Consider the following 71735-nt stretch of genomic DNA (forward strand, 5'->3'; position numbering starts at 1 on the left):
AGTAAAGAAACAAAATTTTAAAAAAAACCTGCCATTTTCAGTACTCAAACAAACACAGAGAAGAAACAAAGAAAAACAAATGGTAGGGAAAGAAATTGATAACTTACTGTTAAAGCAATCCAAAGGAACAAAGATGGCTGTCTGTGACCTCCAAATAAATCCCAAGCATACTGGAAAATTTGCAGTATAATATTTTGCGTGTATTTGAAAACTAAAATTTAAAAGTTTATGAAGAAAGCAAAGAATTTTACAAGTAAGTGAAGAAGTTGGTGGTGCTGGGAGAGTCCACCGAAAGTCTCAGACACAAGAGGCGTAAGATATGGAGAGGGAAAAGGGAGAGGCTGTCAAAGAATGAAGCAGAATGAAAGAAAAAGAAACAATTGAATTTACAAGAAAGCTATTTCTAAAAGTGGGGCCCATCTAACAGTACTTCACTAGCTGTAAAAACTATATTTGATTCTTTCCTCAAGTCTTTATTACAAGGGATACTGCGTAGCATACCTAGAATGTATTTATTTATTCCTTTAAGATTTTGCAGTCATAACCCTATAAATTGCAAATATTTGTAGATTTTAATGTGTACTATTGTATTATTCACTTGAGTGTCTTATACTGTTTTTGTTTTGCTTTCTGATCCTTGTGGTCATTCAATTTGCATTTATTCATTTTTTTAAAGCACTCTTATTATGGTAGATCTAGGATTTTTCATTATTATAAAAAAAGAAAAAAAAAAGCAGGTAGATCTATGATAGGTAACATCTCACTTATAAACCACATGTAAAAATTCTGTCTTTGTTTATAGGCTACATTCATGCACTAACTGTACTTTAAGAGGTGTAATAAAATGATGTGATCTGTATTTATTGGAATAAAATTAATACAAAGTGATCACAACATTGAATAATTATCATTAATAGCAATTTAAGACAGTAAATCTTGCCACTTTAATCATTCTAGTGAATAAATTACATGCCTCCTTAATTAGAAAAACATCTTTTTGTTGTTAGGTGGTATTATTATGTGACTAAACAGTCCAGTTAAAAGATAGCAAGTGTTTCAGAAATAAAAACACAAGATAAAATTTGAGTACATGTTATCTTTTAACTGGATTGTCATGTCACTTAATACTAGCACATGAAAAGAAACCAAAATAAGTAGTGCATAACTGAATTTCCTAATAAAACCTAGAACTTTTATTTGTAAGTATAGCTTGAATAGATGAAAAATATTGCAAAGGACTTGTAACTCAAGTGGTTAAAAGTATTTACCCACTTGAGATCCTAGTTTGATTCCCATTTTCCCTAATATCCTTTAATTACAGACTTGTTTGGTTCACATAATGAGATTTTAGGAAATGAAACTCTCACACCTGTTCGTGGGAGATAGAAATGAATGATTTTTTATTTAAGTGTTTGTGCTGGAAATGATAACCAAGAAAGGCCTTCCATATACATTTTCATCTACCAAGAAAGGCCTTCCATATACATTTTCATGTTTTGTTTGTATAGTAATAGGAACAAAGTTGTATTAGTTTCTCAATAATACCCTTGTTAAATAAACAAGTGCCAAGGACTTTAAAGATAGAAATAGTAATTTCTAAATAAATAAAAAAAGAAGAGATTCACTATTATACCTAATATAGGGGTCAGATTATAAACAAATAAATAAAAAAACTCTATATTAAATGGATTTTAGAAACACACCAAAGCTCATTTACAACATAACAAAGAAGCTTTTAACTTCTTATAAATTACAAAACTGCCATCGATTTCTTGAAACAAGCCCAATCCCAAAACCTCAAAAAAAAAAAAAAAAAAAAAAAAAGATATTTAGTCATATACTCATTCTTAACACTAATAATATAAATAAACCTTACACCATTTAATTTCTATAAACAAACCCAAAAAATGACAGCTGACTCTATTGAATTTAATTTTGATTATTAAATTACTTTGATGCCCTATTGAGTGTTTTGGGCTTTTTTATGAGGTTTTGGGATTGAGTTTGTTTTAAGAAATCAATGACAGTTCTATAATTTAAAAGAAGTTAAAAGCCTTTTTGTTATGTTGTAAATGGGCTTTGGATGTGTTTTTAAAGTTCATCTCATATAAGTTTTTTTTTATAATTTGGGCTCATATTTTGGGTATAATAGTGAATCTCCTTAAAAAAAACCCTAAACACCCAATAGGACATCAAAATAATTTAATAATCAAAATAAAATTCAATAGGGGCAATTGTCATTTTTTGAGTTTTTTTTGGGTTTGTTTATAGAAATTAAATGGTGTAGGGTTTATCTCTATCATTAGTGCTAAGAATAAATATATGACTAAATATCTCTAAAAAAAATTGATGGAGTTAGTTTCACCATAAAACAATGCAATGAATGTTTTCTGATGAAAACATGGGAAATCCATACCAGAAAGGTGCTATGGGTTTCATTTCCCCCTACCATGCTTTTATTGAAATATGAAAATTAGAATTATTATGATTTTGAACTTTTCATGCGTTTATTAAAATATGGGTATTTAAAATATTCGTATTCTTGGTTTCCTCTACATTTAGTAACACATAAAAATCTAAAAGTATGCGTGTTCTACATTACAATTTGTAATTCAATATTTTAAAAATCATGCATTAGATTTATTATTAGGAGGAGTAGTCAATCCTATTCTCATTCATTCTCTCTCCTATTGGTGATGTTGTCCATTTTAAATCAGTTACAAGAAATATTGCATTCTCAAAAATACACTTATAAAATACGAGAATGAAATTTTACACTCCAATAACCAAACCTGCCCTATGGTAGTATAAAAACAATTATTTAAAAAAACACTACTTTTTGGAAATAAAGAACGGGTGCTCAAAGGCTTTTCTAAGCTGCACACAAGTCGTGGTCAAATTAGGTCACCAATCTTGAAGCTTGACTGACTAAAGATGAAACTTACATAAATCAAAGCATCAAATGCTAAAGTCAAGGCTGAGTTGTGGATTCCACGCACCATTTATCATTTCAATACACAAATTTTGTTTTTCCTGCTCACGGAACTGGTCGGTATACACACTTCCTTTCTATGATATTTGCTTAGGTGTGAACTCTTTTCGGATCTTTTATGTCGATCCACTTGACTTTTATTCATTACATGCCAAAGTTAGGAACGATAAGGAGGTTTTCTCATTCACACACAGTACTAAGGTGTCATAAAGGTTCAAACTTAAGATCACTAGTCTACAATTCAAGCCCTCACCACTAGGCTAGACTCATTAACAATAATTAAGAGTTGACACGTCACATTTATAAATAAAAAAAGTAATTATCTCATACTTACAACAACAACAACAACAACAACAAAATTTTTTGCCTAAAGGTCCTAGGTTTGGAGCAAATGACTCATTAGTGTAGTGGTTTTCGAGTCATAGCATATGCTTAGTGTGTGTGAGTTTAGTATTCTACCGCCTCTCTCAATAAGAATGGTCTTTTAAAAAAAAATGATACCTAAAAGTCTTTCAATGTTTATGCATCATTTTCATTGTTTCTTTTTCTTTCAATGTTTATGCGTCTTCCAAAATGTCTAGAGAGATACATTTCTTTTCTCACCTAACAATCTCTTTTCCCACATCGAAATCAGTTCTTGCCAATTCCCCAAAGTCCAGCCCTCAAACTACGGTACCACTTCAAAAGGATTTGCAAATCGTATATCAGAACCAATGCTTGCCAATTCCTTTTGAAAACCAATTCATGCCAATCCGTGCAAATCCAATCCCCCAAAGTGCTGTTCCGCAACCAATTACGCATATCAATTATGGGCAAAACATATAAACCATATTACTGCCCAATATTGATCAAATTGGTGGTGACACCACCAATTATATATTTTGTAATGATTAAAAAAAATTTGTAATTTTCAATTGGAAAGGAAAGAGTGATAATTGCAAAGATATTAAAAAGAGGACAGAAAGAGAGAAGGGACGGTGTATAAGTTTCACGTTGGTTGCTTTTTTTAAATGTGAGGTGTCAATTCTTAAACCTTATGATGAAATTTAAGGATCCAAATCCACTGCTATTATTTTCTCTATTATAATCTACTTGACTTTCATTCTCCACATGTCACCTTATTAAAAATTAAATCTAAGGAATTTAAACTTGACACATCATCCTAAAAATAAAAAATCAATTTACTCCTAATTTAAAATGGATTAAAAAGCCCTAACTTGACTAACTCTAACTTAACGTCTTTACTTTTTCCTTTCTTTTTCTTTTTCTTCCTTCTCTGCATGTCTACCCCTAAAAATCTGAGTGCTTATCCATCTTTTCTTTCCCTAATTTCCTCTATCAAAAGAAAATATGTCCGTTGCAGATGATGAGTATGGTTCCAAATTTCTCCCAAGCTATAGTTTTTCTGGGTTATTATTGTTTGTGCAAATAATCTCGCGGGAGAATATTCGCTCCTAGATCCTTCAACCTTCGATCTTCCTTCTCTCTCTTCCTCGATTCCTGTAAAAAAAGTAAAAAGACTGGAGTAAATAGACCACACCCAGGGTATTGGCTAAAGGCCCTCCGATGCCTAAGTTAGTTCAAGTGTTTGTAGGAAAACAATAGTTAAGCAAAGGGTATGGAGTTTATGTATGGTGTGAACCGGGCGGCCGGAGCCGTGTGTGATGGCCGAGCCATGTGTGGTGGCCGGATGTGGAGAAAATATGGAGAGTGAAGAGGGAGAGAGAGCTTCGGGTATTTTTTTCGGGTCTTAGAAGTAGGTTTAAATGTACCTTGAATAATGAATGAGGTCGTCTATTTATAGGAGCCTCATGGCTAGAGTTTCGTAGAGAATATGCTGAGTTTATTCTCTACCCAAATTCGAAGGGATTGAGTCGGACTTTAGATAATATCTAATTTAATGATATTATCTTCTCTTTATTGAAGATAATATCTTAATTAAATGATATTATCTTTTTTTTATGAAGATAATATCTAAACTAATGATATTATCTTCTCTTTATTAGGATAATATCTAAATTAATAGTATTATCTTATTAAATAAAGATAATATCCCATTAATTAAGATATTTATCCGAATTAATTAATTGGTCAGATAAACTGGTTCAATTAATTAATTTCAGAGATAATCTTCTTTTTCACGTGGCGTGCCCTGATTGGAGATGAAAATATATGCTCCCACAATTATGTTATTTGATGCTTGCAATGACTTTTGTTTTTGTTCCCCTGAGAGCCTATTTGGTCTCTTCGTATCATGTACACTTTGCCTTTAATTTGGGCTTCTATGGTATTATCAGTTCATTACAACCGAAAAAAGGAAGGAAAAAGGTATTGTACTACCTTGCATGATCGAGAGCACTGCTCTTGACAACCGATAACAAAAGTTATTGAAGGACCAGCTTCCATAAGGTTTATTTCTTAAATTTAGGATTATAATTACGATAATTACATGAGATGATAGGACATACGGGAAGATGAGATTTTTTTTTTGTCTTCTTTTGATAGAGGAAATTGGGGAAAGAAAATACTGATGACGAGGGTGGTTTCAAAGTAGTGATTCCTTTAACGGAAGTTTATTTTTCAACATTTTGAAAGTTTGAATGTTCTTCATGTTTTTTGACAAATTTTATTTTTTTCCACTATATTTTTCTTGATTCAAATAGTGCTTGTGTTTTATTTTCTTCAGTTTAATTACCTTGAGAACTTTTAATGTAAAATTTCTATGACTACATAGTCAAAGATGAATATCATTTTCTCTGCATGCTTCTTGCATTCTCAATTGGTGAGCCATTTCAGTTAGGTTTTAGGGGGGAGACGTGCATTGAAGGAATACTAAGAAGAAGAAAATGTAGAGACGTTAAGTTAGAGTCAGTCATTAGGGCTTTTTAATCCATTTTAAATTAGGAGTAAATTGAGTTTTTATTTGAAGGATGATGTGTCAAGTTTAAATCTCTTAGATTAAATTTTGATGAGATAGCATGTAGAGAACGAAAGTCAAGAAAATAATGACAGAAAAAATCATAGCAGAGGATCCGGATCCGAAATGTAAATGAGGTGACACGTAAGCATATGCATATCCTAGCAGAGGAAATCCAAGCAAAGAATCGAGATCCATTTATCACTTCACTAGTCTCGCCAACACATATTTTTATTTACAAACAACTTTGTTGAATATGAAATCTTATTTCATTTAGTTTTTTAATTTATGTGCATTCCAATATTTAATTTATGCGAATTTGTCCTCTTGAAGTAGTTATATTTTGATTTTTTTTATAAATGAGGTCAATTTTAGTTTATTTGAAAATGCAACCATAAGGTCATTTATATTTATATATATAGATATCAGTCAAATTAATCCAAAAAAATAAAAAATACAATATGGCAATTTTCACGTGGATAGAACAACAGCATCACACCAAATATCCACATGTTGTCTCATGGATGCAAATCAATATAAAACTTCTAATTCGAGCTCCATATATTTGAATACATTTTTATTATATGTTCACTAGATTCTTGTTAATTACACAAATATATGTGATTAGAGTAGAAGTTATGGCATGAGTGAGGATTTTTGTTTCTTGAATTGCCTCTAGTTTTGAAAAATCTGTTATGCGAAGTAATATTATTTATGAGTTGTTTTACTCTTTAGATAAATGTTACCTGAACTTATACCTTAGTTTCAATTTGTTACATTAAAGAAAAATTTAAGAGAAATGTCATCTTAATTTTTCAAAATTCATGATTTGTCATCTGACTTTAACATTATCCAATTTTTCATACATTTTTAATGGTATTTTAGTCTTTCCATTTTCAAGGGTATTTTAAAAATGGAAAAATCATAATTAAAAAAATTGTATATCTTTTAAACAATTAAGATTGAAAAAAAAAAATCTCACATTCCCTCCTTCCCATACGCCACCTGCATCTCCAACCAACCCCATCTACCTTGAAATCCATTCCCACTTCCCTCTTCACACAGCCCCTTCCTACATTCCTCCTTTCCCTCTTCCCCTTCCTCCTCTCTCTTCCATGGAACACCTACCCTCCTACACAAATTCCCTCAGCCCACCCAAACAAGGGCGAAATCAGGAATTTTTATAGGTCTGGGCAAATTATTTTTTTTTCTCTGGCTTCTTCTATATTACAATAAAATCTTCAATTAGTCTAGAGAAATTAGAAACCAAACAAGTTGATTATTGGCTTTGTGGAATAAAATACAATCAGTGTTTGTAGCTTTATTTGTGGGAGTATATGGGTTACGTAGCTAAAATTTGCGAGGGCACAAAAAATAATAATTTATATTTGCTTATATATATATATATATGTGTAATGATCAGAAAAAATATATATATGTATGCCAACAGAGAGAGAAGACTAAAAAATCAAGAGAGAGAGCAGAGGCATCCGTATGCCAACAGATCTTTTTTCTTTTCAGATTCTCTATGAAAACTGACTTGGTAGTCTACATTAATTGTTTTCCAATAAGCAGACGGAGCAAACTCTTGAAATTGAAAGAACTTTTTTTGCGTGTGTGTTTCTCTCTCTCTCTTCGAAACCAAAAATGAGTTGGAAAACAAAGCCATTTTGAGAAGTTGAAACTCACTGATTCTTCCCTCACAGAATCAACAGCACCCATCGACATACAGCAACATCTAAAATGTAGGTTTTATTGTTCTTTGTCTTCGAACATTTTTCCCAATTGATGAACACTGCAGACATTTTTCCTCACATTATTATCTTCGAACATTACAAAATGGGAAGATTCATGACGGAAAATGGCTAGTTTACTCAAAGGAGTTGGTGCATATGGGGAGACACTGTCTTAAATCATCTTTTGTTATTTTGTAGGTGCATATGATCTGGTTTGCTATAATTAATTGTGGAAGATATTAGGGGTGAAGCATGTGGACAGGCACTTGAAAGTTAATTTATTGAAAGTTTTCAATATTAATAGTTGAATTGAATTTTCAAAAAAAGGGTCCTAATAAGACCCAACGTGTTCTTCATTGCCTTTTGTAAACTCTTATAATTTGAATAAAATGGCACACATGTTTACGTATCAGTAATGGGAATGAGAGGAAAGTGAATGATTTCCATTCCTCACTTCTCCTGCATTTATTTGCAATCAGGAATGAAAAAATAAGTAGGCCCCCTCAAAATCCGTAATCACATTCCCTCAAAACTATGAATCAAATCAACTAGGGGGGAGTAGTTGATATGATTCTCATTCCTATTTTCTCTTAATAACTTCCAAAAATACCCTTATCACTTTACCATAATTCTAAAATTAATTTGGATTCTGATTCATGCAAATTAGTAAACAATAACAATGGGAATCAATCTCATTCCATTGCTAATTCCATGTGTTTAGTAAACAGCTTAATGAGAATGATTCTTCCCATACTAATTCAGTAGTTCTGCGATTCCTAAATTCTTTGATTCCTTAGTTTCTCAATTACTGATACGTAAACATGCGTTTTGCCTTGGGCCTTCAATCACCTGTACATTCAACCCCTCCCCTTACATAAAAATAATTCAAAATATCACCCTTATCACAAAAGATAACTTTTTTTTTTTATAAAATTAAACATGAGTGTTAATTTGGAGATATGATATAAATTTATAATAGAAGAGAAAATGACATCGAAAATTGAGTGTGCTTCTTTACTCCCTGTATTTTTCACAGTTTCATTTCCTTTTTCTTTTTTTTTTTCTTTTTTTTTTCACTCTTTGCTCCATATGGCAGAGAAAAATGACATTGGAATATGCTCCTTGCTTGGCCTAGCTATTGCTTTGGTTGAATTTTAGGTCTTAGGTGCACTCTATTTACTTTATCTTATTTTTGTACCAAAGCTATTCTAATTCTTACTTAACTTCCTCAATCGAGCTCTTCTTCATATAAGATCTAAGGTTTTTTAGTGTAAGATCCAATTATTTATTGGGAGATTCACTATTATGCCCAATATAGGGGCCCCAATCATTTTTAAAAAATATATATCCATGAAATAGACTTTAGAAACACACTCAAAATCCATTTACAAACATAAAAAAAGAGGCTTCGAACTTCCTATAAATTACAAAATTGTCATCGATTTTTGAAAACAAGCCCAACCCCAAAACCTCATAAAAATTCCAAAACACTAAACAGGGCATCAAAGTAATTTAATAATCAAAATTAAATTCAATATAGCAAGCTGTAATTTTTTGGGTTTGTTTATCGAAATTAAATGGTGTAGGATTTATTTATATCACTAGTGCTAAGAATGAGCATATAACTAAATATCTCGTATTTATTTATTTATAAGAATGTCCAAGTATAATGTAAAGTTATTTATTTATTTACTTTTTGCTTGGACATCAGATTCTAAATAAGATTCTTCTTGTTAAATTTGCAAGGCAGTCAAATGAGCATAGGAATTGTAATAAGATTCTTCTTGCTCCTTCTGCTTTGTTTATATTCTGAGGATACAATGTGGGTTAAAAATAGGGAGTTTCACTAAAACACCCAAAATGGGGTCTGAAATTATAAAAAAAACCCAAGCACTATTTAAACATATAAACACACCCAAAACCCATCATTACACACACTCAAAACCCATTTATAAACACACCCAAAAAGTTGACTTTGGGGTTGATTTTGGGTGTGTTTCTATGTTTAAATAGTGTTTGGGTTTTTTTATAAATACATGTCTAGGATTGGGTTTATTTATAAATTTGTATTAAAAATACCACTTAGGGGTTTGTTTTTAATAACCACATTATAAATGTATTATTACATAAAGATGAAAAAATAGAAAGGCCAAAAATACAAATATGAAAGAATACAAGGGCATAAAATTCAAATCCCAAAAGGTGTGCATACGATACAATACAACTTCTGGAAAGCTCTGTGGCTTTGCCCAATGTCTCCTTCAATCGTAAAAGACGGCTTTGTCTTTATTTGTTTATTTTATAATTTATGTATTATTTTATTTTGGGTTGCTTGAAAAGACGGCTTTGTCTTAAATAGAACGAGCATATTAACATTTGTAATATTATATTAATAATAAATAAATAAAAGTGCTATTTATTTTAATTTATATTATTTTTGCGGTGTTTATGCTTTTCTCGACAGCTATTTTGCGTTTTTAACTTTTTAAATTTTCTAAATGCTTATAATTCCTTTTGACTTCCTTTCCCGAATCTGCCATATTCAAATTTCAATCCCAGCAGGCGCCCAGCGGGGCCCACCTTTCTTGAGGGCAGCATTCAACTACAAACCGACCATTGTACGCTTCACGTAAATCAACGTGGCAGAGTGTGATTAGGCGCAGAGCTGTATTCTTGGGGAGGTGCTTTTGTTGTAGCAGTCAATGATTGGGGAGCCGGGACAGTATGGCGTGGTAGTTGGCCACGTGGAGGTAGATATGTTCTTTTGGTCATTTCAGCTACAGTACAATTACTAATTTACCCATTTGCGTGACAAATGGAAATTGTTGTATGACGTGGCATTTGGTGACAAGGTCAGGAAATCAAATTATTGACCCTTCATTTTCGATTTTTCTTTTTAGTAATAATTGATCCTTCAACTCCTCATAATTGGCTCAATAATAAGGATCACAATTTTTCTTGCGGATTTGAGTTTTTGCGGGACTTCATCCCTAATGAGTCGGGTATGGAGGAAAAAAATTGAGTATGGGAATGGATTTGGGGAAATTTTTGGTTATAGTGTCCAGGGATGAGATGATGTTTAATCCCAACCCTAAACCTCCCTTGTTTAGTGTGTATATATATATATGATCAAATTTACTTTTTATATAATATATTATATATTATTAGACTTACTCTCATAAAAAATTTATACTCCACATATTATGGTACTATTAGAGCTGGCAGTGAGTCGTGTTATGTTGGGATAATAAACGTGTCAAGTGTGAGAGCAAATATTTAGGCAACCAATCATGAGACGCCACGTGGACAATGAGAATATTTCTTAGGTCAACAATTGTGCTCCATTTAATTGGCCAATTGTTTAGACCTAAAATATGAATAATACCATAAATTAGGGATTTGATTTTCATTAAATCTCTAATTGATCCAATCTCTCCATTAAAGGGGGAGAATGGAAAATTCTCTGAAAAACCCTAGAAGGCACTCTCTCGCCTACAAAATTCCATATTTCTCACGCCACTCTCTCCCCTATCCCCTCTCCCTCACTACTCTAACCATCCTCACACGACTCCAACCACTTGGTTCTCTTGTACCATAGAGAAAACTCCGACCTTCTCTATTATTTTCGTATCTTTCTCAAGATCATTTAACTTTGGCATCGGAGGGCCTTTGGCCAACACCCCCAGACTGTGGTTTATTTACTCCAACCTTTTTAGCAGGAATCATGTAGGAAGAGAAAGAAGGAAGCTCGAAGGGTGAAGAATCTCTTGCGAATACTCTTTCTTGAGAATTTTGCACGAACATTTTGGTGCTTACATTAAGAGCATTGAGTTATATTCAACACGTTGCTCTCGAATCTAAGGAATCCATTTCTTTCAATTCATCACTCAACTGAAACCTTCGAAACAACCATGGTTGAAAGCAAGTGCACGAGAAGCAAGACCGCCGCGACGGCTCCGAGCTTCCACGGTTGCGACATTAAGGCAATACTACGACGCGCAACTCGAGGCAACCACCACTTTCCGCTGCTGAGACTGCGGCTCAACCTCCTAGTATGGACAACTTTCTCTTCAAGTTAGAAACTTTGGTCTCATGACGCTTTCGCTTGGTCGAGAGCAGGTCTGACAAAGCAACATTCTTCTTTTCCAGCTTTTCAAGTTATGTTGGAGAAGGAACAACGGTAGATGAGCTCTAGATAGCCTCAACAACGAAAATCACTCATCTTTGAAGCTTAGCAAGAGCTTCATTCTTCTTCTCTTTTGGAGAAAGGCTTGGAAAGGAGCCAAGATCGCCAACCTACCACATGTGATCTACTAGCCCAACACAAGCATAAGAGCTTCCCAAAAAGTTACTCTTGAGCAAATCAGGTGAACACATGTCCCCATCATGACTAGGCTTGGCCTTCCTCGGCAGATCATCACGACTCTTAGCTCAAGTAGATGACTTTTTCACTGCCTGCATCATCGTCATCCTCGCTTCAAAGGGAGTCAATAATGTTGGACCTGCTCCACCCTTGGACTCTCATATTTCAGCAGATGGCACGTATTTGCTAAGCAAAGAAGCAGCCTTCTCAGTTCGATCTTCCTCCTTAGATTGGTGTAGACAACCCGAGTTTTTATGAGAAAGGTCAATAGCTCTTTGTTTCTCACAGAAGAACCAGACCTGGCACCAACATCTTTGCAGGGCAGATCGCCGATGTTGGACTTCTCAGCTGAAGACTTGAGCATTGCATCCCTGAAATTTCGCATGCCATGCACCTTCTTACTATCAACGTCCATGACCTGCTTAACTCTAGCAGACGACGAAGTAGTATTCTTGCTTGGGTCCTCTTAGCAGAGGACCTCCTTTGAAGAAGGCTTCACCACTACGGAAGGAAGACGAGGCTTCTTCTTCAAGGAGACGTCTCCCTTGCTCGTGAGTTCACGACCTCATCCCTCGGAAGCTCAAGAATTGCCTTCCTCTTCCCAGAAAAGTTGGTCGAAGAGTCCGCCTATTTGACGGGCTGATCATCTTAGTCCGAGTCATACTGCTTCCATCTTTCCACGTCCCTAATCGAGGGTACCACTGACTTTCTTTCAGTGTTCGCTCAACAGCTAGTGTCATTTGCGAAATTAAGCATGGATGTTCAAGGCTCGAAGAACATTGGCCATATCCAGAGATTACCAAACAATTTAATTTTTGTGTACTAATTTACCCGAGTTTTTGTTCGCTTTAGGATATTCACACTGAGGAGATTATTGGTCGTGGTACTAAGCCATGTGGGCTTTATTATGTGGATGACTTCAGTCTCGGCATGGCTAACAATGTGTGGCATCCCTCTAATAGCAAACCAAAGCAAATCTGATTGTGGCACCGTTGATTAGGATATCCATCTTTTAGTTACATGAAGCATCTTCTGCTGGATTTATTCTTTGATTTCAAGTTCTTCGACTTCAAATGTGACACATGTATTTTGGCCAAGAGTCATCATGTGACATATCCGTTGAGTACGAGCAAGTGTACTACTCTATTTACGTTAATTCACTCTTATATCTGGGGACCCTCACATTTACATTAATTCACTCTGATGCCAAAAAAGCCTGTCACTCGAAAGGGCTTGGACTCACACCTCTTAGGGGTAGGGCAATTTTACAAGTCTAATGTAGGCTTGCTCATTTCCCTATCGTTGGCACTCCCACTAACCGTTAGAGAGAGTGCCAACCAAAAGAGATGTTTTATATTCTATTAATAGGGATAATTAATTATAATTAAGACAATTAATGACATAATTGAAAATAAATATGAAGATAAATGACATGTATTGTAATTTAGTTAATAATACTAGGACAAATCTATCTTACATGTGAAGGGAATATTGGGGGAATGATATTGTGTAGAGATTTCTAAAAACTCTACAACCAAACATTGAGAGTATAAATCAAGCAAGCCATATCTAAATGAAATCAAAGTAGGAGCGGAAGCATTAAATAAACTATGGATTCATGCAAGTCTCATTTGGTTCCAATCTTTATAAGTCTATGAAAGTGTGCGCCAAAGACTCTCTAAATCCTATTTGAGAGAAAAATTAGATGTTCATACCCTTGGAGCGAATCTTGAAACCAAGAATGATGTTCAAGTAGAGGGAGTGGTACCTTTGTTGTTGTCTCTCCATTTGATGTTGATTCTCCACCTTGTAGCTCTCCAAATAGGTACAAAGATATGCACATCCCTGAAGCTCTTTACTAAGGATTGAATGGAATGAGAGAATGAGTAGACAACAAATGAAGAGTGGTGCTAGCACCCTCACTTGATGTGACAGATTGAAAGGGTTAGGGAGAGAGAGCTTGATGTTTTCTCTCTTCCAATTTCACCAACTTGAAAACCCTTGGATGATAGGATTCCATAGCTACACACTTATAGGACAAAAAATGTCACAAGAGTGACAAAATGCCCCCAAACCCTAGTGTAGCCACACACCCCTTTGTGTGTCATCTTTTGCTATCTTGGTCTAACACATTAATCCTATAATGTGTCACATATGTGCCTAAGTCCATATGATCAAATCCCTTTTGAATTTCCAAGTCATATGAGACCTTTAATTAAAGTTTCATAACTTTAATTGAACAATCAAATTAATCTAATCAATTGAATTACTCTAGTGACTTGACTAATTCAATCACTCACTTGTCCACTTGTCTAACGAGTGTTGGTCCCAGTCATTCTTAGTTAACTGTGTCAAGTGTCGAGTCAACCATTTGACCTTTGACCTTTGACTTTTGACTTTGACCTTTGACTTTCACATTGACTTTGACCAAGTCGCAAAATCATTCATTTTCTTCATAATTTCCCAATCGATTCCTTTTCAGTGTGTGATCTTATAGGTTCTAATTAGCGAGGCAGTGAGTATGAATGATTCATTCTGAATCAAGTGTGAATTGTATCCCTGCATACAATTCTCCATATTGGTGAAGACTAATTATAATTAGTCCTTACAGGGCTTCCACAAGCCATGAGTGACACCTAGCAGTATGTCATGGCTACCCAAGCTAAAAAGAATTCATTTAGAGAACCTAATCAGTTTGTGATTACAATGCAATTCGATCCTTCTCTAATTCAATACTCTATGTCATATTCTCGGGATATGGTAAACTCGTGTCAAAATCTCTAATATGACACTCTAAATTATATGATTAAATTTGATGAAATTGCAAACGTTCTTGTTTCAATTTCCATCCAATACTTTGGCCAAAGATTCACAAATCATATATTTAGAGTATTCTCTCTTCTTACTAAGAGCATATATTCCTTGTTGTACATTCACCTGTCTTTGCGTACGCGCTGAGAATCATGAGGAACACCTTTAAGTTATATAATTTTGATACGACTGTATAGTGCTCTCAAAGAGAAATAACATATACACATGACAATTGTGATGTTTTAGGTCCAAGGATTAATTTGCATTATGACAACTTAGAATTCTTTGTTTGACATTTGTGAGTAAGACTTCCATACAAGAATTCTAGAGTTAATCACGTTCAGTGGACTCCATCTTCTATCGAGCACCTACACATATGTCTTAGTGTCTCTACACGAATGATTTGAGACTAGTTATCATCCCAATTGAGCAGACATAATGTGTATCAGTCTTTGTGGGTCACCATTGTCTAATTGGTGATCCTATGACCAAGAACATTTTAGGATACAATATTTATACGTATGGAAAGGTCTCGTGCATCTAACTTCTTTAGACCACTTTCCATTTATATCTTAATCCATGGACTTGTTACTTTATGTACGTTATGTATCTAAAGCAACGTTCCTGCCCCTTTGATTATTATATATTATTTCCTTAGAATTATCCATTTTATAATGGCTTCTAGGGCATATATCTAACAACATGACCACCTATTTTAAATTTGGGTTTTAAGTAAATATTTAAAAGTAGGTGGGCATCTTTCTAGGATATATTAGTTGTAAGGGCCTATATTGGAAGAACCTTAAAAAAAAAAAAACTCTAGTTTCTTCCAAGTCTTCTGTTCTTTTTACTTCCAACATTAGAAGTTGCATCCCTTAATCAAATTGACTGTCAAATTTGAATTTGAAGCATGCCTCGTGTAGCTTTGATTTTGCGTGAGTTGGGGGCGTGGAAGGACACATGAAACTCTCTCACTATGATTTACTTTGGAATTGGATGGTGCTTAAACAAAAACTCTAATGAACAGAGCTGTTTGTTGATATAAAATATGGATGGCTACAATGATGGTGCTCAAAAAACTTTGACCAAGCCTAAAAGTTTCTTGATGATATAGCTACGTGAAAACCTAAGAAAACAATGACAATTTAACTAAGTCTAGTTTAAGAGGAAATTTAAATAGCATTTTGCTTTGATTTTTGGCTGAGATGTTGAGTGTCCTAAAAAACGAAGTCTGATCTTCTATTTATAGGCGAACATTGTTGCCTTCAAAAGTTGTCGAGCCCTGTGGCCATAACCCAACTTGTTGCGTAAGCCGCCTTCTCGCCATCACGTCATGCCTCGATCACTAGTTTCGAGGTTCATATTTCTATATAAGTTTTCTTTGTGAATTTTGAGGCTTCCAAACTAAGTTGCACAAGTTCCAAAAACTAATTAAACGCCGCATCATCCTTTTTGCCTTCTGCATGGTGCATTGCTCAAGATTCCTCATGTGATTCTGTTTTCCAAAAGTCAGTTCTCACAATTTTTACTCAGTGAGGTTCAAATTGCTGAGCCTTGATTTTGATCGAGCTTCATCGTAAAATCTGGATGGGTCCAAAGTTTGGGCAGTTTGTTTTTCACTATTAGGCTGAGACCTCGGCCCACAAGCTTTTGGATCATAAAGACAAATTTGGTTTGGCAGTTTGGACTTCCTTTGCATATTGGGCCAACACCGGCTACTTGGGCCGAATCCATTGCATTACAGACGTGGATTTTTGGGCTATATCCCTTAGTTTCTCTTCTAGGTCCAACACTATATTAATAGGCTTTTTCCACGTCATTTCTACTATGTGGACCCAAGGGGAAAAATTTCTGGTATAAAAACTAGGGGCATATTCGATAATGTTTTAAGACCCCGTTTTCCTTTTTCATTTCCTGTTTTTTAGCATACACGTTCGGTGGATCGTTTTCGTTTTCCCTCACAAAATGTTTTATGAAAACAAATATATTTGGATTGAATTTGGATTGTAATTTATATGTTATTGAAGTTAGATTGAATTTGAATTGTAATTTATATTTTGTTGAAGTTGGATTCATTTTGATGTGTTGAAAGCTTGTTAGAAGCTCAAATTTGGGGTATGTCAATAATATAAATACATTTTGGGTAGGTATGTAAAAAAATTATAAAATAAAATTTTGGGTCATGCCCAAATTGGAACCTCAAGAATCGAACCGGATCGGATAGGTCCGGGTTGGTTCGGATTTATGTATGGATTTGTAGCAGAATGGGTCCAAACCGAACTGGTTTGCATTTTCGGTTCAGGTTCCATTTTTTTAAAAGAAAATCGGTCCAAACCGAACTGTGCCCACCCCTAGTGGAAACCATCTCCTCCAACTCAGACCCATTGTCTTCAACAGCCACTGCTGACCTTAAGTTCAGGCTGGTCTACCCATTCTAATATGCCGTGCTAATGCCGCCGATTGATGCTGGAGAACCACCAAACAGTGAAACCAGGAAGAGAGAAGAGACAAATGAATTTTTTTATATAGAGAGTAGGGGCAGATACAGTACATCAAGGTAGGACCTAGGAAGGAAGAAGAAAAGAGAAAGAAGAGAAGAGGAAGAAAAAGAAACAGGGCTAGGGGAAGGAAGAAGAGAGGAGAGGAAGAAAGAAAAAAAAAACGTGGTCTGGGAAGGAAGAAGAAAGAGAAAGGAGAAAAAGGAGAAAAAAAAAGTAGATAAGATAATTTTACCCTTTAAAAAACATTAGAATTTTACTTGTTAAATTATATATTTTTTATTGTTTATAATAATTTCAGCCTTTAAAAAATATCAAATTTTTTTGGGTTAAATTATTCATTATTCATTGTTTATGTTACTAGACACGTTTTCACTATTTTTGTTTTATGAGACTACATTCTAATTAAGCTATTAGACGTGTTCTCAAATCCTGAAAATGCAAATTCATTTTCTCGTTTTCCTTCTTTGAAAATGTTCTCCAAAAACGTTACCAGAAGGGCCCCAATATTTCATTCATTTTATATTGTCTAGTTTTTCTTCCATGTACATATCATAGATGTTTGGTTTTCACTTGAGCATGTTATAAATCATTTTGGACTATTGATCACGTTGATACTTGCACAATGAAACCAATCGGTCAAAGGCGTTGAGAGATGTTACGTATATTGATAAAACACAATCTATGACATCAAAAGACTTAACACATTGATCAATATTTTTTGCATCTCCTTTTGACAGACCAACATGATAGATGCCATGAATGAGGAACATTTGAAGGAATACTCAATGAACATACCAGATGAGTTGAAGACAATGAAGATCCACAAAAGTAACAACTCTAAGCAAATCACCTATGCTTTTTCTACATCCACAATTGTACGCTTTTAATTTTAACAAGTGTCGTGTAATTGCATATCCAAAGGGAAACAACTAAATGCTCAACCTCTAATAGCATTATGGCTTCAGTTTGGCAGTTCCACAAGGAAGAGGAACAATAGGTACAAAAGCAGTTGTTAGAATTTTAGGACATAGATAAATGAAATGTGTAATTGTTTGTTTAAATCATACTTGTCGTTGGCTTGTTTATATGGTACATAGAATTGTGCATTTCATGAAAAGAATTTAATTGAAAACTACAAAACAAAGTCGGTATAGCGTTCGTATTGTGAATGTAACGACTAGCTAATGCACTTGCTTATGAATCTCTTATATTTAATGGGAGTGTTAGTTGGATTGGCCTTGACTTTCGTGTGCTTCCAAGTGGTTATGAGTTCGAGTATACAACTATGTGTGAGTTTCCCCCTTCTTCCTTCCTAACTATGGCCAAAAGAAAAAAAAAACTCGTATAATCATCCTCAATAAATAAAGTATCAAGTTCTATCCATTAAAAAAAAAAAAGCAAAAACAAAAACAAAATTGAAAGAGTTCATGTTTCACAAAAAAATAGCTTCCTTTCAAAATTTGGAAAGGGTTAACAATTGATTTACCCTTGAATTTGTACGCTACTTTCAATTTCACCCCTGTCGTCTAAATCTTCAAAATTTCATCCAATTTTATGTTAAATCATTAAAAAAAAAAATCGAAAAATTTGAAGAAAAAGAAAACAAACCAAAAATAAAAATCTTGGGGACCTACAGACCTAGAACCTAGCGCCACCGCCTTTCCCCCCGTTTTCTTCTCCCCCATTCCCTATGACCACCACTTGCAAGCCACCCTCCACCCACAGACCCCACCTCCTCCCCATTTTGTTTTTACACCCATGGCCTTGTTTTCTTCTCCCCATGACCAACACCCACAACAGACCCTCTCCTTTTTATTTTTTTAACCCCAGACCCATCCCCTTCTCCCGCCTCTCTCTCTCTCTCTCTCTCTCTCTCTCTCTCTCCCCATTCGCGCGCCCCATCCATTCTGTTTTTTAAATTATAACAAAGGAGTCTATGTATTACAACAAAGGGACTGAGAGACGATCTCCATATTCATAGCAATGGAGATGAAGCCCAAATCCCAGCAGATTTTCGTGGCACCGAGGACAACTTGGTTGGGGAGGGCATAGGAGTGAGATGAGGATGAGAGAGAGGCAAAGCATAGAAGGGGAAAGATACTAGAGGAAGAAAGGGTAGTGTGATATCCCGTTCCTAAATTAATAGTTAATTATTAAATTATTCAAATAAAAGAAAATTTTACCCTGAGAATATTTTAATGGGTTTAAAAATTGACGTTTTGTTCAAGAAAGAATTTGAGGATTTGAGTAGCACCGTTATGTAGAGCGCGCCGATACGAGTTCGTGACACGTAATGGGCTCGAATAAGAGTTTAACGAAGAAGTTATGATCAACGGAAGTGGAGTGGCCTAACCGTAAATATTTCGAAGTCAGATTTAAAAAACCCCAGATCATATTTCTTCTCTCTCTCTTGCCTGAAACACAATTGGCCACTCTTTGACCAGCAGCTCCTTCGTTCGGCCATCGTTGGCCACGAAACCACTTCCGTTAGAACCGGCTAGACTTCCTCTCTCCGACCTACCCCTTCTCCGCCACAATTGCCACCCCGTGCTGCCGGAAATAGCTCAAAACAGCCAGGTTTCTTCAAAAATTTCCGTCGTCGTTTCCGAAGATTCCAGCCACCAAATTTGTTGATCCAAGTATGCTTTCTCATCCTTTGAACGTGACTTAGTTGATGGTTGGGTTGGTTAGGATCGATTTTGAATTTTTGAAGCTCGATTTACGATCTAAAGTTTTAACTGATTTTCGGCTCTAATTTCTGGCAAGTTCCAACTACTTTTTGGCTATGGCCCAAAAACAAAAGTTGCTCCACTAAATTTCTTGATCATGTAGGTATAGATATTGCTGGGTGTTTTGAGAATTTTCTGGTTGTCAAAATTTTCTCAAGCCACCCAAGTACTGCCGGCGTGTGGCCCAAGTTTGGGTGGCCCATTTGGTCCTAAAAAGATCTCTATGTTGTCTCGAGCATGATGGTATGCTCGGATTTGAATTTGGTTATTGTTTGACAGTTGAATGGATTTTTACATATTATGCGATATCCGGGTTCGATATGTTTGGACCATTGGATCGACTCAATTTCCAAATATGTTGATCTAGAAACCTCTAGGATCGTGTAGGAACTCAGGGGTCAAGAATCAAAGTTCCGGATACTCCGAATCAATGATTCAAAGATTATGTAAACGGTGATCGTGTGATCGTGAGCGATCTGACCGCTCGATCTGGACCAAACTTGCAGGGCATGTTTAGTGAACTTTGTTGAACCTGTAGGAACTTTCATATTATTATTCGGAGGTCGTGGACCCCACGGGGGACCGGGTTGACCAATATAATAATTTAATCGTATATTTTATCCCGGGACTTTTCAAACCATTCCAATTGTCACCACTATTGAAAATGGGCCTGGAAACTTTCTTAAGTTACGCACACGCAGTTTAAGCCCAGGGGTTAGGGTTTTGATTAAATATTTATGGTTGAGCTATATTATTAATTAAATATTTTAATCACTTAAATAGGTACTCGGGCTCCACCAAACTGCAAGAAGGACCCTTGAAGGGTCAGGCAAGCTCGGAAGCACAGTGAGTGGACGTTTGTTTTATAAATGAATTTTATGCAGTAAAAGTTTTATTAATTGATCATGAACAACTTATTTATGGGTTTTGCTTTCTAAGCATACAGTTTGAATTCAAATGCTTTTATAAAATTTTGTTTATGATTAAATGTGAATGGCTTGGAAAGTAGAAAAGGAAGTGGTAACAGGATTTAAGGATATAATGAGAAATAATATTATAATTTTCTAGGAAAGGTTTTTAAACCACCATAGGTACCCAAATGTTGCCTTTGAATAAACTGTAGCCTTCGAATATAATGATGTCCACGGACATCCTAGTTGCCTTCGGTTGAGTCAGCACTCGTTTGACAATTGCTCCGCGAGTCCTAAGGATACTCGGACTGTGAGGAGTGAGGAATGCAGCTCAGGTTGACCAAGTGTCTCCTGAGTTCTGCGAGGAATGCGGATCGGGTTAACTTTGTGTTTCCAAGTTTTGCAAGGAGGTGTCGCTTATGTGACACTTAGAATTGACGGTATAATGTGAGAAATAAATAGAAAAATCATAGAATTAACGGATTTATGATGGGTACACTTAGGTGGAAAGGAATTATTATTTTTCCATGCTTTCAAATAGTTTTGATGAATTGTTGGAATGTATGAACGGTTATATGAATATAAATATGCATGCTTGATTTTTGTACGAATATAAACATGGATTAAATGAATTTTCAAATGGTTTTAGTGGGGGTTAGTATGTTGATATTATATTTTGCAAAACCTTCTTTTGTCCACTCACACTTTTAATATTTTGCACGCCCTGGCAGTAATTGAGTACCGGAGCACCACCACGGGGCATTCATCACCCACCACTCCTCCACTTCCATTATGTAGGATAATCTACTATAATTGTACTATTCTTGTAAATTAAATTAATTAGTAGACTCTGATATTGCCCTTGGATTTCTATAAGACTTGAGGCCACATAGATTTGCTGTTGGATTGTGTGTGTTCTAACATTGTGCATGCTGAACGATTGTGGATATATGAATTGCATTTTGTACAGGTATAAATTTTGGGAAACGAGCAATTTACAGGGGAGACTCTGCCGAATTTTCGGCAAAAGTTAAACTTTAAAAGAATTTTTGAGTTTTAGTTTAGAGGGCAATTTGGTTAAGAGTAAACCCATTTTAAAAATATGGGCAAAGGGCCTGTGCATGCAAACCTAGCACGTGAGGCCCAAATCCCCCCCAACCCCCTGCCGCGCCGCCCCCCCAGCCTAGGCCAGCGCGCCCATCATCTTCTTAACAAATTCAAATCCACCCTTCACTATTGAGTAGTGTTTTCTCTTAATTTTTGATTTGGGTTATTCAGAAACAGCTCAAACTCTCTCGCTGAATTTGGGTTCATCATTTCTGCTGAGAAATAGATAGAGCTCATCATTCTCTCCATGCCCAACTGTTGACTCTGTGCCAACCTCGCCAAAAGCAAATCGAGGCTGCCACCATAGCCAAGAACCACGCGGCTGCTGGTAATTTCATTGTCTAATTTTTCAAGAATTTATATGCTTGATTAACTTGAAATGCTAGGTTTCAATTACATAAATTTGGGTTTTCTGATTTTTCATTGATGGTTTTTTTAGTACCCTTCCTTTTTTTGCCTTTTTTTTCTCTTCTGCTTGCATCAACCCCTCTTCATTTTTCTCACCAGTGAATACGAGTTGCCGTTTGAAGAAGAGATTTCAAAGCCATGCAAAGCACGAACCTTTTATCAATCCCATGCCTACCATCCGCTCCTACTCATCGTTAGCTTCACCCAATAGCTTAGCCAGTTCGTTTTTAGCCTCAATCGCGACTTTGCTCAAAGCCTGTAAAACCCAATGCCATCTACAACAAGTTCATGCGCAGATTATACAAAAGGGTTTAGAGCAAGACTGCTTCCTCATAACACAGTTCATTTGCCTCTGCAACACTCTCTCTTCCCTCTCTTACTCCACTACCGTCTTCGACAGCGTTCACAGTCCCAGTACCTTTCTCTGGAACACTTTGATAAAAGGGTACTGCGAAAGGTCGAGTTTTTCCGATACTGTTGACCTCTTTGTTCGGATGAAGAGAGAGGAGGGTGTTCCCGATAGGTATACGTACCCGTCTCTCGTTAAGGCCTGTGCGAGTGAGGCGAAGGTCTGGGAAGGCAGGGCAATACATGGGACTGCGGTGAGGTGTGGGGTTGATGGGGATGTGTTTGTGAGCACCAGTTTGATTGACTTGTATGGAAAATGTAGGGAAATTTTGTGCGCTCGCAAGGTGTTTGATGGAATGTCTGAGAGAAATGTAGTTTCTTGGACGGCTATGGTTGTTGGGTATGCAAGTGTTGGGGACTTGGATGAGGCCCACAGGCTGTTTGATCAGATGCCACAGAGAAATGTGGTGTCTTGGAATGTGATAATTAGTGGGTTTGTGAAATTGGGTGATTTGACAAATGCTAGGAGGATCTTTGATCAGATGCCTGAGAAGAATGTGGTTTCTTTTACTACGATGATTGATGGATATGCCAAATACGGAGATATGGCGTCTGCAAGGTTTTTGTTTGACCAAGCCCCTAACAAAGATATTGTTGCATGGTCGGCATTGATATCTGGGTATGCACAAAATGGTCAACCCAACGAGGTTGTGAAGATATTTCTTGAAATGAGCACAAGGAATGTTAAGCCTGATGAGTTTATAATGGTGAGCTTGATGTCAGCTTGTTCCCAAGTGGGTTGCTTACAGGTGGCTAAATGGGTTGATTCTTACGTGAGCCAGAGCTCAATTGATGTTCGTCAGGATCATGTTCATGCGGCTCTAATTGACATGAATGCAAAGTGTGGTAATATGGAAAGAGCAACAAGTTTGTTCGACAAGATGCCTAAACGCGACATGATTTCATATTGTTCTATGATACAAGGGTTGTCGGTTCATGGTCGAGGGGATCAAGCTGTTGCCCTCTTTAATAAGATGTTAAATGAAGGTTTGGCTCCTGATGAGGTTGCTTTTACAGTCATCCTGACAGCCTGTAGCCGGTCAGGGCTCATTGAGGAGGGTTGGCACTTCTTTGAATCAATGAGACATAAGTACCATTTGACTCCCTCTCCTGATCATTATGCATGTATGGTTGATCTTCTTAGCCGTTTGGGACGGTTAAATGCAGCTTATGACCTTCTACAATCAATGCCTATGGAGCCTCATGCTGGTGCTTGGGGTGCACTACTTGGAGCCTGTAAGCTAAATGGAAATATAGAGTTAGGGGAATTGGTTGCTAATCGACTTTTTGAGATTGAACCCCTAAATCCTGGTAATTATGTGCTATTGTCCAACATCTATGCGGCAGCAGACCGCTGGTTTGATGTTTCTGCTGTGAGGGACAAAATGGAAGAGCAGGGAATTAAAAAGATAAGAGGTCGCAGTTGGATTAGTTCAAAAGGCTGAGCTTCTTGCTAACTCCCTTGATGCAATGCCTGGAGTTTATGCAGATGGCAGACAATGTTCTCTGACGTCTACATTATGTAATTTAAGCATTTACCTTACTAATGCACCTATAGAACTATTATTTACTTTATGTACGTGCTTTACTATTTCTGGATCCTAATCTCTTAGTTTCTTCTCTACAGGACGTGAACGATGTACTGGTGGCTGTGGATCATGTCATTGACTTGGGCCTTGCCAGTCCATCAAAACTTGCAGTTCTCGGTTGTTCTCATGGTGGATTTCTGAAAACCCACTTGATTGGCCAGGTGTGGTAGTTTATCAAATAGCATGACTGTGTGCCTTTAATATACAATGCATAGACTCGCAGACTATCTTCATGTATATTCTATCTTGTTATTGTTATGCATTCCAAGTCCTGGATACCACTAGTTGATGATTCAACTTTTGGACAGCTGCTTATTTGTGCACTGGTGGTTTGGGGCTTTCATTTTTATTTTTAAAGCGTATAACTTATGCAAGGTTGGTAGATGAATGCTCTAAAAGGTGGAAAGTACATGTACTTTTAGTTGTACTTAAGAGTTCAATAATATTGTAACTGAAATGCTGCAGGCGCAGGATAAATTTGTTGCTGCAGCGCTAGGAATCCTGTTTGTAACCTCGCAATAATGGTGGGTACAACAGACATCCCTGATTGGCGCTATGCGGAGGCCTATGGAAGTGAGGGTCAAAATAGCTTCACAGATGCACCTTCAGCTGAGCATCTGACTCTCTTCCAACGCAAATCTCCTATTGCACATGTCTTGAAGGTATATACTTTGTTTAGGCTTCTTTTATGTTACGATATTATGATCCTACTCTGGATTTTGAAGCTTTCATTAGAAGTATATTGGATCGGAATAGAAGAAAAATGTACAGAAACATTTAAAACCGAACAATCTCAAGATAGCAGCTCTCCCAACATCGATTAACTGCATGCACTTTCACATTTTAAGCAACTACGGAGACATATCATAAAATTCTTCAATAGCTGCAATTTGCAATCATGCATCGACTTTGGAAAGGCAGAGTAGCATGATATTTGCCATTTGAACAGACAAGATGTGTATTGTTGTCACTGCATCACGTGAAGAAAAATATTAATTGAGCTAAAAACAGAACAGGAACAGAAAAGAGTGAAGAAATGGGAAAGAGTTGGTACATGTCATGATGACAAATACTTCTGTGCAAGTTTAATTCTTGACTCTTGACATTGGCTAATTCAAGCGAATCAATTCCAAGGGTTAAGATTGTATCTAGATATTCCCTTCTATGACCACTTTGGTGGGACCAGTACTGGGATTTCTATGTTACTCCACCTTGAAGTTTTCTGTAATATATAGAATTAACATTTAGTCAAGAAAAGTGAAACATGCAATTAATTTCCTTTTCCAAAAACATCTAATATTAGAACGATATTATCTACTTCTAACTTTTTTATTTTTGTTGCTCCCTGCAGGTCAAAACACCCACCCTTTTACTTTTGGGTGCTCTGGATCTTCGTGCACCAGTTTCTACTGGGTTGCAAGTAAGCTAATATGTTCCCCTCTTAATGAACACTTTAGTCTATTTAAATAGTTTTATAAGAATAACAAGTGCTTGGATAATAATTCTTATTGGCTGCATTGCATCAGAAAGTGAATGAAACATAAAATACACAAACCATTGGAATCTATAAATTTATTTATTTATAATCTTTTTTCTTTTAAAGTGGTTTCCTTTGTCCCCCAAGTGGGTGGGAAGAATTTGATGCATACACGGTTACATAATTGTAATGATGTGAAATTGGAAGAGTGATCTGGATGTTTATTGTTTGTAGTATGCTCGGGCATTGAAAGAGAAAGGAGTTCCTGTCAAAGTCATTGTGTTTCCTAATGATACTCATGCAATTGAGAGGTAAAGCAAACACACGATCCAAACGTGCTTCTGCATTGTAGTAGTCTCTCAGTGTCAGTCACTATTACAATCAAGCTCATAAAATTTCATACTTGGGTTTCAATTCCGTCTGATTCCAACTCCTGTTTGCAGGCCGCAATCAGACTTTGAGAGCTTTCTGAGTATTGGTGTGTGGTTCAAGAAGTATTTATCGTAAATGAGCGGGCATTTCTCCCCTGCTTTTACTGCCTCAATTCGATTTCGAGAGCTTACTTAATATGGCTGTTTCTATGGGCAGTACAAATTTCTCATGCCATGCTGTGCATTAAAGTTACACTCAGTAGGTGTCTCAAAAATAAAATAGTTCTCTCAGTAGGTTGGATCCACTTATAACCAAACTCTTGACGTTGAACTTCTTGAACTGTCCAAGCCTTTGTCCATCATGTATAATCTTCAGTCTTTTTTATTTGCGTTAAGTATATAAAACCACCTAAACTCCCATTTCAGTCTTTTGTGGTGCATGATCTTTATAAGTTGAACAAATTATACGCAAACTCAAATAAAATCTACGTATAGAATCTTCATCAGCCAAAAACTGTTAGTAAGTCTGTTAAATAATTCTTAGTGCCCTCTAAATCAAATGCTAAATTAGTTAAGTAGCAAGCGATTTGCCCATTTTGATCATATTTAACTGGACAGAATACAGATGCCTATTTTGTTCACATCTCACATTTGGTATATGCAATACAAAACTAGAGTGAAGTTGCCAACATGCATATTTTTAATTTTTGGTGAAACGAAATGCCAACATGAATACATTGAAAACAATGAATCCAGTGAAAGATTTCGCATAACCCAATAAAAAACAGTGGCTTAGCCAGTCAACCAGGCTTGAACATGAGTCCAACCCTACCTTAACCAGACACAGAAATGTCTAAAAATGGGCATATAAATTATTTAAACTCAGAATTTCTCCTGACTTTAGGGTTTTTTTTATTTGGAAGTTTCACTATTATACTCAATATACGAGTTTAAATTATTAAAAAAATCATATATGAAATGGATTTTAGAAACACACCAAAAGTCCATTTACAACATAAAAAAAAGGCTTTTAATTTCTTTTAAATGACAAAATTGCCATTAATTTTTTAAAACAAATCTAAATCCAAAATCTCATAAAAAAAAGCCCAAAACACTCAATAGGGCACAAACTTAGAATTTCCTATGACTTTAGGGTTTTTTAATTTTCTATTTAAGCCAACTCTTGTATTTGACAGTTTATTCATAGAGCCGACGTTTTCTCTTTCTTTTCTGTTCGTCTCCTCTTCTCAGAACCCTAACTAAGCCAAGCAGCCATAACCTCCATCTTCTTCTCTATATCCATGGAGCGTACGGAGCTTGCTGGTGAGAACAACGATCTGCCTCGTCCTCCGCCGGATCTTGCTGTTGAAGAGAACATCGATATAAACAACAAGCTGGAATTTGCTTTCCCCTCCTTGGCACGAGCCACCTGCTGACTATGAAATTGGCAATCTGGGGCTGCTCGAGATTCTTTGGAAGGCGAGTGGGAAGCTTGACGTACTATTATTGCTAACCCTAGGTTCCAAAGACTAATGATGACCCTTTAAACTTCTGTAGAATTTTAATGGGTCATCATAAGTGTTTGGAACTTAGGGTATTTCATTATTTCTACTGCGTTTCTTATTAGAAATATGTTAAGACTTTCCATGGGTCGTAGAAATTTGATGGTAATACCACAAAACACACACCATCAAATTTCTACGACCCATGGAAAGTCCTAACCTATTTCTAAAATTAGAGGAAGGGTGGTTCTTCGAGACTACATAATTCAGTGGTGGTTTCGGAATTTTGTTAATGATGCAGCTTTGAAAGTGGTCCTTCCTCTGGATGATTCTTTACTTGGCATGATAATCAAATGCACAATACTAGAATTTGGATCCTTATTACAAATGATGTCTTAATTGGACATGAAATACTATCCACTTTTCCTAAAAAATGTTTTTAAAAACCTCGCATAACAATTTAGTTATGCAAGACGCCTATGATTTAGGGTTTAGGGTTATGCGCGACGAGTATGATAGGATTAATTGAAATTATCTCTTTAATTGCTTATGAAATTTGGTTTTCAACAAACTTGGATTAACATGATTAGAGAATGTGACAACTGTTTCTTGTTCAAATATTATCAATGGTAAACCTATCAATGGAGGATTAAGATAGGGAGATCCGCTTTCATCTTATGTGTGAAACCTTTCATTCGACATTTAAATAACTCTGAACGCTTCTCTTCTCATATTGAAATGCTATTAAATAATTTTCAATCTACCTCAGGACAAAAGGTCAATCTACATAAATCTACATTTTTTTCTTGGGTTTCAATTAATAAAACCAACAGTTTCGCTCTCTTGGACTCTATGGTTCAAGAAATTTGTGGTCACTCACCGTTGGAACTATCTAAGGGTGGAGAAAAAACTGATAAGATTGGTGGATTTGGTCCCTCAATATGCCAAACTTACTCGACATTAAATATCCTCACAAAATTTGTTGCAAGCTTTGGTAAAAGGCTACAAACAATACAAACGAAAGAAGGGGGAACAAATCCTATGTGCTCTGTCTTAAACATATAATGATGAAATTCACTTCATTGCCTCTAAATCATTACAATTCTTTTGATCACTGATCATTTCTTTTAAACTTGAGATCACCACTGTAATTGTAATAAATATCTACTTGTCCCCTCCTCCAAACATCCCCATCATGTCTATCTGGGGAGAAAGGACTTTGCTCATATGCTGTGCATTCATATTTCAGGATAGTGCACTCATTCCACCCTTCTTCTGAATCTTAAGTCCTTTTCATTTTGCTTCATATCTTGGCAAGGCGCTTCTACTCTTCAAACATCTCCATGACTTCTCTAGTTTCAAGACCAGAACCTCGTGCTTTTCGAATTATACGTGACTCATTCATGAGTTTTGGATTTGAGTTGGATACACAAAAACATGACAAGTTAAGCTAAAGGAACTAAACATGACAGTTATTGCTCAAACTATGTGGCTTAATACACAAAAACAAAAGGAATGGGCATTACTTGCCTTATTTTGTCATTGAATCCATCATGGTCAAGTACCACTTGTTCTTTGCCTGGCTTTCCTTTTCACGACCTTTAGGCATTAATTCAGCACTAAATCCTGGAGGCATTGAGAAGACTTACATAAGCCAAATAAATTCTTAGCCTGCAGTTGGGTCCTCTCAGCAATAACATCCATGATTATGTACCCTAAAGCTTCTAAATGTGTGTAGTCTCTGTGTGAGAGAGAGAGAGAGAGGGAGAGAGAGTAAATAAGAGGGCAGAGAGTTCATACATTATATATATACTAAAACTGATTCCAATTCCTAAGCTGTTCAAGTTACTCTGATAATGTATTATTTGCCGTACTCATGAGGTAGTTATACAAGTGATCTCTACCGAAAGATGACACGCGTTCAATTCCCAGGGCGCTTCAACCTAGTTTTCTTCCAAACTCTCTTAAGCAATGCCTAACTTGATTGTCAATCTCATGGTCTTTCGAGGGCACCACACTAGTGTCCCCTCACCTTCGTTAGGTTTCTCATGATTTAGTTTATTTTGTATTTGAATTGCATGTTTATTTATTTATTTATATTTTTTGAACTAGTTTATGTCTTATGTACTACATGCATTTTTTGAGGGGTACGACTCATTGTATCCTCCCGATTAGGTTTATTATTTTTTGTTATGAATGAAAAATACTTGTGACGTCGAGTTTATTTGTAAGGTAAAGTCAGCTCAGTCCATTTTGAAATCCTAAATCCCAAGGGCGACCCTGACATGGTGCAAGTGGCACCACTACATAGGGCCCTCGATTTTTGAGGGCCCCAAAATTTGTTTTACTTTATATTATATATATTACTATTATAAAAACAGTATATATACTCCAGCGTGCAACATAGTGAAACATAAGTATATGTGGTGGAGTTTGTTTCTAGCACATATCCCTTTTTTTCGTATAAAGCCCAAGTTCGAGTCTCAATGATATCATGCTATTTGTATTTTTATTCATTTTTCATTATAACAACAAATTTTAAAATAGTTTTTAAAAAAACCAGAAGCACGTAAAAAAAAGTGGGGGAGGGAAATCCAACTAAACTAACAGTATATATCACACCTAAACAAAAAAAAAAAGTACTTTCTTCCACTCAAAACAAAACCAATAAAAAAAAAATTCATGCCTTCTTCTGTCTCTTGAACTTTTTTGTTTGGTTTTTATTTATTTATTGAACATACTAATATTTAAGGGTAATGATTTCCCCACTCCAATTTTATCCACTTATACTCCTTTTTTAATTATAAAATGGAGTATAAGTGGATAAAATTGGAGTGGAGAAATCACCACTCATATTTAACTTTATCAAATAAAAAATTTATGAAATATTGTTAAATGCTAATTTATGAATTTGATCAAAAAATTGTTTTATGACATTAAGTCATGGCAAATTTTTTCATTATTTTTTATATTAGATTATGTGAGGACTCCTGTTTAAGTCTCGCATAGGGTCCCCAAAATCTCAAAACCGGCCCTGCTAAATCATTCCCTAGATATTTCGTAAGACTCTTTGATTTGTTGGGGATGATATTAATTTGGTTTCTTATTGTTCAAAAAATGAAATTAGCAATCTCAATCTCTTTTCTAAAGCTAAGTGGGAAGGGAGGTCTCCTTGGAATATTATGTTTGTTTTCACTTGTTGGTATGAATGGAAGTGGCGTAACCAATACATTTTTAATGATGCTGAGGACTTGCCTTGTGATCCTAGGAAGATTATTTGTGCTGCTGTTTTGGATTGGGTTAAGGCTTCTAGTGTAAATTGTAGGAATGTGCCTAGAACTCAGGTTATGCTAAGGTGGGAGCCTCCTGGAAGTGGATGGGTTAAGCTCAATGTGGATGGCACCTGCATGAATGTTTCTGGGAAAATTGGTGCTGGTGGTGTGATTAGAGATTGTTTGGGGAGTGGTGTGGAGGTTTTGCTGTGAACTTGGGGAAGGGGCGTATTTTGGATGCTGAAATCTGGGGTTTGTTTTTTGGCCTCCGATTAGTAGTGGGAAAGGGCTTCACCAAGATCCTCATTGAAATGGATTCTTAGATTTCTGTGAATCTATTCCAACAAAGGGATTCTCTATGTTTCCATCCTCTAACTGCTTTGCTCTCAAACTATGGGAAGATGCTTAGACATTTTGAGAGTTGGGATATCCAGCATATTTTCAGAGAGAAGAATGGTTTGACGGATTGCCTTGCCAAATGGAGCCATAATCTAGACTTGGATATTCAGTTTTTTGCTTCAGCTCCTATATGGGCTAGCTCTGCGTTAGCTGATGATTTGTTGGGGGTCACTCGGGGCTGTTTGATTTGTACTGGATAGCCTTTCGGGTTTTTGTTTTGGGGTTTGTCCCCCCCATTTTATCAAAAAAAAAAAAGAGAAGAAGATATTACTTGCTTGGTGTGGTTGTTGGGCTTCTTGCCGCCGATGCCAGAAGCTTGGCTCGACCAACGATGGTTATAGTGTAGTTCTTTTTGTTGTTTGGGATTCGGGCCCCTCTTTACCCAAAAAAAGAAAAAGGAAAAAGATATTACTTTGCACAAGCAGCTCGTGATGGATATAGGTTCTTCTGTCTGTGGCATTACAGGGTTTGACATACATCCATTAAATGCCAATATGTAGATATATTTTCGGCTGCTAGCACCTTAATGGCATCACTGTCAGAACATTGATGGATACAGTGAGTGAGTGAGTGAGAGAGAGAGAGAGAGAGCGCTCAAATCTACTAAATAGTGAGGGAGCAAATATGGGTTAGGCTCGTGCTAAGGCAGTATGGCCGTCTTCTTGCATTCGAGTTCAAATTCTCTCTCGTACATTAGAATAGTTTAGAATATATCTCTTATAAACGGGAAAAACTTGAAAAAAAAAGGGTCCCAAAAAACAAGAAACTTGTGATATGCCCATATACAAATAAACTCTCCCCCACAACTTTTCTTCTTCCCATCTAAACTACAAATCCCGAATCTAACTAAACAAAATTAGGATCAAGAAAAGTCCAGTCTCACGGTCAGTTAATTAACATCCATATAAAGCCTAGAAATTAATTAATCCCCACATAATTAATTAAGAGGAAAACCAGAGAGGCCAGTGTAGCATGGTGGTGGATGAAGTAATATTCATCAATTAGAGGGTACATGGTAGTACTTTCCTCTACAGGTGCACCTGTAGACAATTGGGCAAGACTCAGAAACGGAGCACTTGAAGCTCACCATCACTCTTTTGCATGGAAAGCATGGTCCACAAGCATGTGAACAGTCCGGCAAGCTCGACCCAAATGGGTATAGCTCCATGTTCTCTTCTTTCTTTGCTCCTTCCTACACATATACATGAAGAAGAAAAAACCAAACACATTAAACAACCATATATTAAGGCCATTTTTTTCCCCTTCCAAAACATTTAGTCATCGTGACAAGTTGTTCCTCCAACAAAATGAAGACTAGATGATTATTTGATACACTATTGTAATACTGAAACTAACAAAATTTTGCGAGAAACGAACCTCAAGGTGCATTCGAACTTTGACTCTGTTACCGGTAACGATTTCTGCTTGAAGGTTTACTGAAATGCCAAGGAAGAAAAATGAAAGTGATAATATTCAAAATAATGAATTATTACTTTGTAACTTATGAATGAGACAATGATATATAGAACATGGAGTGATGAGACATACAAGGGAGGTGAGGCCTCGCACGTAGGCTTCTGCCCATCACAATTAACATGAAGAAAATCCCAAGCAGGAAACTTGTGCGGGCTCCAGGAGACAAGTACTTCTTCATAGTTTTGTAATTTGTTCTTGCAAAGACTAGTCAAATTTGAGGAATTTGATGAAAAGAGATTTCATCAAAATGGAAGGTGAGAAAATCTCGAGAAGCTGTGAAAAAGGGTTGGTGTGTTTGAAGGGGATTTAGAGATGAGGATGGATGGGAGCAAAGAATAATATATGGGGAAAATATAAAATGGAAAGGAGGGAATGGATTTAAATGTAGCAGGAGGTACATCTGTGGCACATCACATGATCCACGGCTAGCTTTTTAAGTATCACATGTTTTGTCGAGTTGCCCAGTTTTAACATAAAGTCTTGAAATAGTTTGTAATGAATGATATTTCAAAAGTACACAATTTGAAAAACCTGTACTGTGCATAACCTTCAAATGACCTAGCAGATTTGTCAGGAATCAGGATACATAGATGTATCAATTAACTTCTTTTGATAGGCTACTATACCTCGTTTGGTTTCGCAGGTCATGATAAAATTGAGACTAAGTCCGGTTATATCACGTAGTCTCACTCATGAAGAAGAAGCAAAAAAACTTGCATGAAATGGGAATATCACTGTTTTGTTATCCCAATCAATTATATAGACTGCTATGTAGAAAAGTCATTATGCGTGACATGCCGTGATTGGCCTAAAACAGCAAAAATATCTGTTTTACACAAGTGTTTTAGCTAATATATGGGTACTTGTTCAATTTAACGAGTCCGATTAAATTGGTTTTTTCATGCCCTAAAACACATTGTGCCACTTCAAACATAAAATTATCATTTGATCTGGTAGATATAATTACTATTTGTTCTCATGTTTACTAAGCCGATTGAATTGAGGAGGAGTTAGATTGAGGATAATTAGATTTCGGATTCTTATTAAAGTTGTTTACTAAACTATATGGAATTGGGGTAGGAGTGGTGCTAATTACTTAAATATCCTTGTTGTTGTATTAAAGTAGATAGCAATTTTAAAATTTTAAAATTGTGTGACGATATAATAGATAAAAAAAATATGAATTCCTAATGTGTTAGTTCTTTACGAATTAAAATATTACATTCCAACTAAGAATTGAATGTCTAAGTCTGACCATAAATGTATTTGGATTTATTATTAGTGGATCACACGTGCATGTAATAACTCAGAAGCTAGCTAGGCGGCTCTCTCATCAACTTTGCAGAACAACTTCAAACAAAAGCTCTCTTTTTGACTTCCACGTGTGGTTGCCTTTAGTTTTCATGAACTACTAGCAACCTATCTGTCACAACTCACTTAAGTTGAGAGTCATTTTAATGCTTGGTGAGTAATTCATTTTGAGCTCAGTGTATTTGAATGAGGGAAATAAATTTATCTTTGTTTAGACAAGAGAAAATAATTTAGAATTTAGCCAAAAGTCGGGAATTTAAGAGAAGAAATTGACAATTCCCTTGTTTGGCAACTTAAGTAAATTTATTAAATGAAGTGTGGAAAAAAAGTATGGAAATTGTGGCATCAAATTCCAAAGTTTAATTTCCACCAAAATAGGCTTCATTTCACAATTTTCACAGTGTCATTTACAAAATTTGACATACATAAATCTAAACACTGAAATCTTCAATTGCCAGAAATTGAAAGGATGAAAATTTAAATTCCATCATTTTAGAATTCTATGTAATGTTCAATTTCTTCATCCAAATGGATTTTGACAGAAGTCAGAATTTCTAAATTGACATAAACCAGTTCCCGTGTTTGGATAAAAAAAACAAAGAAATCCAAAAATTCCATGTGGGGAAAAACATGGAATTTGGAGGTCATAAATACCAACTTTAATCTTCTATTTGGACGAATGAATTGAAAATTACCTAGAATCGTGGGAATTTCGCGAGTTTTTGCCACATAAATGATGGAATTTAGATCTTCATCATTTAAATTTCTGGGAATGATTAATTTCAGTGTTTTGAGTTTTCGAATTTTGTAAATGACAAAAATTATAGCGAAAATAAATTCATACTCAATTGGAATTGTGAAATGACTCTTTTGACGTAAATTAAACCTAGGAATCTCGATCCACAATTTCCATGATTTTTCCCACGCATCATTTAATAAGTTCCATGTTTAAGTTGTCAAACAATGGAAATATCACTTTCTTCTCTTCAATTCCCGAATTTTAGCTAAATTCCGAGTTATTTTCTTCCAATGGTCGTCATTTCTAATATTCCGAGATGATAAACATTAAATTCCGTGTTTAAATTTGGTAGCCAAACAAGAAACTTTACAAATTATAAGACATTAATTTCAGTCATTTTTAAATTTCATCATTCATGAATTCCTTAGTACTTTAAATTTCCTCATCCAAATCCAAACCCATTTCAATGTAGTTATCTTTAATTATTTTGTGTCTTCCACCCAACATAGTGAACTTCTTAAAGGGAAATAATCGGGTTCTTATACTTTCCTATAATTATAACACGGCAAGTTGTGTTATCAAAATGATGAAGATATCCGCCGTGCAAATAGTATCCCTCCAATTACGGATATTTTGGGAATCGATATCATTTTAGGCATCATTTCATGCATTTTGGTTCAACATCACTTCAAAGAAAATCTTTGACTGCTTAATTTCAATAGTAATCTAGGGAAAGTTGTTTCCTAGTATTTGGGCTACTTGGCTTGCCATCACCATGCAATTGAGAGGGCTATATTACCGGATTTAGAAGGCACAAAGAGGACACACAATCTCTCTCTCAAATAGATATCAACTTCTTCTCAATTCGGGTTTTCAGTTGACAACTCATGTTAGATGGTAAGATTTCCAGTTGATGTGTAAATCTAATTGTGATGATTTAAGCACTACTGCATTCCTGTTCAAGTTTGTCCAATTCGTTTGTCTTCCTTTTGCTTCTATTCTGGTCCAATTGGGCTCTTTTTCGATTTCTTTAACTTGTACTACCCATTCAAACACATTAATATCTCCTTTAATTGAAGTTCTTTTGGTTCGATTACAATTTCAGCGTTTTATTCTTTGAGTTCTTACATCATGCAAGTGGAATTTTGAAGTCTTTAATATTCCGGACATAGAAAATAATCAATCCATGTCAGTTCCCCACTTAGAGCGCAATGACTTAAAAATCAGTTAAGATTTCATTAGTTGCAAGGCTTCTATTCCATTTTTGTCGAAATTACATTGACTTAACGTTACTAATAGTGGCACGCCTGCGCAAACGCATCATACAAAACATATTCCAGCCCACTAAAGGGGTTTGAATATTTAAAATACATTTAATCCAGTGCTAAAATACAAAGCCATGTTTATGGGGTGAAGAAATACAATACCAAATAAACTCTAACCAGAGCTCTACACAATTTTATTTATACAAATTTATAAGGCAACTTAAAAATAAATAATAAAAAACCACTGCTTCTTGCTGGGCATTCTATTCTAATCCATACACAACGCTCACTACCTCAAGATCTCATAAAAAGTAGATAGTATACTTTAAAAATTATAACTTCTCTTCTTCAACCCAAGTTCTCAATGAAAATCATACTAGTATGAAATTTGGATAAGTGCAGGGAATAAGTAAATGAAAACTCTACAAACAAACACAAATTTTATTTACCACAGATTTCCTAAACAAGGCTCAAACACTTGACAAGATGAAACTAACGAACACGAATTGGTAGCATAGATTTTCTAAAGGTAACAGCTCTGTAAATTGTTGTATCAAATGTCATTCATCTTTAAAACAAAACCATAGTGACAATACCATAAATGAGAGCTCAGGGAAAAAATCAATAAAATGGGAGAGAGAAATCTAAGGCACAATGGCAACAAAGAAAAGACTAACTGGGTTATTTCATAAATTTAGAGAAGAAATGAAGATCGGGTACCTGATCATCAGGGTTACTGAAGCAAATGTCAATGCTGCGATTAGGAGGGGGGCACACACCCCATAGTTTTCATCATATATGACATTATTTACGCAAAGAGATAGCACAAGAGAGACATATTATGAGAAATGCTTCAATTTCCCTGAAGAACCGTCAAGAAACAGAAACATCACAAAGAAATATGTGAATGGCACTAATGGACATTTTCACTAAGGGTTTGATGATACTGCACCAAGGTTTTCCTTTAGTTAAAGGTTAAATGTACGTAAATATTCAGAACATGTGAAACAATACAATACTTAATAAACTCGAATGAGAGCATTATATTCCCCATATAATTGAAGAGAACTGACCATTCATGGTCCACTAATAATGTAACGATTAGCTAGTAGCGAATTAAATACTGCAACTCAAATCATAAACTGTTTCTGGTCATTCGGATCGTATAACATGTACTCACAATTACCTCCAGATCTCATATAGTGCACATAATCCCATGAAAATCATATTAGTATGGGGTAAGGTAAGTACAGAAAACAGATAACAGAAAAATCTCCAATGCACAATGTCTCAGTACCATGCTATTTGACTCTGTTATTAGCAAAATTTGATTTGGACTTGCCAGGTTTGACAACGGCCAACCTTATGCAACCAGATCTTGATCAAAACCCAAAAGAAAAAGAGGATTAAATCCAGTGTAATTGATTCTCAATCAGACAATGGAATAGGTAAATCTATTATCTTTGTTGCTTTTCTTATCATGTCCATTTATCCCCACAATTTGTGCCCATATGTCAATTCTTTTATTTTACTAAGACCAATATTGAAACCATGAAAAAAACAAAAAATAAGAAAAAGAATACCTTGGATCTCAAACATCTTTGCACCTGAAAATAAAGTTCACCATCATAAAAGATAAAACCAGCAATGAAGAATTGGGACAAAAGATTACTTTAAACTGTCGCAGCTTTTTAAATTCGAACAAGCAAATTTTCAAATGATCTTATACATAAACCATGACCAAAAAAGGTTAGCAAACTAGCCCAATAAAAGATAAGGTAAAAAAAGAATACGGGTACCTATGTCTCAGAGAAAAGCTCTCTTCTTCAAGAGTATATTTCACGCAAATGCCAACATTTGGATGGTAACTTGAATATATCGTTATCTTAAAATATATATTGTTTAAAGTGTTGAGGCAAATTATGGGGTTCATTCATTGGGGTTGAATTCCTTGATTTCTAAATCGCAGGAATTGCAGCAAAGTTTAAAATAAAGCTCAAACATCTCAAAACCCAAAAATAAAGCTCAAACATCTTAGTACTCGAAAACAAGGCTCAAACATTTTAGTACCAGAAAATAAGGCTCAAACATCTTAGTACCAGAAAATAAGGCTCAAACATCAAACAAGATAAAACCAGCAATGAAGAATTGGAACCAAAGATGTCTTTAAACAAATTTTCCAATGATCTCATACAAAATACTAGTGAAAACAAAACTAGGTCGCAAACTAACCCAATAACGAGGAAAAGAGAGCAAGATAACTTTAAGGCACAAAAGATACAGGAAAAAAAGAAGTTAGAGTGAACACGATAACCATCCGCAAATCAAAACAAAAAGACAATATCATGCTCAAATAGAAGACTTAGAATGACGATCAGAAAATCAGAACCCAAAGAGTTGACAGCTGTAGTTAATAAAAGAAAAAGAAACTCTTGAAATGCTAGACTTGCTTCCTATCTCCTGAAAAAAGGATCCAGGACATATCTTGACCATAATTTAATCAAAATAAATTAACGCAATGCTAAAATCCGAACAACCTATACACACCCCAAAAATCCATACATTTTGGAAAACAAGTTTACTTAGGGCCTGTTTGATAACCATTTCATTTTAGTTTTTAGTTTTCATTTTTTGTGCTAGAGTAGAAAAAGAGGGAGAATGGAAGTGAGAACGAGAGTAGAGATAGGATTGAGAGGGAAGATGGGAGTAGTAATAAAAGTGAAAAAAAAAACTAAAAACTGAAATCTATTTGAAATTGTTTGCACTTTCAACACTTTTGTTACTCCTCCCTCCCATCCCCCCTTTCATCCTCTCTCTCAATCTCATCCTCACTCTTATTCTCACTCTCATCTTCCTCTATACTCTAGCACAAAAAAATGAAAACTAAAAACTAAAAACTAAAATTGAAATGGTTATCAAATGGGGCCTTATGTACAAGTTTTTAAACTGTAGAAGGGCAAAGCAAAACAAGTCAAATTTATGGTGTGCCAAGCAAACCTTACTACTTATTCTATTCTGATACACATAAACACTTGGAAAAATTAAACAGTTAGAAACTACAGAGCAAGGGAAAGTATAATTACACACCAAACAGAAACAGAAACTGCTTCTGTTCCCCATTAGAATCTCTTCTCCACTGCAGTGCTTAGTCACATCAGAAAGTACACGTTTTTGTGTGTAAATGATCAGAACCATAGATCCTGTTTAACATGTCCAAATAAAAATGGTTTCAATTTTTGTTTTTTTGTTTTTGTTTTGTTTGGAGTTCCTTCATCAGCTCTGGCAATTGTTTAAAACGTGGAACTTCTAAGATTTCCATTGATTTGATTTTCAGTCATTGATGATAATAAAAGAAAATTTCAGTGGACTTAAATTTGTGCTCATGGACATTGACAGAAAACGTTTGAAAGGGTGAAATAATACAATACTAAATAAACTCTAACCAGAGCTGTATACAATTTCATTTACCAGATACGGCAACTTAAATAAAAATTCACTACTGCTTGCTGGGCATTCTAATCTATATATAATGCTTAAACTACCTCAAGATCTCATCAGATGCAGATATTATACTTTAAATATTATAACCTTGCTTGTTCATCAACCCAAGTTCTCAGTGAAGCTTCCTAATTAACGGTTCTTCCAAGTAATAATGTGTGAACCTCAGAAATGAAAGATAAACAAAAATTTTAAGAATAATTTGGCTATAAATTAAGATGAGACTAAATAACCAGTTGAGGTAAGAAAGCTAGGGATAACCACCTCCAACCTTCTCAGCCGCTCCTGTTGATCTTAGAATCTGAGTCTAAGCCAATAGCTCCTCTGTATCTCCACGTGATGATCTTCCCAGCATCCCAAAAGTACTAACTGACCCATGGTCTATAGCCAAGACCTCTAATTTATCATTACCTCCCATGTACATGGTCAAAGACCTCATCGTCTTTGAGCGGCATGTATGGATCCCTCTAAGCCAAAATGGAAGTATTATAGCATCCAAGACATCATTATAGAAGCTATTACAAAAAGATCACAGCACAAACCTTTTTATAGCATTTTTAGAAATAATTGAGATACATTTTATAATAGAAAGCAGCAGTTTTTTAAGAACAAGTTTAGGTTCTTATGCTATAAAAACAAATCACAATTTTGAGTTGACACTTGACCATGGAGGAATGGCTCCTTGAGAAAAAGAAAAAAGAAAGGAAAACAGAAGAAGGAAAGATAAGTGGACAGGTGTTAAACTGTGATTTGTTTGATAAGGAGGAATGAGTTCTTGTGCATAACGAGCCTAAGCCTAAACCAAAGATAACAAATCATTTACTATATGGAAGGTCACAAGAAAACCTATTAGAACAATCAGTAATGGAATTTTTACTCCATTTTCCTTGTAAATTTAACAAGACCAAATACTAATACAAAATCTTAATCATTTTTACCTTAAATAGCCATGATATAACCCTTATTGAAGCGATGATGAAAGCAACACAACTCCAACAGTAATGCAAACTGCAAACTGTACCAGCCACCAAGCCAAAAGAAAAAGGAAAAAACCATTATAAGGAGCAATCCCAAGCTTCTATACTAGCTCAAACAAAATTATATACAGAAAGTACCAAAACTAATAACTATTGCACTCAACATAAACAACAAATATATATGTTGTACATATAAAATTTCTCTGATTTAAGATGGAATTTCTCAGTTTATGCAGGGATTTATTAGCGATTAAATGACTTACAAGACAAAAATTCAAAAGAAGAACAAATGAAGAAGGGTTTGACCTCTAGAGTTTGAATGGAAGTGGCTTTCTCATACCAACTGTAACAGAGCTTGATTATTCGCGTTAGTTAGGGTTTGCAGAGCTCAGAGATTAAGACCTCTGAGAGTCAGAGTGAGAGAATTGGGGTTATATGAGCTCAAAGTTAAAAGCCTCACACTCAGAAAAATTGGGGTTGTTATGTCAACTTATGGTGTACCAAGCCAACCTTACTAGTTATTCTACTCTGATACACATAACACTTGGAAAACTCAAACAGTTAGAAACTAGAGCAAGTAAAATTATAATCAAAGAAAAATTGAGAGGACTTAAAAAGGTGAAATAATACAGGACTAATAAACTCTAACCAGTGCTCTGCTCAATTTTATTAGCAGATACGGCAATTTAAATAAATAAAAAACCACGTCTTCTTTCTGGGCATTCTAATCCATATATAATGTTCACACTACCTCCAAATCTCATAAGATGCAGATAGTATGGTTTAAAAATTATAACCTCTCTTCTTCATCAACCCAAGTTCTCAGTGAAAATCATACTAGTACGAAATTTGGACAAGTGCAGGGAATAGGCAACTGAAAACTCTACAAGGCTCAAAGTCCGTATGACAAACACAAATTTTATTTACCCAGATTTCCTAAACAAGGTACAAACACCTGACAAGATGAAACCAACAAACACAAATTGGTAGCATAGATTCCTAAACCAGTAACAACTCTGTAATTGTTGCATGAAATGTCATTGATCTTTGAAACGTAACCATAGTGACAACAACATAAATGACACCCCAGAAAATAAAAATAAAAAGGGAGAGATAAATCTAAGCCACAAAAGACAAAACAAAGAAAACACTAATTGGATTATTTCATATGTTTAGAGGAGAGATGAAGATGGAGTACCTGATTATCAGAGTTACTAACGCAAATGCCAATGCTGGGATTAGACAAGGGGGAACACACATTACATGGGGGGACAGGAACTGACCAGCCGATAACCTTTGCAAATGAACATCTTTGACAAGAAATCGTTATTAAATCAAAACCAACAAAAAGATGCAGACACATTCTTTAACAAGGAATAATTTGTTGGTCAAGATGCTAAATATACTGTCTTGCCTCATTACCATTCTTGATTAAACCAAAAATTAAAAAGAAAAACTAGCACAGAAAGCAATGACTGAAGGCAACACAAAAACAATGATTCTGTCTTGCATCATTACCATTCCATCAGTAATGGAATTTTGACACTCCATTTTCCTTTTCAATTTAACAAAAACAAATACTAATACACAATCTTTAACATTTTCAACTGAAATAGCCATGATATAACCCTATTGAAGGGATGATGAAGGCAACACAACTACAACAGCAATGCAAACTGCAAACTGTACCAGCCACCAAGCCAAAAGAAATTGAAAGAAAAAACCATTATAAGGAGAAATCCCAAGCTTCTATACTAGCTCAAACATAATATGAAATTTGGATAAGTGCTGGGAACAGCAAACTGAAAACTCTACAAGGCACAACGTCTGTATTAACAAACACAAATTTTATTTACCTAGATTTCCTAAACAAGGCATAAACACCTGACAAGATGAAACCAACAAACACAAATTGGTAGCATAGATTTCCTAAACAGTAGCAGCTCTGTAAATTGTTGCATGAAATGTCATTCATCTTTAAAGCATAAATTTAGAGGTGAAACGGAGATGGGGTACCTGATTATCAGGGTTACTGAAGCAAATGCCAATGCTGGGATTAGACGAGTGGAGCACCCTCCATAGCAACAACCTTTGCAACTGAACAGCTTATACAAGAAATCATTTTATTTGTACAGATGCCAAACACTTATTCATCATTTCATTCCTTTAATAAATCAAAACAAACTTAAAGATGCAGAAACCTGATTAGCGGGAGTTTGGAATTACTCTATGGTTTATGTTCATAGGGAAAGAAAGGCTGCTGCTGATGCACCTGCAAAGATGGGAGATTGTCTCCAAGTTCTTGATAAGCTTCTGTGTAATTTGATTTCAGTTTTATTGCAAACTTACATACTTTTGTCCCTCGTGCCCAAACCATTCGCTCTCAGTTGCATTAGCCATCAAATAGCAATCACACAAAAACTGGCACAAAAAAAAAAAAACGAAATAAAAAATACAAAGAGTAGAGAGAGAGAGAGCACAGTGGTCCACTTCATCTGACATGTACAATGTATGATATGAAATGTAAAATGTTTATGGCCAATGAACATCGATAGTATACACAAACACACACAACAGAACATACACACATTTTATCTTATATGCATCATAACAGTGCATACTTTGCTAATGTTTCCAAGATATCTGGATGTGTAGGATTGCATCAGGTAGATACTACCATATCCACATTGGAAACCTCATCTATAACAAACTAGAAAGTAAAACTTAAAGAGATTCCCTAATAACAAGATTCTAAGTAATCCATCTTGTCAAGCAGTGGGTTATATTCCAAATCAGGCATCTCAACAATAAAAAATCAGAATTACTAAAGTATATATTCAACTACTTACCATATACAACAAATAACAGAGGCAAGGTGGCTTGTAACCTATGTCTCATTTTCCTTGTAAACTCTAACCTGTACTTCATGAGCGGATCTCACCTTCCTCCCAATCGCTTTCCGCCAGCAGATCTCGCCTTCCTCCTGATCTGCATTCAGAAAAGCCTCCTCGTCCTGACCCTGTAACTCGTCATCTTCTTTGAGGTACAAACCCAAATGCTTAAGAGGCAATCCAAGGTAGACCCTTTCACTGCCACAGCCACACAGAATCTCAAGTTGTTTGAGATCCCTTAAAGGGTCCTCAAATTGGACTGACTTCTCCATGTTCAAAACGGCATGGCGAGCCAATTCCCTTTGATCCATCCGATGCATCAATTTTCTCCTTGGTGGAGAATCAGGTAGACCCTTAAGTATCTTGTTTGCTTTTCGTATTGTACCTGAAAATCGCATCTTGAGCGACTGAATTCGCCTAGCCTTACATGGAGAAAGATTGTCTGTGGCCTGATACATGGCATGATGTACAAGGGTGCCCAAGTCATCATCTTTGGTTGACTTAACTGAGTGAGAATCAGAAACCCCAACAACCTCTTGACTTTGTATAAGAACCCTACAAGCAGAAGAGCTCTTGCCATTTGGTCTCCGTTTGGGCAGAGGAGGAGTAGGAGGAGGACAAGCAGTCTTTGACATTTTCTCCTCGGCTTCTTTCCACTGGGTCTCAAAAACCCCACTGAGATGCTTGGCTGCTGCACGATTTCTACTCCCAAGGGGGAAATATCTGAAAGCGTTTGAGAAGATAAGCCTGACATCAGCAGCAAAGCCATCAGCGCTGGAGTAGACACCCTTCTCCAATTTCGATTTCACAGTACCCAAATCCATCGGCCTCCAGATTTCGTCGAAATAACCCGGTAAATTCTCAGCCACAGGATCAACAACAGGCTTGTTGAAGTAGCTCGCATGGCCGAGGTTCATCAGAGAATCCAAGACTTTGGAACAATCCAACGTCTCTTTTGAAGCAGACGAAACCAAACCTTTGACTTTGCGCAGAGGAAGACCAACAGTCGACTTTTCCTTCCGTTGGGTCTCAGAAACCCTAGAAGACCTCTTCCTCTTCTGGGTTTGACAGATTTCATCAAAACCCTCTTCTGATTCCGGGTTGGCATTTTTTGTAGCAGACGAAGCCAAACCCATGCACAGAGGAAGACCAACAGTCGACTTTTTTTCAACGGCTACATTCCGTTGGGTCTCAGAAACCCTAGAAGACCTCTTCCTCTTCTGGGTCTGACAGATTTCATCAAAACCCAGATCTTCTGATTCAGGGTCGGCATTTTTTGTAGCAGACGAAGCCAGACCCTTGCGCAGAGGAAGACCAACGGTCGACTTTTCCTCAACGGCTACATTCTCAGAAACCCTAGAAGACCTTATCCTCTTCTGGGTCTGAAACTGAAACTCAAAGGAACCAAAACCATCCTCCAATTGTCTGCGCTTTATAGCAGACCACGCCATTCTTGATTTCAGAACCCAAAATTTCACACAGTCGTTACAGAGAGAGAACCCAGAAAATCACTCGCTCAATCGTTGCAGAGAAAATCACTCGCTCAATCGTTGAACTCAATAGTCTCACTCGATCGCTTTCGCTTACTTGTTGCAGAGAAACAGAGAGATAGAGAGAGACAGACAGAGACGAAAAGAAGAGGGAATGTATTGTTGTGGCGCTATTTTGGTTTTCAAAATGTAAAATGAAAGGTCGGTGTGATAACTTGGTGACTCAGTTGCTGAGTTGTTGCGCGTAAAAAAGTAAAAAGTAAAAAACACGCAGAAACACAACATTTATTTATAAAAAAGATGGCCTTGGGCTTGGGGCACTTAGGTATTTAAGATTTAAATTAATTATTTAGTTTTAAATTAATGAATTTTTTTTAAAATTAATTTAAATTAGTTTAATTAATTTTATTGGGGGCTTATTTTTCTATTTTTAATAATAAATAGTATAATATATTGTCGTTTAATAATCGTGTTATACATATACATACGTAGTTTTCAACAATACTTCCACTTTTCGTACACAAGTAAAACGTACAATACACATACGTGCGGATTTCCCATGTTAAATACACGTGTCTTTACAAAATTATCAACAATACACACAAAGTTCACTTATTATACACACAATTTTGCATATTATTGACCAAAAATAATATATATTGAACATTCATATGCTTGGTAGTAAGGTAAGTTAGCCTAAGAAAAAAGAAGAAACAAGTTAAAAAACAAAATTGATTCATTGCAGGGGTTTTTTTAAAAATTTCTTTAATAAATAGTACAACCGCCCCGCTATAGTATTGAAAATAACAGATTTCAAGAATATTTTTGACCTTTTGTTTTTACTAAAGTTAACATAATACGTTTCAAACGTATAGCCGGGCGGCTATACTTGGGGTTTATTTTTAATTTCATTAAAAATAGTATTGCCGCTCGCCATACTTTTAAAATACATTTGGTACTTGGAATTTGGGTCATACTAGGTAATTGGAAGTTAGCCCACAGAAGGTAATTGAAAGTTGGGCCAAGTAGAAATCAATTGGGCATTGAATATATAATATACAACATTTATTTATCAAAAAGATGCCTTGGACCTTGGGGCACTTGGGCATTTAAGATTTAAATTAATTATTTAGTTTTGAATTAATGAATTTTTTTTTAAAATTAATTCAGATTAGTCATGCCAAAGCAAGACTGTTCTATGTGGTTCGAATGACAGTGGTATAATACCATATGAATAATAAAATCTTTCTGCCTAAAGGTGAAAGTTTTTAATAAAGCTAATTCATATGGTAATCATGTGTTGGTGTTATAATAAAGAAAACAGCATATACTCTGTCTAAAGGTGAGAATATGATACAGATTTGGGATAAAGATTTTCACATTTGCTTATGGGCGTTTCACTAAAACACCCAAAATGGGGGTTGAAATTATAAAAAAACCCAAGCACTATTTAAATATATAAACACACCCAAAACCCATCATTACACACACTCAAAACCCATTTATAAACACACCCAAAAAGTTGACTTTGGGGTTGATTTTGGGTGTGTTTCTATGTTTAAATAGTGCTTGGGTTTTTTATAAATACATGTCTAGGATTGGGTTTATTTATAAATTTGTATTTGCTTATTCAGTGAATGCCAGTTTTGAATGCCATTTCCAAGAACCTCGGCTCCATAAGAACCACTTACAGGAATTAACTACAGGAAGTGGAAACTGGATTTGCTTAAAGAACATCAATTTTTAAGAATACATACTGTGTGTTTCAAGAATATCATATTGTTTTTGTTTAAAGAACACTGACTTATTTGGTTTAGTTTTCAAGTGGTATAGAGTACATATAGTGCTCATAAATTTTTGTTCCGTTTTCGGGTTCAGGGTTTAGCAAACCTGTTTGGGTTACAAATTTTCAAAGTAGTTTGCACTTGCGCGTTTTTTGAACAAGCTGGCATGTCTTTATGTTACAAATACAGAGTAATAAACTGAAATTAACCCTTAGACAATTCATTGAATACATATGAGTTTATGAGTACAACTAAGAAAATTTCCGGCCCAAATTCGAAACTAATTTGCAGTTAACGGCATTGGAAAAACGTTTTACCAAATAATGATGAAATAAAATAAGAGATTATATAGGATTCTCTTAAACTTTTTTTTGGCCAAGTTTTGACACACGATTTTTAATCATAATCCGCGTTATTGTTGCAGAAATTATATAGTTTCGGAGGTCCAAAAAAATATACGCATATACATAAAAAGTGTGGAGTCCTTTTGATCAAGGTCCAGGGCCGCGGCGGTGCCCTAGATTGAAAGAAAAGTAGCAATAAGAAGCAAGTCCTCTCAGATTCTAGCAGACTTGTTTGGGTTACAAATTTTCCAAATCATTTCCACTTACACGTTTTTTGAACAAGCTAGTCAACACTTTGTTTTTTTCCAAATCATTTTCCAAATCATTTCCTTCGGTTTTCCACTTACGTGATGATGGGGAAAAAAGGGAGAAGACGATCCACTCAGACTTTTGTTTACTCTCAGCTCTTTGATTTGTTTTTTTTTTTTTTGTCATAAGTCTCATCAGCTCTCAGTCCAGTCTCCTTGCTGAACTGACCCAATGGGTGTGGGTCCCACAAATTTTGAGTTTCCTCTCTTTTTCTCCCACAAATTTCCATTCCCCAAAACGGCCATAAACCCCCATCAATAAGTTGGTTTCCTTAAACCCTCTCTGTGTTTATAAAACTCTGTTTTCAATTGCGTTCAAATTCATAACAGAGAAATTTAGTCCAAGGTCTGACGCACAGCTGAAATGGCCTTGTACTCCTTCTTCTTCTTCTTTTCCTTCTCTTTCTCTTTTTATCCTATGGTGTTTTCTCAACTATCCTCAAACCAAAAAACCACTATGATCAATCTCTCCAAGAGTCTAAATGTCACTAGTATTTCATGGGATATCAACAAAGAGCCAAACCCATGTTTGTGGAAAGGAGTTAGCTGCAAGTCCCCTTCCGATTCATCTGTCATCCAAATTTCCTTATCTTGGGTTTCTCTATCTTCCTCAGATTTTCTGCCCCTTGTTTGCCAGATTGAGTCCTTGCAGATTCTTGATGTTTCAGGCAATCGTCTGAGCAAAATCCCATCTAAGTTTCTCTCAGATTGTGGAAAACTTCATGAGCTCAAGCAACTCAATTTTAGCTATAACAATTTGGAGGGTTCTTTGCCTCTATTTGTTGGTTTTGCTGGGTTGGAGTTCTTAGACTTGTCTCATAATAGGTTGAGTGGAGCCATTGATTTAGAGTTAGATGGGTTAGTTGGGCTCAGAAGTTTGAACCTTAGCTTGAACAATTTCACTGGCTCTGTTCCTACCCGTCTTGGAAAATCCAAGGTCTTGAAGGAGCTTCAGCTTTCTATGAATAAGTTTCATGGCATAATCCCTGTTGATATTGTGGGCTACCGCAATTTGACTCTGATTGATTTTAGTGCAAATAAAATTTCTGGGTCCGTTCCTGGTGCAATTGGAGAGCTCTCCAAGTTGGAGGTTTTGATTCTGTCGTCCAATGATTTATCTGGTGAAATCCCACAAAGCCTTTCCAAAATCACAAGCCTTACCCGTTTTGCTGCAAATTCTAACAAATTCAATGGTTCAATTCCTGCGGGAATTACAGAATATCTGAGAAATTTGGACCTAAGCTATAATACCTTAAGTGGGTCGATTCCATCGGACCTTTTGTCTCCATTGAATCTGCAGACTCTGGATTTGTCCAATAATAGGTTAAACGGATCGATACCTACAGCTCTTTCTCCGAGCTTGATCAGATTGAGATTGGGAAGCAATTCACTTGATTATGTAATTCCAACTGCGGCCATTGCAACACTCCAACACTTAGCTTTCTTGGAGCTGGAAAACAATTCATTGACCGGATTGATTTCTCCTGAATTGTGTTCTTGCCAGTCATTGGCAGTGTTGAATTTGGCTCAGAATCAGCTGTCTGGGGCTTTGCCAGTGGAGTTGGGTATCCTTAACCAACTTCAAGTCTTGAAACTTCAATTTAACAACTTGTCTGGTGAAATCCCAATTCAAATTTCTCGTTTGTCGAATTTGTCGATTCTAAATATCAGCTGGAATTCTCTGAATGGTTCGATACCACCTTCGGTTGCAAGCTTGAAGAATCTCGTTATCATGAATTTACAAGGCAACAATCTCAGTGGTTCGATACCGGAAAATATTGTCTACATGACTTCTCTGATGGAACTCCAACTTGGAGAAAATCACTTGAGCGGTGACATTCCAAGCATGCCAACTACTTTGCAGATTGCTTTGAATCTCAGCAGCAATCTTTTCAAAGGACCGATTCCGATAACTCTTTCCAGGCTCACGGGATTAGAAATTCTGGATCTCTCAAATAACAAATTCTCTGGTGGGATACCCGCATTTTTGACGCAATTGGGAGAATTGACGCAGTTGATACTTTCCAACAATCAGCTATCTGGAGAAATTCCAAAATTTAATTCTTTGGTCCTCGTCAACGCAAGTGGAAATGAGGGTTTGACTAACTCTACGACACCAAGCACGTCACCAGAATCGAAAAAGAAGGGAAAACCAAAAACACTGACAATTGTTCTTTGGGCAGTTGCAGCAGCTGCTTTTGCTGTTGGAGGGATCGCCATCTGGCTATATTACTATTAGGATATAAATTGGTTATAAAAAAAAAAAATTTGATTGCTCTTTAGGGGATGATGTGAATTCTTTTACCTAAGCTTTTTAAAAGAAAATGTTTTGTTATTATTTTTCATGTCATGTCGTGTCAGTGCTTTAAATATATATATATATATATATATATATATATATATTTTTAAACGAACTTAACGATAAGGATAAAATAGATGCAAAATATCAGTGAATGGGCAAAGTTATTTTACACCTTGAAGGGGGAAGGGTGCATGTATATCAACATAGCTGTATCAAAAACGTGTGACTGAGGAGCTCGTGACAAGGACCTTAGTTCACTACTTGTGTAACTCCCCATGTTCTCTCTAATTTGTTTGTAAGGAGACAAGGAGTGTTCTTTCTATTAAAACAACTTTGATATTAAAAAAAGGGAAATTTGCATAAATACCACCTGAACTTTTAGGTATGTGCGTCATTATCACCTGAACTTTTAATTTTTATTTTTAACCACCTGAACTTTGTAAAGTGTTGCAATCCACCACCTACGTCTAACTCCGTTAAAATTTCCGTTAAGTTTAAGGGTATTTTCGTCAATTAACTATAACAAAGAATAATTATATATAAAAAAACAGAATTAAAAATACAAAAATTAAAGCTAACCTCCATATCTCTCTCTCTTCTCTCTACTCCATTGTCTTTATTCCACCAAATATCATATCAGATTGTAATGGTCCATTGATTTTGTTGCCTTCCTATATTTCCTTTTTTTTTTTTTTGGTTGGCCAAAGCCTTCCTGCATTCATTTTGTGACTTGCACTATTTGTTCAAAGGCTTGTCCTTCATTTCAATGGAAGTTTGCATATCGAAAAAAAAAATCAGACTACAATTACTCTATCTCGCCCTTAATCCAGCAAATTCAAAAAATTTAACATCAAAGCTAGAATTTAAATTTTGTAACTTCATCATGGGTTTTGGGAAGGAATCAATTGCATTCTTAGTATATATAAATATCCCAAAAAGGTCCCAAACATCTGCAATTGACAAACAAGTTCTAGGAGTGCCTAAATTCAAGTACCAAAACACCAACGCAGTCCTTATACAGGACATGCCTATAATAAACTCCAAATTAATTTGAAAACAGAAATATAACCAAGCAATTAAGTCCTCTATGATCTCTAAATCTTTGTCTTCTTAGCAGGAGACTTGAGCCTAAATTTCCTTGTTGTGTTGGTTGTCACAGAAGAAACAGGTTGTGATTCCATTGGCAAGCTAGAGCTTGGTTGGTATGTTGATGTATTTGCTAAATTTGGTTGAATTGTTTGTTCACTGATAGTTCTTGGTTGGCCTCTTGATGCACTTGGTCTTTTTACCTACAAATGAATTCAGTAATTATAAACATATATCATGTGCTTGCAAATGATATGTTTGAAAACCAATCAAGCTAAATACCTTATTGATATTGTTGGCACCACCTCTTTTATCGCACTTTCTCTTGTTGTGGCCTTGCTTCCTACAAATGGAGCATTTTATTTTGACATGGAAGGATCTTGATAGCTTAGATCCAGTAGGCGTTGCTGGTTTCTCATCTTTCTCTCTTGCCCTCACTTTTTTGGGTCTCCCAGGTTGCTTATGATACACAGGGGGCAAAATGGGAGGAAAGTTAGTGTGTTCCCACAGCTCTTCATTGGCTATAGGGTGAATAAAAGGTCCATAAGCCCTTTTCCATGATGTCTTTTTATAACATGAATGTATATACTTGACAGGATCTTCATGCCTTCTACAAATGCAAGCTATTGCATGCCCACAAGGAATTCCAGTCAAATTCCACCCTCTACATGTGCAAGTGTGCTTAGCCAGATCAACCGCAAATTGAACCCCACTCATATGCACCACTTGATATATTTTTTGTCCTGCCAAATGAGCAATGCACTTACTGCTTTGTACCTTATTCTTCTCAAGGATCGTATGGATCCTTGGCCCAATATCACCATGCCATTTGTCACATGCTTCCCTTTGTTTAGCCATCCTCAACATCATATACATTCTCAGAGTTTCCAACATAGTCATGTTGGTTTTTCTTTTGGTTTTTTGTTTTCAAAGGTAGGAAGGGGAAATGGGTTGGTTTATGGTTTCGAACCTGAAACCACTGATCTTAGGCTAAATATACTTTTCCACTATGATATGATGACCCATGAGTTTAAAGTGAATAGTCATAGTCCCTTACTGAACGGTCAAGTAAAAGTCATGTCTTTTGTATATATTTCTAAGAAAAAATGGAGTATACGTTCGATTATGTTCCCTTACCCTCGTGTCCAATCATCTTTCATTCATATTCCTACTATCTCCTCTCTTTCTCTCTTCAATTAATGGGTAATCTAATACACACTTATAAGCATATCGTTGGTTTCATCTGCTTCAAAAGAGACGTTGGATTGTTCCAAAGTCTTGGATTCTCTGATGAACCTCGGCCATGCGAGCTACTTCAACAAGCTTGTTGTTGATCCTGTGGCTGAGAATTTACCGGGTTATTTGAAAATTTAAGAGTGGAAGCATAGGCCTTGCTTGCTATTTGAAAATTTAAAGCTTCTGTCGGATGCAACCCATCAAAGAACACATTTCTCGTCCTGTTCGCACTTGTTTTCCCACCTCTGTCGCATAATACTCCATTTCCACCTGCACCAAAAAAACAAAAAACAAAAAGCAAAAAAATGTGTTTCATGAATTTAGACAAAAACTATAGACAATTATTGAAAACTCCTTAAGTTAAGTAAAGCTCAGTTTACATAAACCCCTTTTTTTGGTAATTTTTATGTGCCGTAGTACTTCAACTAGAAGTTTTCATCTAGTAGAGGGTTATCAATTGAAAATCGTTTGAAGGTTTTTTTATTTTTTATATTAGTTTTTTTAATTAATTGTACAAAATTACGGCAAAGGGTAAAATGTTCCTAAACTTTTTAAAAATTGCTTGTTATTTTAGTGCTCGAACTTTCAAATTAATAAATGTGGTCCTTACATTTTTGGTCCATACATCAATTTGATCATATTGTCATTGCATTCCATCATAATTTTCATTAAAATTGATTGTGTATCATCACCTAACAAGCTTCAAATTGGTAATCAAAATATAGCTCATCCGCCCAATAAACAATAAAAAATCTCCTATCTTTTCCTTAAGAAGGTCATCTACTCTCTATTTACGAGTTCACATTAGGGTTTCATCAAGTAAAGCAAATGAACTTGTTGAGAAAAGAAAGTGAGCTTTATTTTTTCATAGTGAATAGGTTGTATATTTTGACAAAAATTACGACTTTAAAGTTGGTCGCACGGCCACTTCCACTGAAGGTTTTGATGGAATGCGATGGCAAACACCAAATTTATGTATACAATTACAACTGTACACAAATAATACAAATATCCGTAAGAACGGCATGATAACAGGCTATCAAAAGATGAAAGGAAAGAACCTTGAATCTGGTAGGTCACTTTGCAACAAGGGTTGCTTGTGTCTTCAAAGCCTGTAATAAATGCAACAAAAATAAGTCACTACTTGGTAAGAAATAAAGAAACAAAATGGGTTGGACACAGGCAATTCCAGGTCACAAAATTTCTTCCCCAAATGATGTTCTAGTACACATGTTCGGTTGTTCAGAAGTACTAGCTACTTTCCTCCGTATGGCACAAAATGAATGGAAAAGGTAAAATGAGAAAAGCGTAAAGGTAACTAGCACTTCTCGTTCATTATCTATAATTCTGAATTTGAATAAACGAAACACTGGCACCTTTTTTGGTAACAAATTTTGTGAGCAGCACTAAATGTTTAATGCTATAGGAACAATGTAATACTTCGTTAGTCAAATATCTGATATGAAGTCATACTATTTTGCATTTAAAAAGTATGAAAAATTACTATTTTCCCTTAAAGAACATATGAATAAAAGAGTATTTTCATAATTACCTGTGGAAGCCGAATTCTGGATGATATTAGTCATAATATTATATGTGTTGACCAAAGCAAAATTGAAGTCAGGCATGCTTCTTTTGAGAGCATCTAGCTGTATCTTTAACTGAACGTTGTACATCTGAGCTGCTTGGCTCAGAGCTTGAGGGCTGCCTATAAAATTTGGTCCGTGAAGTACAAGACTGTAGCCTAGTGTTTATTGACATTACCACAAATTTTCGACCTCCCAAACTATACAATTTCTGCAATAATAAAGCGGATCATGATTTAAAATATTGTGTGTCAAAACTTGGCCCAGAAATATAAAATAAGGCTTAGTCGAACATGATCGAGAGAGGAATAGTAATCGTTGTGACGTTGTCCTAAAGTAGTTGTAGACGCTTCCCAACGTGCAACTTATAACTATCGTCTACAACTTCAATGTACAACTCTTGAAACTCACGAGATGCATGATTCCTTAAGCACGATCACGACATACGCATGGGCGGAACCAAGGCAAGGGCTGCCCTTGGCTGTAGCCCAGGGAAGGTTTGGATAAAAAATAAATTAAATATACATATATCATAATATTTTAACTAGAAACAAATAAATATATATACAATTTCAACACCAATAGGCATAGTAAGAGGTCTTCCACATTTGTATTTGGTGTCAAAGTTTGTCCCAACATCAATTTTAAAAATTTTATATTAATTTGTCTCCAAAAGAGAAGCATTTTACTATAGAAAATGTAAGTACAAAAAAAATTATAATTTGATTTTAAGCTAATAACTTTAGCTAGCCCACCAATTGAAAAATTTCTGGTTCCGCCCTTGCCTTTGACTTTGCACAGAGGAAGACCAATAGTCGACTTTTCCTTCCGTTGGGTCTCAGAAACCCTAGAAGACCTCTTCCTCTTCTGGGTTTGATAGATTTCATCAAAACCCTCTTGATTCCGGTTGGCATTTTTTGTAGCGAAGCCAAACCCATGCAGAGGAAGACCAACAGTTGACTTTTTTCAACGGCTACATTTCATTGGGTCTCGAAACCCTAGAAGAACTCTTCCTCTTACGGGTCCGGCAGATTTCATCAAAACCCAGATCTTCGATTTAAGGTCGGCATTTTTTGTAGCAGCAGCGGACCCTTGCGCAGAGGAAGACCAACGGTCGACTTTTCCTCAACGACTACATTCTCGAAACCCTAGAAGACCTTATCCTCTTCTCGGGTCCAAATCTGAAACTCAAAGGAACCAAAACCATGCTCCAATTGTCGCGCTTTATAGCGGACCACGCCATTCTTGATTTGAACCCAAAATTTCACACGATCGTTACAGAGAGAACCCGAAAAGCACTCGCTCAATCGTTGAACTCAATAGTCTCACTCGATCGCTTTCGCTTACTTGTTGCGAGAAACAGAGATGCATGATGCATGCATGCGAAAAGAAGAGGGAATGTATTGTTGTGGCGCTATTTTGGTTTTCAAAATGTAAAATGAAAGGTCGGTGTGATAACTCGGTGACTCAGTTGCTGAGTTGTTGCGCGTAAAAAGTAAAAAGTAAAAAACGTGGACACACCAAGACAAACAACCATGTCCAGCTGTTTTAATTAAATGCATATCATTAAACCCATTTAAACCAACTGCACACAAAATTTAAAAAGATAGTTTGATTTAATTTATCTATAATTGAAATAAATTATAAATGAATAAATATATTTTACAGATCATGCAAAATTTTAATAAAATATTTTTCCTTTCCTTTCTATTACCAAATTGAACTTAATTTGACTCAACTCACTCTATATATAGTATAATCAGAAGACACAAAATGAAAGAGTTTAATTTACAGAGTCTACAATAGAAAAATATTTTCACACACATAAATGTAGGGTTAATTTGATTTTGGGTTTTAAGAATTATTAACATAATAGTAAATAAAAATAGAACTCACATAGCAATATTTATTAATTGACATGACATGAACACATTAGCAGTTAGAGAAGATGGTCACCTAATGTGGTCAATCTTGTATGTCTAAATAGCATTACTGCTTGTTTTATTTATAATTCTAACATGTCATATTGTGTTATTAGTGCACCCATATTATAAGTTTTGAATCTATTAACTATATTAGCATCTTTATTCAGCAACAACAATAGAATGCTATAACTTCAATGGTAATTAATAGAACAAATATTTATTAGATGTTTGCAATTGTATAACAAGATGTTGTGAAGGGCAACCATCAAGGAATATTATGAAGAATTTTGGACTAAGTGTGAAATAAAACTATTAAGAATGGTTTAAAATTTGTGAAGAATAGAAGAAAAAACGAAAATTTATAAGTACACGTGTGAAAGAGATATAAACTCACCTGAATGCATCTATCCTCACAGCCAACGGCCCAGAGGTTTGCATTTCCAGCTAAAACAGTGACTTTCCCAGATATCTTGTCCTACCAAAGAGTTTGCAATCCCCTTGTGCAAGTAATTTCTGTTTCTTTCATGATAAATGTATTTCCCATGCCAACAATGTCATTTGCAGCTTGTTCTCAGGGTCTAGCTTCCAAGAAAATTGGTACAGTATCTTCCCTTCTTTCTTATCAAACACCTTAATTGAAAGAGTGGAACAAGAATCGCCCAGCGAACTAGAAGCCTTGACATTCCCCGACTTCTCCAAAATTATGCTTTCATCTATGCCTATGGATGCAATAACCTTCTCAATAATTAGGCGTTTGGTAATCACAGTTCTAGGGGTAACCCCATGTCCCTCCTTTATTTCAGTGCTTCTACCAAGTGACCCCTAACAGAAGTTTCTCTAATGCCACCATCAGCAGCGACTAACCCATTATCATCATTTTTCTTATCAGAAGGCATATGAGGGAAGTCATGAGCCTGTGACTGAGCCCCAACAGATATATTTTCCTCTTTGAGAGGCACCCCAACACTGGAATAATCCTTTTCTACCATTAGGCTGTCTATATTCCCTCTGCTTCACAGGACTAGAAATTTTGGCAGACATTGAAACCTTATTTAAGCCATCAGCAGAAGTTTTTGTTGCTACCCTCGCATCAACAAAAGGTTTTATGACTGTCTGATTTTGCTAAACATCCAGAACCACTTTTTTGCTTGGGGCTTGCTTAGCAGAGGCTTCTTCAAGCAATAACTATGATGAACATGAAGGATGTGTAGGCATCACCTTATAACAATATAAGCCCAGTCGGCAATAAAGGATGTGTGGGCCTGGTCGTTAGAGTGCATGAAGATCTGGTTATTCCCAGTAGGCATCCATGAAACTGGAAGGGCATGGCCAGAGTGGCGTCGACAAGTGGTCGATTCCAGGAAGAGGGAAGCTATCCTTGGGACAGGCGCGATTGAGGTTGGTGTAGTCTACACACATGCCCCAACCTTTCTTCGGTTTGCAAATCATTACCACATTTGCTAGCCATGTGGGATAGTCCACCTCCTTGATGAAACCGATGCTTTGTAATTTCTCCATCTCTATCTTCATGGCTTCATGGCTTCATATCTCTCTGGGTCGTAGGCACGACGCTTCTGCTGGATGAGTCATAAGGCGAGGTTAATGCTTAACCTATGGGAGATGATATCAAGAGATATACCGGGCATATCATTGTAGGACCAAGCAAAAACCTCGAAATTCTAGCGTGATAATAGTAATAGTTAGCTAAAGAGTTTGTTAGTGTTAGCACGTGTGGTTCACATGTCACAACTGTAATTAGTTAGTTCGTTAAGCATTAGTTATAGGCTAAACATCTGATATAAAACATTATCTCTCTGTAATTGTTCATACGATTGAAAATCAAAGAAAGCAAATTCTCTCTTATCTCTGAGTTCTTTAATATTCATCTTCTTCCTTCAGCCTCAATTCTTCTTCCTTATATTGTTAACATGGTGTCAGTCACTAGGACTCGATCTTGATCTTCTTTCTCTTCTTTGTTGCGTGATTTCTCCTCCTTCTCTCTCTGTTCTTGTTCTCTGCTACACATTTTTTCCCCAGATTTGTCTCAAACCCTAAATTCTTTGCTTGTGAGTTCTTTAATCTCATGACGTCTTCTTCGTCTACCTCCTCTCTCAAGATTGAGAGTCTTCTCGGCATGCTTACCATTCTCTTGAGTGATGACAACTATCCTGAAGTGGAGCTATCAGCTTGAGTCGGTGTTACAGGGCTACGACCTCTTTGGACATCTTGATGGCTCGGTTCTTGCTCCTCCAAATTTTCGATTTTGGATGAGGAATGTTACCTCAAGTAACTGCTATGCATAAAGACTGGCTGCATCGATAAAGCTCTCCGAGTATGCTGATTCTCTCTCCGATGAAGCTCTTGAGTATGTCATTGGAAGTCGCACTGCTCGTTAGGCCTGGCTTAATCTTACGGATTGCTATGCTTCAGTTTCTCGAGCACATATCAACCACTTGAAAACTGAAATGCAGACAGCGCAGACAACCCTTGAATGAATCATATATCCAACCAAGAGCTTAAGCCAGTCAATGGTAGCAAAACCTTCATTTTTACAAGTTTTGTAGAGGTAGCTTTAAGGGGAAAAAATAAGAAGAAGCTAAGTTTTTGAATGTATTAACTGTGTTAGCATCTTTATTCAGCAACAACAATAGAATGCTATAACTTCAACGGTAATTAACATAACAAATATTTATTAGATGTTTGCAATTGTATAACAAGATGTTGTGAAGGGCAACCATCGAGGAATATTATGAAGAATTTTGGACTAAGTGTGAAATAAAACTGTTAAGAATGGTTTAAAATTTGTGAAGAATCGAAGAAAAAAAGAAAATTTATAAGTACACTTGTGAAAGAGATATATACACACCGGTATGCATCTATCCTCATAGCCAACAGCCCAGAAGTTTGCATTTCCAGCTAAAACAATGACTTTTCTAGATATCCTGTCCCACCAAAGAGTTTGCAACCCCTTGTGCAAGTAATTTCTATTCCTTTCATGATAAATGTATTTCTGATGCCAACAATGTCATTTGCAGCTTGTTCTCAGGGTCTAGCTTCAAAGAAAATTGGTACAGTATCTTCCTCTTCTTTCTTATTGTTAGTATTGTTTATGTGATTGGCATTTCCTAGAGACCAAATAGATAAGTATAGATGGTAAATTAGTTGTGATAGTGGCTGTCTAAATTCCAAGATATGCTTTGAAGGCTCATATGTCAACCAACGATCACTGAGGTAAATTCTTCATTCAATCATGCATATTGATTGTGGTATTTCAAGCATTATTTCAAACTCACAATTTGATTAACATTATGATCAAGAAGACTTTTTATTTTAAGAAAGATTGGTTTATTTTATAAATTGCTTTCCAGTTTTGAACATTAAAAGTCTTCTTTGATTGGAAATCAATTAGTCTAATTTTGAAAAATTAATCTGTTGATTAGGAACTAATTGATCTTGTTTCTAGTTTTGAAAACCATTATAAAAAGCAAGGCTTGGTTTCATTCATCTTACAACTTTCAACGACTAGAGTATTTTTTGAATTTTCATATACACAAAAGAAAGTTGTTGTGCTTTGTTGTTCATAAGGATAAATCATCAAGAGTAAGATTATCTTGGTGATTTGTCCTTGCATTCATTTGCATAAGTTAAAAGGTTCTCATACCTCTGGTGAGTTTGGATCGATAGCATTAAGAATTGGATTCAACATAAGGAGAGAAGGAAAAATCCTGCGAGAAGTTAAGTTACGAAGAAGTTGGTACATTGTCAAGAGTGTCTAAGAAAAGTGTGTATACTTCTTGTAATCATCGTTCTATAGTGGATTTGCCTTGGACTATCAGGTCCCATGGATTTTCCCAAGAGGTGGGGTTTCACCAAGTAAAATACTTTCTGTGTTCTTCATTGCTTTTATAATCTGAAATGATGTTTCAATCCCCTTGGCGTGTTTTATTTGTATTATCGTAATACTCTTAACTACTCAAAACACAGACTTTATGCTTTTGGTGTTTTAAGTCATCCTATAGGTATTTTCACTTATCAAGTACCCTAATTGAAAAAGTGGAACAAGAAGCGCCTAGTGAACTAGAAGTCTTGACATTCCCCGACTTCTCCACAATTATGCTTTCATCTCTGCCTGTGGATGCAGTAACCTTCTCAATAATTAGGCTTTTGGTGCTAAATATCCATAACCACATTTTTGCTTGGGACTTGCTTACAGAGGTTGCTTCAAGCAATAACTGTGATGAACATGAAGGATGTGTGGGCATCACCTTATAATAATATAAGCCCCGGTCGGTAATGAAGGATGTGTGGGCTTGGTCATCAGGGTGCATGAAGATCTGGTTATACCCGAAATAGGCATCCATGAAGCTGAGAAGGGCATGGCCTGCCGTGGAGTCGACAAGCTGGTTGATTTGAGGAAGTGGGAAGCTATCCTTCGGTCAACCCTTCTTCGATTGAGGCTGGTGTAGTCTACACACATGCGTCAACCCTTATTCGGTTTGCTTAAGAGGGAAGCATTTTAATGCATCCTCAAATAAACCCAATGAAGAGTAGAACTTGATAAGTACACTTCCACTAAATTCATCGAGTGTAAACTTGTTTCCCTTACCCAAAAGCTTCAACTGACTTATAATTATTGAGAAAGTAAATGTTGAGGGCTTGAGTCCTAACCTTCGCATCTAAGATAGAAGATTGAACACTTTGTTTGCATGCTCATAAGAAAAAGTATCTATTTGGAGGAACCCAACAATCATAGCATTATACATTACAACATTACGATAAGCCATGACTTTAAAAATTTGTATCGCATCACCTAAATCACCAGTCTTTGCATACATATCAAGCAATGTTGTGCCAACAACAACGTCTAAGTCCAACCCCAGTTTGACCGTGTTTCCATGAAGTAATTTCCCAAATAGTTCTGAATTATCAAATTTTTTGCAGTATGCCTTAAGGGCACTTCCCAGTATATGCATTCAAGTTGAAACCACATTGATGCATTTTCACTGGGAAGTGCCTTTAAGGGTGATTGATGATGCATGCCTCAAACTGGTTGCTAGTTATGCTCGAATTAGTGCTAATTGGGATTATGCAGAGCTTTTTTTTAAGTCTACAATGGTATACACGCCTTGCTGTCTAGGAATGGCTCCTTTCCCTATAATATCCTCTCTGTCAAGCTCCCCACTCAATAAATAATAGTAAGTTTAATTCATGTACTATTTCTCCAAACAATATTTAGGGCACAAAGCAAATAGATTCTGAAAACCATTTGGAAAACACAAGTCCACTGACAAATGGTCCACGCAAGTTGAACCCTTATCAGGTTTGTCCTGAGCAGTATGCGGCTGCCAAAATCTTAGGTCGAAATGTGATTGGACCGTTGACGGCCTGCAATCGCGGTTTTCCCTCCAGAAATCTAGGATATTCCTGGCGTCAATTTGAGCTCTTCGACAATGAGATGTGTCGGCTCTTGGAAGCAAAAGGTAGAGGAATGTCGGGGGAGTGTTCTAGTACAACAATGGCTGCTGGTGGTGATCGGAAATCTCCGATATGGGCGCTGTAACAACCGGCATCGAGGGGGTATTTAGGCACAAATTCATTTAACTTTACTTGTACAGCTTTTCCTTTCTTGTATTTAATATTTGAATATGCTTGCTAAAATATCAATGAGAACACAAGAGAAATTTCTCTGCAAGTTCTTCCCTTTTACCAATTTTAACATGGTATCAGAGCACCGATCTTCAATACTCTAAGCCTCATTTCATTCCACTGCAACACTTACTTTGAAGATGACGGGCGTAGACAATACGTCTCGTGATATCAAAGGAAAATCCTTATTTTGCACATACTGTGAAGGCAAGCACTTCTTGGCACACAATGCACAAGATACTCCTTCCAAAAGTGGCGATTCTTTCCATGGAATCCCTCAATTCACAACACATAAATACCATTAGATCAAGGTTATGTTACGTGATGGTAAATTTCAGTTTTGTGAAAAAGTCACAGGTACATCCATTTCCAAATGTCATGTTGCTTCTTTTCATTAAGGTTCTTAGGATTGGATAATCGATAGTGGTGCCGCTGACCACATAACATCATCACTTGATCTCTTGCATACATCGGCATCACATCCTTCTTCTGTCGAGTTGCCAAATGGATCATGTGTTGATATCATTTCTACTAGTTCCTTGAAAATTAATTCTAACCTTGTTATTAAAGATATCCTTTATGTTCCCTCCTTCAATGTCAATTTGCTTTCAGTGAGTAAGATAACCCGTGACCTTCATTGCACTGTTATTTTCCACCCAGGATTTTGTATTCTACAGGTCTTGACAACGAAGAAGGTGATTGGCTTGGGAAAGGAGCATAATGGCCTATATTATCTTACCAAGCCCACGGATATGGTATTCCCTTCAATTTCTTTGAGTTCTATTTCTACGCTTGCACCCTTTGATTTGATACATTATGATATATGGGGACCTCATCGCATTAATTCACATTTTGGTGTTCGTTATTTTTTAACCATCGTGGATGATTTTTCTCGTCACACATGGGTTCATCTTATGCAATTTAAATATGAAACACAGGGCCTATTAAAATCATTCTTTGCTTTCGTGCGAAAACAATTCCAATGTCATGTTAAACAGGTTCGTTTCGATAATGGAAGTGAATTTACTTCCATGTGTCCTTTCTTTAATGATTTGGGCATCATTTTCCAGCATTCTTGTCCTTCTACACCCCCAACAAAATGGTGTCATTGAGCACAAACACCACCACCTCCTTAATGTCGCACGAGCCTTACGTTTTCAAGCACACCTTCCCTTAAAATTTTGAGGGGAAAACATTCAAACTGCTGCATATATTATCAACCGTTTACCAACCCTTTTGCTTTCCAAAAGTATATGAAATGCTCCATAAATAGGTACCCCAATATCACCACTTAAGAGTCTTTGGTTGCTTATGCTATGCCATCAATACCAAACCTTCTTCAAAGCTTGACATATTTGTTGGGTATCCATTGGGTCAAAAAGCCTATAAACTATATGACCTTCAAACTCAGACATTATTCTCTAGCCAAGATGTCGTTTTTCATGAACAAAATTTTCCATTTTCTACCTTGCCTTGTGACACCCAACTTGATCATTTTGAACATCTATGTGTAACTTTGCCTATTCACGATGTCATTACTTCCCACTCTACACCAATACCAGCACTAGACACCCTAAGTCATACACAACCTAAAACACTGCCACCTACACGTATTGGCCCACCATATGAAACACCATCACCTACATACATTGACACACCACCTATTACTCAACTTGAACTAAACATATCACCTCAATCCAACGAATCTGACCAACATGACAGATCCTTATCCACTCCCACTCCTCTTGTTGCACCATGTCGTAGCCAAAGAGACCTCTAACCACCATCATGGCTCCAAGATTATCAATGCTCCCGGGTTAGTGACAAAGAGACCTCTAACCACCATCATGGCTCCAAGATTATCAATGCTCCCGGGTTAGTGACAAAAGGATATACTCAAATAGAGGGCCTCGATTATACAGAGACATTTGCTCCAGTTGCAAAACTTGTCACTGTCAAATGTTTGCTTTCCATTGCCGTTGTTCGTGGCTGGTTCCTTCACCAACTAGATGTGCAAAATGCTTTCCTCTATAGTGATTTGGATAAGGAAATTTATATGCTGCCTCCTCATGGTTTTCGTCGATAGGGGCGAATATGGTGTGTTAACTCAACAAGTCATTGTATGGGCTCAAGCAGGCATCTCGTAATTGGTTCTATAAATTTTCTACTGCTATTCAGAGTGCTGGTTATACCCAATCAAAGGCAGATTATTCCTTATTTACTTGTGTATATGGTGAATCATTTACATCAGTATTGATTTATGTTGATGACATGATAATTACAGGAAATGATGACAAAGCCATACAAGACCTTAAAAAGTTTCTTCACACCAGTTTTCAAATCAAGGACTTAGGAAATCTCAAGTATTTTCTTGGAGTGGAAGTTGCCCGTTCAAAGAAAGGCGTTTCCATTTCTCAACGAAAATATACAATAGATATTCTTGAAGATGTCGGCTACTTGGTGCAAAACTTGTCAACTTTCCAATGGAACAGAACTTGAAATTGACTCCAACTGACGGTGAATTGCTCAAGAATCCTTCACAATATAGGCGACTTGTTGGGCGTCTAATATACCTTACCATCACAAGGCCAGACATTGCCTACTCAGTGCACATTCTTAGTCAATTTATGTAGCAACCAAGGAAGCTGCATCTAGAGGCATCTCATTGTGTCTTACGTTATTTAAAGAAGGCAACATGCTAGGGTATTTTGTTTCCCACATAGAGTTCATTACAACTAAGGGGTTATTGCGACGCTGATTGGGCTGGGTGTCCTACCATAATAAGGTCAGTCACAGGTTTTTGCATATTCCTTGGTGATGCACTTACATTTTGGAAGAACAAGAAACAAACTATTGTGTAATGTTCATCAGCAGAGGCAAAGTATAGATCTATGGCCTCTATAACTTGCAAGTTGGTATGGTTGAAATATCTTTTGAAAGACTTGCAAAGTAAGCATGAACAACCAGCAACCTTGTTCTGTGATAACCAAGCTACCTTACACATAGCGGCAAATCCCGTATTCCAGCAACCTTGAGTTAGATTGCCATACCGTGCATCAAAGGATCCAATCAGGTCTTATTGCAACTACTCATGTACCTTCTGCCCATTAAATTGCAGATATATTCACAAAAACTCTTGGGAGTGTACTGTTCCATCACCATCTACGCAAGTTAGGAGCTTTGGATATCCATGCTCCAACTTGAGGGGGCATATTGAGAAACATCAAATCTCTTTAGTCACGTTTATGTCAAGCCATAATTGTAGGATCTGCTCTTATGCAATCTTTCCAGTATTCTGATTGTAATCAATTGCAAGACTTTAGGCACAAGTTTAGTTAACTTTACTTGTATAGCTTTTCTGAAACGACCCGACCCAAATTCCACTTTGAAATCCGGGCGAATCCCGCTTTAAATCGACACCGTATCGTGGATCGTAAATGACCAAAATGCCCCGAAGCGATAACACAAACTCGGGGCCTATCTCGGCTACGCCGTAATCGTAGGTCGCCTACGCACTTTCTCGAGGGATCAAGCCACACGTAGTTCTTTCACCGCCTCGACTGTAATTGGTTCAATTATCCGTAAAACATACTCTAGGGTTGACGCTTTGAGTATCCAGACTCCGTTTTACGATCCATCAAACACTATACGATCCTGGAATTACCTAGATCAACATACCTGAAAATTGTTACGATCCAACGGTGCAAAACTAGTGAACCCGAAATCACACACTAGGCGAGATCCGTTCGGGGTTCAAACGGTATCCGAATTAAGATCCGCGAAATCCTATGCGCTCGTGAGGACTAGGAGATCACTTTAGAACTGACTGTGGTCCCCACCCTGCTGCCCACGCGCCGCCACACGCTGGCGTGGTGCCTAAAGCGATAACGCCGCCGAAAAATCTCAACATCTCGGTTCAAGACTCTATCCTAAGTAAAACACCCTATTTGGAACCACTTTTGTTCTTGGACCAACCCCAAAAAGTGGCCGGAAATGGCCGAACAGTGACTGAAACTGGTGAAACCTAGCTCGTAAATCGAGCTATCTAGGGTGAAAATTTCTGAAATCCTACCCAACCAGCAGCTAGAGCACGAAAAATAGCTAGAAAACCATACCTCACTCGTCTGAAACGATGTCCGAGGAGGGAGAACGAGCCCCACGAAATTCACAAAACTGTCCAAACCACCCTGTTTCGTGGCGGTTTCCGCTACCACGACGGCAGATCGAGACTGAGATGAGCTGGGACTGGAAGAGCAAAGTGTGGTGGTTCTAACGTGACCGGTCTTGCCTGAATCGGTGACCGGAGGTGGGAGAAATCGCCCGGGAAGCTGGCTGGTCGAGTTTCTCCGAAACCCAGAAATTTCTGGGTTTATATAAACTGAAGTTTGAAATATTTACGGCTATGCCACTGAACTTCTTTTGATCGTAACTCCTTCGTTACAACTCCGATTTGAGCCCGTTACATGTCTACAAACTCGTTTCGTCGCGCTCTACGCAACGGTACAACTAAAATCCCCAAATTCCTTCCCTGTCAAAAAGTCAACTTTTAAAGTAATAAAATATTCTAGGGGTATTTTTGTCTTTTTCTCAAATAAATTAATAATTAAATATTAATTTTAGGATTGCGTTATTACAATCTACCCCCCTTAAAAAAAATTTCGTCCTCGAAATTTACTTACCCATCACTCAAAAGGTGAGGGTACTAAGCTGCATCTACTTCTGATTCTCAAGTCTGTTCTTTTGAAACTGCACTCACCAATTGCATCTCAATAACTGTAACTATAAGACAATCAATAAAATCTGGAGGTCACACATTTATGTCTGAATACCTGAGGTGGCTTAAGGGAATATAAAGCTCAAAAGATCCGATAAATAATCAATCTGATAAATTTAAAACTATGTCGCCTCGACTCTAAGATTTAGCTAAAATCCTTTTCCTCTCGAGTGTCACACTGGCTAATCTGGGTGTAAAAGACTAGTTTACCTTTTTAACTGAATTTAAATAAAATTTTAATGTGACTTCTACCAAAAATTGTAGTCTCCAGAATCGAACATTTCCCAAAAAATTTCTACCTGTAAAACAAGTATATATGTTTAAATATATATCTATATCACAACTGCCAGCATGTATCGAATTATATCCAAAAGGAATCAAGGATCATAACACTCAAGCCTCAGGTTGCAACAATTCAAATAAATGAACTTGCTCATAAAATTCATCTCAACCTTCAGATCAAACATAAACTCTGGTAATCTCATTCAACAGCCTGTAACTTAAAATATTTAAAAGCATATAATAAGATACTGAACTCATGCATTCCTGCTTATACAAACTTACTAAGCAATACTCTTGCTGAAAAAAACAATGAATATATAATTCATCCCGCTTTGTAATCCTTTGGACTTGGGAGACATTTGTCAACTCGATCCGCATATCCGCTCCACGGTCCGGATAATCGTAAGACTCGGGGCAAAATATGCTAGAAGTACTGGAACTGCTTAATACCATATCCAATAATAACAATTACATCAACAATTTAAATAACATAAAATAAGATAAATTAAAGCAATCTGGATGAAAATAAAATAAAATAAACAAACTTTGAATAAACTTGCATCGAACTCATTTAAAATTCATAAGTAATCATGTGTGGGTATATGTATGTATATATATATATAGATGTAATGCTTAAGAAAATAATGATAATCTGTATAAAATCCTCTCCACCTAGGCGCACTCATAGCCGATCCACACCTCGATATCCATCAATTCCCGATAATCACAATTTCCTGGCAGTCTCGAGGATACAAAATCAACCCGAGCCGCAATCGATAATCGCAATTCCTCGGCAGGTCTCTGACACAAAGTCAACCCGAGCCGCAATCGGGGACTCGGGGACCGTAGTCACCGATCCGCAGCCGCGTGTCTCTGAGACAACCTCTCAATCCGAAGCCGAACTCGCACCACACGGCCAAAGCGCCCCGAACTCGTGGGGCAAAATAATCGATCAGACAGCACCACACGCTTCAAAGCGCCCCGAACTCGTGGGGCAAAATAACGCCTCAAGGCAAGGGGTACCCTCACAGTGGGTTTGAAAACCATAATCTGCTATTTTCACAACTTCCAATAAATTGGTGTTCAACTGAGCTTAAAATATATTCATATATACATAATTATATACACATATTTATATATATCAAAATCTGATGAAAACCAAAAATTAAATTTCTTCCTTTTCAACCCCTGAATATGTGCATCAACTACTTAGCTAGTTGGTTAACCACCTTACTCTCCGCTGAGCATATAATTCCAATAATAAATTTATACCCTTACAACACAATTAATCATAACAACAAATATAGATAATTAAATACTGATCTTGCTAAACCTCAGTTCTCGACATATAAGCATATAATAACATGTATAACAAGTTTCTCAAATGAAAACCTTAACAAATTTTTCAAATCCTTCAATATCTGTTTTCTCCATCACACCAATGCAATAAATAAAATAACAATATAAAATAACAATTGAAATAGCAATTGGAATAAAACAACCTAATAATTGTCCAGCAATTCGAAAATACGGATGCACATGTAATGCAGTGTCTGAAGTTAACCTAATGCTCGATACTAATTGAAACGACCACCCAAATTCCACTTTGAAATCCGCCAATCCCGCTTAAACCGACACCGTATCATGGATCGTAAATGACCAAAATGCCCCGAAGCGATAACACAAACTCGGGCCCTATCTCGTGGCTGCGCTCGTAATCGAGGCTGCCTACGCATTCTTCGAGGATCAAGCCACACGTAGTTCTTTCACCGCCTCGACTGCAATTGGTTCAATTATCCGTAAAACATACTCTAGGTTGACGCTGAGTATCCGGGACTCCTTACGATCCATCAAACACTATACGATCCTGGAATTACCTAGATCAACATACCTGAAAATTGTTACGATCCAACGGTGCAAAACTAGTGAACCCGGAAATCACACACTAGGCGAGATCCGTTCGGGTTCAAACGGTATCCGAATTAAGATCCGCGAAATCCTATGCGCTCGTGAGGACTAGGAGATCACTCTAGAACTGACTGTGGTCCCCACCCTGCTGCCCACGCGCCGCCACACGCGCTGGCAGCGCGTGGTGCCTAAAGCGATAACGCCTCGCCGGAAAATCTCAACATCTCGGTTCAAGACTCCTATCCTAGGTAAAACACCCTATTTGGAACCACTTTTGTTCTTGGACCAACCCCAAAAAGTGGCCGGAAATGGCCGGAACAGTGACTCGAAAACCGGCTGAAACCTAGCTCGTAAATCGAGCTATCTACGCTGAAAATTTCTGAAATCCTACCCAACCAGCAGCTAGAGCACGAAAAATAGCTAGAAAACCATACCTCACTCGTCTGAAACGATGGCCGGAGGAGGGAGAACGAGCTCCACGAAATTCCGTCAAAAACTGTCCAAACCACCCTGTTTCGTGGCGGTTTCCGGCTACCACGACGGCAGATCGAGACTGAGATGGGCTGGGACTGGAAGAGCAAAGTGTGGTGGTTCTAACGTGACCGGTCTTGCCTGAATCGGTGACCGGAGGTGGGAGAAATCGCCCCGGGAAGCTGGCTGGTCGAGCTCTCCGAAACCCAGAAATTTCTGGGTTTATATAAACTGAAGTTTGAAATATTTACGGTTATGCCACTGAACTTTTGATCGTAACTCCTTCGTTACAACTCCGATTTGAGCCCGTTACATGTCTACAAACTCGTTTCGTCGCGCTCTACGCAACGGTACAACTAAAATCCCCAAATTCCTTCCCGGTCAAAAAGTCAACTTTTAAACTAATAAAATATTCTAGGGGTATTTTTGTCTTTTTCTCAAATAAATTAATAATTAAATATTAATTTTAGCACAAGTTTGGGTTATTACTTGTATATTTTCCTTTCTTGTATTTAAGATTTGTATGTGCTTGCTAAAATATCAATGAAAACACAAGAGAAATTTATCTGCAAGTTCTTCCCTTTTACCAATTTTAATAGTATTGGCCATAATTTCCAATCGAAAATATGGCGAAATCTCGAGTTATTGACGGCTGTGAAGGGAGGGGTGTGTAGAGGAGGAAGAGGATAGTGTTTTGTGGGCAATGGTGTCGTCCATCGTTCAATGACGGCAAGATCGTTGACTGGAACTCGAACAATCACTGTTGGGAGAAGAGCGAGAACTCGGGAGAAAAGAGATAAGAAGCTTATTGGGTTTTAAAAATTTGACTTCTCCAACATTACAATTATGCCACTGCAGTTCTTGAGACATAAATAACTCTCTGGTTAGAAAAATTTCAAAACAAGTCCCCCAAAAATAACTTTTGGAAACCCAATAACTTGAGGATTAATTAGTCGAAGTCGAAATTGTGTGTACATACCTTAAACAGCCTATGAGTTCAAGGAGTTTATCACTCAATGGTGGGAGCAAGCAACTGGTGATGCGTTGAAGAAATCTTGCTATTTAATTGAGCCTATAAAACAATGGAATACTACTGTTTTTGGGCATCTTCGATAGAAAACTATAATTTTAGCCAAGCTAGTTGGAATGTCGGAAGCTTTGTGTATAGGGCCAAATATGGCTTTGAGCAATCTTGAAGATGTTCTGATTGGGGAGTACAATGGCATTCTTGATCAAGAAGCTTTATTATGGCAACAAAAGTCTAGATTGAAATGGTTGCAAGAAGGGGATAGAAATACCAAATTTTTTCATATGACTACAATTATTAGGCGAAGGCACAATAAGATTGAGAGATGGAAGAATTGTGATGGGGTTATGGTGGAAGATGTTGATGGTCTTAAAGAGCTAGCAATCACAATCTATTTCTCTTAATTCCACTCAAGATATACCCAACCTTTATCCTTCTATTCAGGATGCTGCTCTGAACTATCTGGTTAAGAGTGTTGAGTTGTTTGAAATTAATGAGAGTTTGTTTAAAATTGGAGATTAGGGCACAGGTGTGGATGGGTTCCCTACCTCCTTTTATCAGAATAATTGGGCTCTCTGTGCTAATGAAATCTTCGTCATGGTTCATAAGGCTTTTCATGAATTTTCTGTCCCTGAGTAACTCCATGATAACCTAATCACTTTGATCCCCAAGGTTGAGAACCCCCACTCCATGATGCAATTCAGACCCATCAGTCTTTGTTGCACTCTTTATAAGGTAATTTCTAAATTATCGGTTGCTCGATTAAGGCCTATTTTGCCTAAAATCATCAGTCCTAATCAGGTTAGTTTCATCTCTGGAAGATAAATCATAGATAACATCCTCATTGCTCAGGAATTGATGCATAAGTTCAAATGTTCTAAGGGTAAGAAGGGCTTTATTGCCTGGAAATTGATCTATCTAAAGCCTATGATAGATTAAATTGGAAGTTTATTGAAAAGGTCTTGGGTGAAATTGGCATGCCCAGTAACTTCATTCAGTTGGTTATGAGTTGTGTTTCTTCTGTCAGATATCAAGTTTGTGTTAATGGCGAGCTCTCTCAACCTTTTATTCGACAAGGAGATCCCCTATCTCCCTACCTCTTTGTGGTTTGCATTGAAAAGCTATCTCATATCATCTTTGATGCTATCAATAGGGGGAAATGAAAACCTGTTAAGTCCTCCCAAACTGATCATGCTGTATCGCATTTTTTTTTTGCCGATGACTTAATCCTTTTCGCTGAATCTAGTACGCAACAAGCTAGGGTGATGAAAGGGTGCTTGGATTTATTTTGTCAAGCCTCTGGTCAAACTATCAATTTTGACAAGTTTGCTGTATTTTGTTCTCCTAATACCAGCAGGGCGTTAGCTTAATATATTAGTTTCATTTGTGGCTCTCCTTCAACATACAACCTAGGAAAATACTTGGGGATGCCTATCTTGCACTCTAGGGTAACTCGATCCACTTATAGCAGTTTGCTTAGTAAGGTTCACTGCAAGCTTGCCAATTGGAAAAGTAAGTTGCTTTCTTCGGCTGGGAGGGCAACTCTAATCCATGCTGTCACATATGCTATTCCCATATATTCTATGTAAACCACAAAATTACCTGTTAGTATTTGTGAAGATTTGGATAGGTTAAATAGAAATTTCTTTGGGAAGGAAGTGACAGGAAGAAGAAAGTCCACCTCTGCCAATGGAATCTACTGTATAGACCTAAAAACAAAGGTGGTTGGATTTCAATGAGGCTAGGGACATGAATTAGGCTTTGTTGGCTAAAATCGGTTGGAGGATGCACAACAAAGATAATGGCTTATGGGCTCAGATTTTTGAAAAGAAATACCTCAAAGGTTTCTCTATTCAAAGGTTACTCTATTATTGATCCTAATATGAAAACAAGACATTTGTGCTCTCAACTTGGAA

The 71735-nt window shown here is 36.6% G+C and overlaps 6 protein-coding genes across 10 annotated transcripts; 3 read left to right on the plus strand and 3 right to left on the minus strand.

The window, feature by feature from the left end:
- Nucleotides 1–22196: 22196 nt before the first annotated feature.
- On the plus strand, nt 22197–26749 carry LOC103336114 (putative pentatricopeptide repeat-containing protein At5g37570). Its single transcript, XM_016795156.2, has 7 exons — nt 22197–22395; nt 22575–24405; nt 24511–24633; nt 24938–25134; nt 25824–25892; nt 26184–26260; nt 26393–26749. Exon 2 carries the CDS (start codon nt 22643–22645, stop codon nt 24326–24328), a length of 1686 nt encoding a protein of 561 aa, XP_016650642.2. The 5' UTR covers nt 22197–22395; nt 22575–22642; the 3' UTR covers nt 24329–24405; nt 24511–24633; nt 24938–25134; nt 25824–25892; nt 26184–26260; nt 26393–26749.
- LOC148915761 (acylamino-acid-releasing enzyme 1-like) lies at nt 24994–26456 on the plus strand. The gene is made up of 4 exons (XM_089054193.1): nt 24994–25134; nt 25824–25892; nt 26184–26260; nt 26393–26456. The coding sequence occupies exons 1-4, from the start codon at nt 24994–24996 to the stop codon at nt 26454–26456; spliced, it is 351 nt and encodes a 116-aa protein (XP_088910319.1).
- Nucleotides 26750–32072: 5323 nt separating the features above from the next.
- EPF2 (Putative membrane lipoprotein) lies at nt 32073–33295 on the minus strand. The gene is made up of 3 exons (XM_008239133.3): nt 33042–33295; nt 32871–32929; nt 32073–32685 (listed from the first exon to the last, which is right to left on the minus strand). Exons 1-3 carry the CDS (start codon nt 33145–33147, stop codon nt 32491–32493), a joined length of 360 nt encoding a protein of 119 aa, XP_008237355.2. The 5' UTR covers nt 33148–33295; the 3' UTR covers nt 32073–32490.
- A 3047-nt stretch (nt 33296–36342) lies between these two features.
- Nucleotides 36343–45268, minus strand: LOC148915762 (uncharacterized). 5 transcript variants are annotated; one of them, XM_089055392.1, is made up of 6 exons: nt 43677–45268; nt 43113–43180; nt 42986–43031; nt 42776–42856; nt 41958–42053; nt 36343–40797 (listed from the first exon to the last, which is right to left on the minus strand). In XM_089055392.1, exons 1-6 carry the CDS (start codon nt 45099–45101, stop codon nt 40744–40746), a joined length of 1770 nt encoding a protein of 589 aa, XP_088911518.1. In that variant the 5' UTR covers nt 45102–45268; the 3' UTR covers nt 36343–40743. The 5 variants fall into 5 exon arrangements, 2 of the variants coding, with proteins under 2 accessions (XP_088911518.1, XP_088911519.1); XR_016128223.1 differs by lacking the exon at nt 36343–40797 and having other exon boundaries at nt 42026–42069; nt 42961–43031; nt 43677–45267; XM_089055393.1 differs by lacking the exons at nt 36343–40797; nt 41958–42053 and having other exon boundaries at nt 42735–42856; nt 42961–43031; nt 43677–45267.
- A 2462-nt stretch (nt 45269–47730) lies between these two features.
- LOC103336111 (uncharacterized) lies at nt 47731–49914 on the plus strand. Its single transcript, XM_008239149.2, has one exon. It carries the CDS (start codon nt 47941–47943, stop codon nt 49813–49815), a length of 1875 nt encoding a protein of 624 aa, XP_008237371.2. The 5' UTR covers nt 47731–47940; the 3' UTR covers nt 49816–49914.
- Nucleotides 49915–50972: 1058 nt separating this feature from the next.
- On the minus strand, nt 50973–51858 carry LOC107881085 (uncharacterized). The gene is made up of 2 exons (XM_016794150.2): nt 51247–51858; nt 50973–51167 (listed from the first exon to the last, which is right to left on the minus strand). The coding sequence occupies exons 1-2, from the start codon at nt 51856–51858 to the stop codon at nt 50973–50975; spliced, it is 807 nt and encodes a 268-aa protein (XP_016649636.2).
- Between the last annotated feature and the right edge of the window lie 19877 nt (nt 51859–71735).

This window comes from Prunus mume, linkage group LG6 (genome assembly GCF_029339155.1).
Source record: "Prunus mume cultivar Tortuosa linkage group LG6, ASM2933915v1, whole genome shotgun sequence".
Taxonomy (NCBI): domain Eukaryota; kingdom Viridiplantae; phylum Streptophyta; class Magnoliopsida; order Rosales; family Rosaceae; genus Prunus; species Prunus mume.

Excerpts from the sequence above, each read along its gene's own strand:
- LOC103336114 (XM_016795156.2), top strand. The coding sequence starts at position 22,643 with ATGCCTACCATCCGCTCCTACTCATCGTTAGCTTCACCCAATAGCTTA.
- LOC148915761 (XM_089054193.1), top strand. The coding sequence starts at position 24,994 with ATGGTGGGTACAACAGACATCCCTGATTGGCGCTATGCGGAGGCCTAT. Across the intron at positions 25,893-26,183 it reads CAGTTTCTACTGGGTTGCAA|TATGCTCGGGCATTGAAAGA; the intron begins GTAAGCTAATAT and ends TATTGTTTGTAG. Across the intron at positions 26,261-26,392 it reads GATACTCATGCAATTGAGAG|GCCGCAATCAGACTTTGAGA; the intron begins GTAAAGCAAACA and ends TCCTGTTTGCAG.
- EPF2 (XM_008239133.3), bottom strand. The coding sequence starts at position 33,147 with ATGAAGAAGTACTTGTCTCCTGGAGCCCGCACAAGTTTCCTGCTTGGG. Across the intron at positions 32,930-33,041 it reads TGCGAGGCCTCACCTCCCTT|TAAACCTTCAAGCAGAAATC; the intron begins GTATGTCTCATC and ends TTGGCATTTCAG. Across the intron at positions 32,686-32,870 it reads AAGTTCGAATGCACCTTGAG|GAAGGAGCAAAGAAAGAAGA; the intron begins GTTCGTTTCTCG and ends GTATATGTGTAG.
- LOC148915762 (XM_089055392.1), bottom strand. The coding sequence starts at position 45,101 with ATGGCGTGGTCTGCTATAAAGCGCAGACAATTGGAGGATGGTTTTGGT. Across the intron at positions 42,054-42,775 it reads TCAGTAACCCTGATAATCAG|GTTATCGGCTGGTCAGTTCC; the intron begins GTACCCCATCTC and ends TCATTTGCAAAG. Across the intron at positions 40,798-41,957 it reads TTAGTAACTCTGATAATCAG|TTTGCAGTTTGCATTACTGT; the intron begins GTACTCCATCTT and ends TGGCTGGTACAG.
- LOC103336111 (XM_008239149.2), top strand. The coding sequence starts at position 47,941 with ATGGCCTTGTACTCCTTCTTCTTCTTCTTTTCCTTCTCTTTCTCTTTT.
- LOC107881085 (XM_016794150.2), bottom strand. The coding sequence starts at position 51,858 with ATGTTGGAAACTCTGAGAATGTATATGATGTTGAGGATGGCTAAACAA. Across the intron at positions 51,168-51,246 it reads GTGCCAACAATATCAATAAG|GTAAAAAGACCAAGTGCATC; the intron begins GTATTTAGCTTG and ends ATTCATTTGTAG.